We start from the raw sequence: 72,089 nt of genomic DNA, 5'->3' as shown, positions 1-72,089 counted from the left end.
GGAAAAAATTATATTAAGTGAAGTAAGCCAGGCCCAAAGAAGCATAGGTCCCATGGTTTCCCTTATTTGCAATATCTAGTATAGGTATGAGTCAAGCGGAAAAGGTCAGATAATGTGATGTTAGGAAAATGAACCCTTAAATATGTATTTTAATGTTTTCGTTTCTTTCATGCATGTGTTTCTAACGCATTTATAAGATTATTTCTTTGTTGCTTTGTATGTCCCTCCCCCACAGTGTAACCCCCGCTTTCACTATATTTGATGTCAGTATAACATGTGGAGGAGATGGGGACAAACAAGTCGTTTAAGGATTCAGGTGGACCTGTTGCAACAATGAGAAGTACAAAATGTCATGTCAAAACCAACTTTACAATGTCGGTGTGGGGGGGGGGGAGGGGGGTATAATTGGATGGGGGAGGGGGGAGGCTGGGAAGGGAGGTGAAGGGTAAACAAAGGAGGAGGCTGCAATGCTTGGTAAGAAATGTATGCATTATCCTGCCCATGTAATTGTAGACCCTCTGTACAGTATGTTCTCAAATAAAATTAAATTAAATTTAAAAAAAAAAAGACTCCACATAGAGCTCCCATATGACCCAGCAATCCCACTTTGGGGCATTTATCCAAATGATCACAAACAAGACCACGCTAAAGCTACCAGCACAACTATGTTTATTGCAGCATTATTTACCATAGCTAAGATATGGAACCAACCCTGATGCCCCTCAGTAGATGAATGGATCAAGAAAATGTGGTATATATACACAATGGAATTCTATGCCTCCATCAGAAAGAATGACATTGCCCCATTTGTTAGGAAATGAAAAGACTTGGAAAAAATTGTATTAAAGTAAGCCAGGCCCAAAGAAGCATAGGTCCCATGGTTTCCCATGTTTGCAATAACTAGTGTATGTCTGAGACAAACAGAAACTGTCAGACAAGTTGATGATAGGCAAATGAACCCCAAGATAAGGACTCAAATGGTTTTTCTTTCTTGCAATTTCTTCTAACATGTGTATAAGATGATTTCTTTGTTGCTTTGTATGTCCCTCCTCCAGGGTATAACCCCTGTTTACACTGATTTGATGCTGGTGTAATTTGTGGAGGTGAGGGAAAAAACAAATTGTTTAAATAGGGATACAGGTGGACCCATTGCAACAATGATATGTACAAGTCGTTATGTCGAAAAACAAACTTTACAACTTTAGCAGAGGGCGGGGGTGAGAAGGGAGGCAGGGATGGGAAGGGGAAGCAAAGGAGGAGGCAACAAGGCTTGATAAGAAATGTACTCATTACCTTGCTCATGTAATTGTAACCCCTCTGTATGGTATTTTCACAATAATGAAAAGTTATTAATTAAAGAAAATTTTTTAAAATGTTCTAAAGTTGATTGTGGTCTTGATTATACAATTTTTGAATAGAGTAAAAAAATTTAATTATACCCTGTAGACTTCTTGAGACAAGACCTCACAATGTGGCCCTGGGTGGATTTGGGTTGAAAGTTACTATGTAGCCCAGGGGGGCCTGGGACTGGTCATCTTTCTGTTTCTGCCTCCTGAGTGCTGTGATTACAAACATCCCCCCCCCCATGCTAGGCAAACTCTTGTACTTCAAATGAGGGAATTTTATAATATCTCAATGAAGTTGTTAAAACCGTTTGTGAAGTGAATGAGTAAATCTGCCCCATCATAGGAGGCAAAGACATGTCCCATGGGTTAGTTGATAGGCCTGGACAGGGTAGCAGGCAGATCACTGAGCCTGCATACAGATGGTCTCCAGCCTCATGCCTCCAGCCTGCAGCCTGTGGCTACTCTGAAGGAGGTCTCAAGGAAGAGACTCCTGGAGTCCAGGTACAGAAGGGACAATGGTACCCCTGGCTGTCCACAGCAAGAGCCAAGTTCTGTCTTAGTCAGCAGGGCTGTCCCCTCACTCGAGGTAATTCTCCTGATAGCCCCAGGGTGCCTGTCATTTACCCATGAGGGTAATTACACTGAACTTAGTGAGGATGACTGGTACAGCCTGGCATCACACCAGGCCTGATGCACTCTGGGAGAACTGGCCCTTCCAGGCATTTGGGCTGCAGAGCTGAGAGCAGGGCAGGCAGGGGTGCTGACACACAAGGTTCTCTGGCCTTCCTTCCCCTTTAACTCCAGAATAGAACCCACAGCAAGTGGAGACAGGTTGGGCAGAGGCTACAGGCTTTGAACGCTGAACTGCCAAGGTCTGAGGATTGGTGTTGAACACAGGAGCTGTGGGTGCCCTCCAGCCCTTAGGCATGGGCTAAGATCTGGGAGGAAAAAACCAACGCTTGAAGCAGATCTTGGAATCCTGGTTTCCCAAATTCTCAGTCATGAGGCATCAGCTTTAGTCCAGAATCAAGAAGTTCAAGGATGGGGCTTTGTGGCTCACACCTGTAATCCCTAGCTACTCAGGAGGCTGAGATCTGAAGATCACAGTTCATAGCCAGCCAGCTGGGAAAGCCCATGAGACTCTTATCTCCAATTAACCACCAAAAAAAAAAAAACCAGTAGAGCCATGGCTTAAGTGGTAGAATGCTAACTTTGAGAGGAAAAAAAAAGAAAAAAGCTCAGGGACAAAATTCAGGTCATGAGTTCAAGTCTCAAGACTGGCACAAACATACACACACACACACACACACACACACACACACACACACACAAATTCAAAGAACAATCAACTATTCAGAAAAAATGATGTTAGCAGTTCCTTTTAATTTCCACATTCTGAGTATGGGAACGCTAAAATCCACTTAACTGTGCCCAGTTTTACATTGTAATCTTGTTTCTTATTCAAGGACCTCCAGGGTCTGGCCTACCCTGCCTGTATTACACAAGGGAGCCCTGAGACTCGGAAAAGCCAAGTTTCATTTGCCCATGTCACAAATCTTCCATGTGCTGGATCCTGATTCAGAGACGAAGGTCTCAGCCAATCACCGGCCACGTACTCCTTCTGAGGACTCTAGAGTTGGTTCCTGTGACATCACAAGTACTGCACCGGGGCCGAGCTGTGACTCACACAGCAGACATGATTCTGTAGGAGGGTACAGAAATTTTTCCTTGTGATGAAGCATTCCACAAAGGCAAATGAGTCATGAAGCAACTCCTGTTTGGAACACAGTATATATAGACCCAGTGACAATGTGGCTTATCAATTGACTAACTGGTTGCTTAGATATGTGCTAGACACAGTGAGAGAATGCAAAAGACTTGTATCAATTAACCAGAATTTATGAAGTCCACTCTATAGGCAATTTATTGATCAAGGTTGGGAGAATCAGCAGACTTCCTTGGATTTTTGAGGGTTGGAATTTGAGGTGTTGGCAGTTAATTTGGATTGACTAATACTGTACAAATGGAGTAAAATTCATTTATTAAATCCAGCTTGGCTGTGCCTATTTACATTGTCTTAGACTTTCTAAGTATGTTGACATGACCCAATACCCAAATTTATTGAAAAAAATTATGATCAAGAAAAAAGTTATTTAAGAGTAAGTATGGTAGTACATGCCTGCAATCTCAGCACTTACAAGGCAGAAATAGAAATATATGTCACCTATTTTACTATTATATCATTTAATCCTTACAACCCCATGAATAGATGTTCTTTCTAAAGGAAGAAATAGATTTGCATTCTAGGCTTGTAGGTAATGGGACAAGAATTCTAACAAAGGTTTTTTTTTTTTTCTTCTTTAACCATAATCTACTTTTTTTTGTCAGTTATGGGGCTTGAACTCTGAACCTAGGCGCTATCCCTAAGCTCTTCAGCTCAGGGTTAGTGCTCTACCACTTGAGCTCTGCCACTTCCATTTTCTGGTGGAGATAGGGACTGGCTTTGAACCTATCCTCAGATCTCAGCCTCCTGAGTAGCTAGGATTACAGGCGTGAGTCACCGGCATCCAGCTAATCTACCTTCTTAATCACTATATTATAGTACCTTGTAGATAAGGAGCTAGTTTAGAAAAGAAAAGCAACCACAGAAAAATTCAGAGCTACAGTATACCAAAACTTGTCAAGTGATTCCTTAAGAAGCTGTTTGGGGCCAGATGTGGTGGCTCACACCTATAATCCTAGTGACTCAGGAGGCTGAGATCTGAGGATTATGGTTCTAAACCAGCCCACGCAGGAAATTCTGTGAAACTCTTACCTCTAATTAATCAGCAAAAAGCCAGAAGTGGAGATGTGGCTCAAGTGGTACAGTATCATCCTTGAGCAAAAAAGTCCAGTGAGAGTGTAAGGCCCTGAGTTCAAGTTCCAGGACCTGTACAGAAAAACAAGCAATTTTAGAAATAAAAAAGATTAGATTCAAACTCCCTTTCCAGCTGGTGTGCTCTGTAGCTACTGCGTCTCCCTTTTAGAGCCTTCATTAACTCTTCATCTGCAATGTGGGGAGAAAAATAACTCAGGTGCAGGCTTGCCTTCCCTGTGTCTTCCCCTCCAATCAATGCTACCAAACAACCACCACCTCCACTGCAGAAAACCAAGGCTGAGAAGGGAAATGCTGTAAATCTCTATCTGACTGGTTATAAGAGGGGACATTTTAGGGGGAAAAAAACTGAGTGAAGAAAATTGTAGGAAGAGCTATTTGTCCAGAATTTAAAACTTACAGGATTTATGCCCAACCGTCTCCAGGGATTTTCAAGAGCTATCTCATACTGACATTCTGACATTGTGTGTGTGTGTGTGTGTGTGTGTGTGTGTGTGTGTGTGTGTGTGTGTGTGTGTGTGTGTGTTCTGTTTGTACGCACACACACCAATACTGGAGCTTGAATTCAGGGCCTGGGCGCTGTCCCTGAGCTTTTTCACTCAAGGCTGGCTCTCTGCCACTTGAGCCACAGCTCCACTTTTGGCTTTCTGCTGGTTAATTAGAATACGAGTCTCACTGACCTTCCTGCCTAGACTTGCTGTGAAGCTCAATCCTCAGATCTCAGCCTCCTGAGTGGCTAGGATTACAGTCGTGAGCCGCTAGTTCTCACACTGGCCTTTGACCTTAGAGACCTGCAGAGCAGACTTACTCTGCCAGCCACAGTAGAGAGAATACAAGCAAGATCATTGGCCAAGTTCCAGTTCTGGGGGAGTAGCCACCCCAGGGATGGACAGGGGTTACAGGCTGGAAGGAGACTGAGCGCAAAGAAAACATATACAAGTGGTAGTTATTAGTGCTTGAAACACTGCAATGCATAGCTTTGGAAGAAATTCAACAGTGAGCCTTGGCCAAGCCAGCAGCCCTGAGGCCTGGGGCAAGTATCTGGCGTCTCTGGGTGGCAGAGAGAATATCACCCATCCTGTCTCCAGTGGAGGATTAGCTTCAGGGTCAGATGAGATAAAGAAAGAGAAAGTGCTTTGCACACATGATATTCTAAGAGGCCAGTGCTAACTGAGCCTCGTTCCCCTGCCCTGTCTGCCTGGGGGCCTGGCTTGGTACTTGCCAGCTTCTGCCCCCAGCCAGAGCTAGACCAAGGATGCTTACCACACAGGCACTGGCCTGCACCCAGAGCAGGAACTTAGGGGGGAAGAAATCACCTCAGAGTCCATTCAACTTGCCTATGTACAGAAAATAATCACAGTCCTTCAAGAAGTCTTTCAAGAGTAGGAAAGCTCCATGATTCCTTTCCAAACTCTGGGAATCCTGCAAAAGGAATGGAAAACTGTAGCTGTGTATTCAAAGAGCTCTGAAGTCTCTTGAGTGCCTGTATGAGGGTACTGGGGCTTGAACTCAGGGCCTGGGAACTGTCCCTTAGTTTTTTCAATCAAGGTTGATGATCTACCATTTGAGTCACAGCTCTCCTTCTGGCTTTTTGGTGGTGAATTGGAGATAAGAGACTCATGGACTTTACTTTCCAGACTGGCTTTGAATCATGATCCTCAGATCTCAGCCTCCTGTGAGCCTAGGATTATGGGTATGAAACATTGACTTTTCTTTTTTTCTTTCTTTTGTACATTTTTATTGTAAAAATGCTGTACAGAGGGGTTACAGTTACATGAGCAAGGTAATGAGTACATTTCCTATTGAGCACTGTTGCCTCCTCCTTTGTTTTCCCTACCATCCCTTCCCTCCCACCTCCACAACTACACTCACCCTCACCCCTCACCCCCTCCACTGAAGTTGTTAAGTTCCTTTTCAACATAGTGTTTTGTACATCTCATTTTTACAATGGGTCAACCTGTATCCTTTAAGCATTTTGTTTTTCCCTTCTCCTCACCAAATTAGAGAGGTATATATACAAGATTCAGGGCACCAACATCAAATACAGTGAAAACGGGGGGGGGGGGGGGGAGGAACATACAAAGAAACAAAAAAATCACAAGGTACATTATAAATACACTAGAAACAATAGCAAGAAAGAAAAAAGATATTTATGTCCTTATCTTCGAGGTCATTTCGCTTAATATCATCTTATATGGTCATATGTACATAGCTTTGGGCCTTTTCTGCTTGTCTTATGCATACATCGTTATTGCAAATAAGGGAAACCATGGGACCTATGTTTCTTTGGGCCTGGCTTACTTCACTTAATATAATTTTTTCCAAGTCTTTCATTTCCTAACAAATGGGGCAATACCATTCTTTCTGATGGAGGCATAGAATTCCATTATGTGTGTGTGTGTGTGTGTGTGTGTGTGTGTGTGTGTGTGTGTGTGTATCCATATATATATATATATATATATATATATATATATATATATATATATATCGCATTTTCTTGATCCATTCCTCCACTGAGGAGCATCTGGGTTGGTTCCATATCTTAGCTAAGGTTAATAATGCTGCAATAAACATAGTTGTGCTAGTAGCCTTAGTATGTCCTTGTTTGTGATCGTTTGGGCAAATGCCCAAAAGTGGGGTTGCTGGGTCATAGTAGAGCTCTATGTGGAGTCTTCTGAGGAACCTCCATATTACTTTCCAAAGTGGTTGAACAAGTTTACACTCCCACCAACAATGCAGTAGGGTCCCTTCTGGCCATATCCCTTCCAGCATCTGTTGTTATTAGAATTCTTGATTGTAACCATTCTAACTGGGGTAGGGTGGAATCTCAATGTTGCTTTGATTTGTATTTTTTTATGATTAGAGAAGTTGAGCATTTCTTCATGTGTCTATTGGACATTCTTATTTCCTCTTCAGAGAAGTTTCTCTGTAAGTCTTTAGCCCACTGATTTATAGGGCAGTTGTTTCTTTGAGGATTTGTTGTTGGGGGATTTAATTTTTTGAGTTCTAAGTATATTTTAGATATGAGACCTTTGTCCATTGTATGGCCAGTGAAGATCTCCCAATCCATAGGCTTTCTAGTGATCTTGCTAGCTATGTCCTCTGCAATTTCATGCAATTGCATTTGACCAACCTTTCTTTGATTTGTTGTGTTTCTGGGTCTGTATTAAGAAAATTTTGGCCTGTGCCAAGGAGACCTAGGGTTTCTCCTATTCCTTCCTGTAATGTTTTCAAGGTGTCTGCTTTGACTTCGAGGTCTTTGATCCATTAGGAGTTGATTCTGATGCAGGGTGATATATAAGGATCTAGCTTTAGTTTTCTATAGGTGATTAACCAGTTTTACCAGCACCATTTACTGAAGAGGCTGTCTTTCTTCCATTCTATTTTTTTTAGCTCCTTTATTGAAGATAGATGGCTATAGGTCTGTGGGTTCATTTCTGGGTCTTCAGTTCTATTCCATTGGTCCTCAGGTCTGTTCTTGTGCCAGTACCAAGCTGTTTTGATTACTAAGCCATTGACTTTTCTAAAGTCTCTTTTGTCAGCCAAACTTAAAGTCTCAGTAACTTTGTAGCTTTTATTTTGATTTAATTACTCACATTAAAAAAAGAAGCTTCCTCCCCCCAAAAAATTTAAAAATCAAAATGCTCAACTATTTTCCTCTAAGGCAGGAATGTAAATGTCTGTCTTGGGGTGACAGTTGGTGAAACACAAGTTAATCTGGGACCCCCAGGTGTTCACCTTCCATGACCCAGCATTTTCACCTATTCTTATATACTCTGAAGCAGCTGGGAAGGAATCACATTCAAACAAAGCATCCCAACTCAAGCCCTCTACCAGGCACCAATTCACCTTCTTTAAAATGTATCTCTGAAACAGGAGATTGTCACTAACGAATATCTAAAACCACACTTATCCAGAACGCCTCTTGTTACAACTGCTTTCAGAGGAAGAATTGAGGTGGAGCTTGGTGCCAGTGGCTCTCATCTGTAACCCTAGTTACTAAGGAGGCTGAGATGTGAAGGTTGTAGCTCAATGGCAGCCTGAGCAAGAAAGTCATGAGACTCTTATCTCTAATGAACCACCAAAAATCTGGAAGTGGAGCTGTGGTTCAAGTAGTAGAGTGCTAACCTTGAGCACAAAAGTATAGGGATAGTCCTGAGTTCAAGCCCCAGGACTGGTACACACACACCATTAATTAGTAAAAAGCAGGCTGTAGGTATAGGTTAGTGGTATTGTACCAGCCTAGCAAACACAAGACCCTGAGTTCAAGTACTGCAGAAAGGGAGAGAAAAATCTGTGTGGGAGCCAGATGCCTGACTTAAAAATTATCATCATCATCATCATCATAATTCTTATTGTTATAAAGGTGATGTGATGCAAAGAGGTGTAACAGTTACATAAGTCAGGTAAAGAGTATATTTCTTTGGGGACAATGCCACCCTTTCTACTCTGAGTTTTGACATTCTTTTCATCATGTATTTCTTATATTAATATTTTTTAAGTGTTGCATTAAAATATGATACATGTTGATCATTTGGACTTGCCTTTTTCTTGAGAAGTTTGTAGCTTCTCACCACTTGGAAAGAGAGGACAAGCTTCCATAGTCACTGTTAGGTCTCCAGTCCTGCTAACTCATTATCTGAAAGGAAGAATGGTGGGAGCAAGGCTTACGTACCATTTCAATTCCTTCCTGGTTTTAACTTCTGGGTCTGGTCCTTTTGATACTTGTTGAGGAGAATACAATCTCCCTGTCTCTTCCTGTCTCTTTGGCCCCATCTTTTGCCTTTGCCTCTAGGTTAGAATTCCCTGCAATATCTTAAGCTGGAGGAGAAGATTCTTATTCTCAGTTGGAAATTTCCACCTTCTGAAAAGCAACCATGGCAGTGGAGCAGCCTCTTCCTGAAGTCTTTGTTCAAAGGAGCCTGAGCCTCCTTTTCCCCACATGCTGAGGAGCCCAGACCCAACATGGATCTTCCCATTGACATCAGCTGAGCCCGGAGACCCATCTCTCCCCAACCATGGACAGGAACAGTGGCCAGGTGAGTGAGCTCAGAATCAGGGATGGGCTGGAGACAGGTGGGGCCTTGCACCTCTGTACCTTCACTGTGGGGAAACTACCCAACTAGAAGTTATTTAGGATTCAGATTTCTCTGGAAGGAGCTCCTGGGAGGGGAAGCAGATGAAATTTGGGGTCTAGTCAGTAAACACCCCAGAGCTGAGTGCTGAATCTTGCTTTATGGTTTGTGAACACTGACCAGTGCTGCTAAGTGATCATGATGCTTCACTGTAGGAGAATGCCATCTAATTCAATCTAATCTAAAATCTAGCCTAGGTTTGGCCAGTTTGAGAACCAGAATATTCTAGTTGATCTTCACAGTCACCTTGTCCAACCTGTTAGTCTCTTAAGCCTTCCCAGAAAAACGTGATTTTCTGTGTGAACCTAAAATTTTCAAGGATCCTCCCTTCCTCTCCCCCCCAACCCCCCCACCAACTTTACTTTTAGGCTTTTTTAAATTTCTTTTTTTTGTGCTGAATCACAGGAGTCACGTGACATGGGGAGGCTTGGAATCACGTGAAGTGGGTCACATGAGATCAGGTGGCTGGGAATCATGTTAGGGTGGATCATGTGACTGGGGTCATGTGACAGTTTTGTAACTGGGAATCATGTGACAGTGGATCACCTGATCTCGGGGTCATGTGACATGGGATTACATGACGTGGGGCCGTGTGATGAGCTGAGGGGATCATGTGATGAGGGAGGTCACAAGACATGAGTCACATGACATGGGATCATGTGACAAGGGGTCCCATGACAGGGCTACTACAATTTTGTGAATACCTAGCACAGCACATACGCCTTGAATTTTATATATGTTACAATGCACTGGTAAGATTCTCATTCTACCGTATCAATGTCAGGCAAAGACAAACAACGAAAAGGAGAAATACAAATATAAGAAGCTGAGGTTTCCTTTTTTATTCTTTTTTTTTTTGTCACTTAAACTCAAGACCTTCTCCTTTTTCACTCAATGCTGGTATTCTTTAATTCATACCTCTACTTCCAAGAGGCTCTAAGAGATGGGAAAGGGTCTCATTAAATAATATATGCTTTCTTGAGCTTTATATTACCACTAAGAATTTCTAAACTTTGCAAAATAGCAGCCGTATCTCAAACACTACAAATAGAGAAAGTAAACAACTCTCCAGTGCTTAATGACAAAATCAACCTCTTGTTGGTTTCATCCATCTTTCCAACTTCTCCCTAGACTGGAATTGACAGACTGATGATTCTTTTCTACTTGCTCTTCCAAGAGATCTACTCTCCACCCTGCTTTGTGTTCCAGTGCTACAGGGTTCCTTTTCCCTGACTTCCCCCTGGAATCAGCCAGCAGAAGGAAGCAATAAGACTGGAAGAAAAGACTGGAGGAATAAGTGAATTAGGCAATTCTCCCTTGGGTCCCCCTTGCCTAATCTCAAGTTAAGGCATCTGTCTCCAGACAACTACAATTGTCTAGATTTGGGAGAACATAACTCACCCGAGGCCTTTTATAGAAATGTAACCATGTCAGGCTTTTATCGTTATCCTATTAAGACAGAATGAGAGTTTCCCCACAAAGGACATTTCCTATTGTCAATCATCCTAACAAAAGCTATACAGAAGGAGAGAGGGAAAGGAGTCGAGATATTAAGAATTATTAAGATAGTGGGAGAAAAACAAAGGAGGGGGTAACAATGCTCGACAAGAAATGTACTCATTACCTTACTGATGTAACTGTAACCTCTCTGTACAGCATCTTTACAAGAAAATAACATTTTAAGAAAAGAATTATTTAGAATTATCTGTTATAAAACCCTTTCCTTTTGTCTATGATGTTTCAGTAATGCTTAAACAAGAACTATCATTTCAGCTTTAGTTTGATAATTAAGAAAGACCCAGTGCATTCATTTTATGGAAAATAAGATACAAATGGAAGAAGTTTATTTTCTTAGAGTCCAGAGAAAATATGTGTAAAGGTTAGGAAGAGAGATAGAGTGGGGACAGTGGAAAAATACAATAATGCCAGGTAGAGTGGCTGGTTCAGAAAGACCAGTGGTCAGAAAGAAAGACACAGAGATCACATGTGAGGAAACATGAATAGAAGACAGTCAGAGTTTGTGCCTGAATACATGAGAAGCAAAATTCAGGAGATAGCTAGAAACAACTGACATTCATTTTGATGAAACTCATTTCCTGACAATGAAGTCAATGGGAGGTTTATCAGAACAATTTGTGTATAAAGATAATGTTTGCTTTGAGTTAATAACAGATTTACTAACTTGAGGCTCCATTTTACATAGAGTAACCATCTGCCCTTTGTCCACGTCTGTCCCAATTTATGCCTATTTTTCCAATGTAATTATGGGAATAAAACATTCATTTTCACTACCAAATATTCCAAATTGAATGGCAGAAAATGTGGTCATGCTATCTAATCACTGCAAAACAACCCGGGAAAGAAACACAAATTCAGATAGGGAGATACCAATGAATGATGAAGATTGGGTCTAAAAATGTGTCTTGGAAAAGAGCTAAGCTTAAAAAACAAAATTAATGACTTTATAAGAAAAGAAAAACATATATAAAAATAAATTCAATGACATTTGACTTTTTCTGATACATACTAAATGTTACCCTGTGTCGTGTACAATTGTCCATGTTTTCATGTGGGTTAACACTTTGTACTTCCTTAGATATCACTATGAGATAGGTACTATTACTAGTCAATTACTAGTCAATTGGGAAATTTTAATTAATCAGTTAAGCTTATCATAGAATAAGGAGGTTATGGAGCAAAGGTGAAATACAAGCAGTCTATCTCCTCCACAGTTCCCTTCCCGTCAGTTCCCTTCCTGACTTATTCTTCTAAACTTTTTGATAAGTTAATAATGGAAGATAAAGTTGGCAAGATGGATGAAAGGGTGCAATACTGCCTTGATACACCATTTATATTTCATTCTTTAATGTAGAGCTAATAAAAGTTTTGAGGAATTTATTTTAGCAGGGATTTTTAAAAAAAGATTTATGTTTTGAGAATTGCATACAAAAGGGAAGAAAAGAGGGGTGACGTTGCTTTAATCACACCAGTTTATCATCTCTGATTCATTTTGTTTCTCCTGCTGTGCACAGTTTATGAACATACCTGATGGCTTTAGAGAATGAGTTCAACTATAATATGGAAACTATGATTAACAATTGGAATTGGGAATGGGAATAACCAAGAAGCATGGGGTGCATGTATACTGGTACATACAATCAATGTTTTTTGTTTACAGACATAGTTCAAACAAAGCCTGGAATCGGAATACAAACGCCTATAAGAAAGGACTGAGTAAAGATGAAAGAGAAAGGAATTGTAGGGCTATGAAATCAGGTCAGTGTTACAGGAAACATAAGGTTTACTGCTTCTTGGGAGAACAAAGATGATGGATAGAATCTGAAGTTTTGGTTCAGAAAAGAAAGAATTTCCTGGGTGCCAGTGGCTTATGACTGTAACTCTAGTTGTTCAGGAGGCTGAGATCTGAGCATAAAGGTTCAAAGCCAGCCTGGGCAGGAAAGTCATGAAACTCTTATCTCCAATTAACCAACAAAAAGCCAGAAGTGTAGCTGTTGGAAGTGGTAGAGCACCAGCCTTAATCAAAAAAGCTCTAGGACAGTACCCACGCCCTGGGTTCAAGCAGGCAGGCAGGCAGGAAGGAAGGAAGGAAGGAAGGAAGGAAGGAAGGAAGGAAGGAAGGAAGGAAGGAAGGAAGGCAGGAAGGCAGGAAGGCAGGCAGGCAGGCAGGCAGGCAGGCAGGCAGGCAGGCAGGCAAGCAGGAAGGCAGGCAGGCAGGCAGGCAGGAAGGCAGGAAGGCAGGAAGGCAGGAAGGAAGGCAGGAAGGAAGGCAGGAAGGAAGGGGAATCTTCAAACAATTACACTATGAGGTTAAATTGATGGTGTGATTAAATATTATTCCAAGTGTCTCTAGTTTAAATTTAAATTTAATCTATTAAATGTTAAATAAAAATGTCAGTGTAGTTGACCCACTGTGTACATAGAAAAAAATAATATCTGTTACTGTTTGAATATGAAATGCACCCACACACACACACTCCTGGACTGAAGGATTGGTTCCCAACTGATGGTGCCAATTTAGAAGGTTCTGAAGGCAGGAGGTAACTTGCTTGGAGGCATTTCCTTGGGCAGTTATCTTGCCCTATATCTGCTTGTCTCTTGTACTTCCCTTCTGTCTCTCCTACTTCCTTCCTGTCTATCATAGTGTAAGCAGCTTTCCTCTGGCAATCCTTTCTCCATGTTATTTCTGCCTTGTCACAGCTAAAAGTAAAGGATCCAGATAACCATTGAAACCTCTGAAACCAGGAATCAAAAATTAAATCCTTCCTCAGTTGTTGTCTCAGATACTTGTCAAAACGATCAAAAGCCTAACATATATTTATCAAGTAACAAAGAAGGATCCATTGCACAGTGCTGTGGGAGCTTAGGAAGAGATAGATGAATGAATTGGCAAAATACACTAGTAGATATTTTAGTTAGATAGATGAATATATGAACAGACAGGAACCAATATTACATTGCTTTAGAAAATTTTCCAGCAAGACATGGCAGTCACAATCTGAACAAAAGCTGCATTTGAATAATGATTCACATGTGTATAAGCCATTAAATGAAAAAAGGGAAATGTCTAAAAGCTTTAGTGCTTATTTCTAACTTCTTGGTTGAGACAGTTTTTGTTCTTGAAGTTGCAATTGTGTATTTTTAATGTTTTTTATTGTGAAAATACCGTACAGAGGGGTTACAATCACATGAATAAGGTAATGAGTACATTTCTTATCAAGCATTGTTGCCTCCTCCTTTGTTTTTCCCTTACCTGTGTATTGTTTTATATTCTTTAAAAATCTACTGAGTACTGGAGATTGGGGAGAAAATGTTTTTCTCTTAAAAGTGAAAAAAAGCAATACCGGACTGTGGCTCAAGTGGTAGGGTGCTAGCCTTGAACACAGAGAGTCTCAGGGCTATTACTCAGGCCCTGAGTTCAAGCCCCAGGACTGGCAAAAAAAAATACTTTTTAAAAAAATATCTGAACTCATCCTTTCTCTACATGTCTTGGGATGGCATGTGCTACCTTCAGTCAGTATTTGGGACATTCTACATGCAATATACTGGGTCGGGTTTTGCTTTTCATCCTTTTCATGCATTGCTATCATATTTCTGTTAGTATAATTGATAGAATAATTGATCATTCATATGAAATAATAGAAGACCCACAATAGCAAAAGCAATCCTTAACAGGAAGAACAGTGCTGGAGGAATATCAATAGCAAACTTCAAGCTCTATTATAAATCCATAGTAATAAAAAAACAACTTGGTACTGGCACATGAACAGGACCAATAGAATAGAACTGAAGACCCAGAAATGCACCCACAGACCTATGGACAACTAATCTTAGATAAGAGAACTAAAAACACAGGATGGAAGAAAGACAGCCTTTTCAACAAGTGGTGCTGGCAGAATTGACTATACATGTGTAGAAAATTCAAGTTATATTTTTATATGTTTTTATTGTAAAAATACTGTACAGAGGGGTTACAGTTACATGTGTAAGGTAATGAATACAGTTCCTATCAAGCATTGTTACCTCCTCCTTTGTTTTTCCCCTACCATCCCTTCTCTCCCTACCTCCTTGACTCCTCCCCACTCCCCAAGTTGTAAAGTTCCTTTTCAACATAGTGTCTTTTATATCTCATTGTTACTGTATCCTTATTTAAGTGTTTTGTTATTTCCCTTCCCCTCCCCAAATTAGAAAAATGTATATACAAGATGTAGGACACCGACATCAAATACAGTGAAAACAGGGGTTATACTGTGGGGGAGAACATACAAGAGAAACAAAAAAATCACATAGTACATTTTAAATACATTAAAAACAATACCAAGAAAGAAAAAACCACTTGTGTCCCTATCTTGGGGTTCATTTCACTTAACATCATCTTATATGGTCATATGTACATAGCTTTTGAACTTTTCTGCTTGTCCTAAACTTATACTAGTTATTGTAAATAAGAGAAATAATGGGACTTATGTTTTTTGGAGTCAAGTTAGATTTTTTTCATATCACCCTGCACCAGAATTAATTACAAATGGACCGAAGACCTCAGTATAAGACCGGAAACTCTGAAAATATTACAGGAAGGAACAACGGAAATATTAGAGCTCCTTGGCACAGGTCAAAACTTTGTAAGTAAAGATTCAGAAATATATCAAATCAAAGAAAGGCCAGATAAATGGGACCATGCAGTTTACTACACAGTTTCTGCATGACAGAGGACATAGTAAGATAAATAGAAAGCCTAAAGATTGGGAGAAGATCTTGACTAGCTATGCATCCGATAAGAACCTCATAACTTAGAGTTCAAAAAACTAACCCCCCCCCAAAAAAAAAGTAGTCAAAGAAACAACCCTATTAATAAGTGGGCTAAAGACTTAAAGAGAGACATCTCTGAAAAAGAAACAAGAAAAGCCAACAGATACATCAAGAAATGTTCAACATCTCTGGCCATAAAGGAAATGCAAATCAAAACAACATTAAGATTCTACCCTACCGCTATTAGAATGGCCATTATCAAGAAAACTAATAATAACAGATACTGGCAGTGATGCAGACAACAGGGAATACTACTAAACTGGTGGTGGGAATTCAAACAGTCTGGAAAGCAGTATAGAGATTCCTTAAAAGACTAAACATAGAGCCCTCTATGACCCAGCAATCCCACTCCTGGACATTTGCCCAAATAACCACAAACAAGGCCACACCAAAGCTACCAGCACAGCCATCTTTGTTGCAGCATTATTTACCATAGGTAAGAAACGGAATCAACCCAAATGCGCCTCCGTAGATGATTGGATCAAGAAAATGTGGTATATATGCACAATGGAATTCTGGGCTTCCATCAGAAAGAATGACATTGCCCACTTCAAAGAAAATGGAAAGGCTTGGAAAAAATTAAACAAAGCCAGACCCAAAGAAACATAGGTTCCATGGTTTCCCTCATTTGTAATAACTAGAATATGTCAGGATATTCTTACAAGAGGACCGCAGTGTCTCAGTAGTGATGTGGACGTAGCCATATAAAAAGATGCTTATTGAAATGAACTCCAAGAAATGAGAGCAAGAAGAGCTTTGCTGTTTACAGTTTTTTCTCCTCCCACTTTTAATTTATTCCCTGTTGTCACTGATTTTTAGTTCTATACCATTGTTTTGTATATAAGTTTATCTGATTTGGGGAAGAGAAAGGGAAATCACAGAAATGGCTGTGCAAAGGATGAACCAATGCAACAGTGACACTCACTAGACACTGTTGGAAATAAATTTACAACTTGGAGAAGGAGGAGAATGGACCAAGGGGTGAGGGGAGTAGGAAAATGAGAGAGGAGGTAACACTTTTCAAAAAGAAATGTACTTACTGCCTTACTTATGTAACTGTAACCCCTCTGTACACCACCTTTGTAATAAATTTCAATGTACTTTACATTCCCAAAAGTATAAATTATACTAAATTGCAAATTTTTATATTGTAAAGGAGATGTAAAGAGGGATGAAGAGATTATTCTCTCCCTCCCCAATCTCACGAGCTCCCCAAACCCCTCAACTTGTAAAGTTCATTTCCAACATAGTGTCTTGTGAGTATCACTGTTGCATTGGTTCACCCTTTGTCCTTTGTCTCATCATTTTTGTGATTCCCCTTCCCATCCCCAAATCAGATAAACGTATATATAATACAAAGCGTACTGAAATCAAAAACAGTGACAAAAGTGGGTAAACCAAAGTGGGGGGAATAAAAGGAAACAATAACTGCCTACAGTACACTAAAAAAAAAAAACCTTGCTTCCATATCTTGTAGTTCATTTCAATTAGCATCATTTTATAAGATCATATGTACAATAGCTATTGTGATCCTCTGCTAGAACTATCCTAGAAATATATTAATTATTTTTAAATGAGGGGGAAACAGCCTATATTTCTTTGGATCTGGCTTATTTTACTTAATGTGATTTTTCCCAAGTTTTTCCATTTCCTTATGAATGGGTCAATGCTATTCTTTCTAATGGAAACATAGAATTCCATTGTGTATAAACACCACATTTTCTTGATCCATTCATCCACTGTGGATCCAGATGCCCCTCTGTGGATGAATGGATCAAGTAAATTGCAAATTTTAAGTAATTTATTGAAATTTCTATGCAATGAATCAAAATAAAATTGCTTTTTATTATTTATAATAAAATATAATAATTATTATATTAATAATTTCAGTTGCATAAGTAGTTTATATATAATTGTGGCCTAGATAAAAATAGCATTGTGGCCTAGATAAAAATAGCAGTAAAGAATAAGACACCTGTCTTCTAATGCTAACATATTGTTTTAAGAAACAATTCTTTAGAAAAACAATAAAAATGTTTTCATTTGTAAATCATTCATTTCTGCAGAAAAACAACTAACAGGTTTGTAAGTTATATTTTTAGTCTACATAATGAGATCATTATTTTCAGAGAATAATTTCTTTTTCCAATTGCCTGAAACCACCACCATGGTAATTTGATTTAGATTGGAAAAAGACAATCAGTCTCTTTTCAATTAAAAGACATATTTCATTTTCCCATATCTCCATTCTCTTCATTCCTTCTAAAACTCATTACACTGAACAATTTTTATTCAATACCAACAACTTCAAATGAAAACAGTCAAAGGTAACTGTACAATTGTGAAGTTTAAAGTTGTCCAACCTTTTGAAAAGACATTTAACATCAACAGGTTAAACTGCAGAATTTTGCCATATTTCCTAAAAGCACTACCTTTTTCATGGAAGCAGAGAAACTACTGCTTATCTTCATAATTAATAACAATATAACACTGCCAAAAGAATTTTATAAGACCTAAATATATCAAGAAACATAATAATTATTATTATGTGGTTACATAGGGGAAAAATGCAAGGAAAGTTCAAAAACACTGTACATAATGCCAGATGTATAAATTTTTAGCCAGCAAATCAAAATGCCTTCCTCCAAATATGTATGTCACTGAATTCAAATTATAATTTTAGAAGAAATTCTATTCTTCTGAAAATTTGTTAGTGAAGCAGGATTTTATAATAAAATATATTGGACTAAAATAGAGCTTAGAAGTAAAATATTTAAATAAAATTTAATGAAGGAAAGAAAAAAGTAACTTAACTACAACTTGTAATTTCAAGTGTTTCATCAAGCCCAAGGCCATTACTCCATGTACAATTCTTTTCTTTATGATTTTTTTTTTTTTTGGGTCCGGTCGTGGGGCCTGAACTCTGGGCCTGGGCACTGTCCCTCAGCTCTTCAGCTCAAGGCTAGTGCTCTACCACTTGAGCCACAGCGCCACTTCCGGCTTTTTTCTTTTTGCTTATGTGGTGCTGAGGAATCGAACCCAGGGCCTTGAGCATGCAAGGCAAGCGCTCTACCACTGAGCCACCTTCCCAGCCCTTCTTTATGATTTTTAACTAACTAGAATGATTAATCTTTGCCTTATTTTTATTATCCTTAAGTAGTTATACAAAGGGTTTTTTGTTATGTCTTTCCTCTTTAGCATGTTTCCTAGCTGTGTTATGTGTATTTGTGTGCTGCAGGCCTTTGTAACAACTGGCAACCGGCATCTTGTTAACTGTATAATAAAGACTCCAATATTCTATATTTTAAAATGTGGCTTCTGGGATGATTCACAATGTGTCAGTTTTGACAAGCTTGTCAATTTGGGTATGTCATTTGTAACGTCACTTGTGACATGCATGAGTGTCCAAAATAACATGTATGTCAAAATAACATGCATGTCATAAGTGACATGAATGTCAAGGTCGGGTGTCAGTGGATTATACCTGTAATCCTAGCTCCTCAGGAGGCTGAGATCTGAGGACCATGGTTCAAAGCCAGCCTTGGCAGGAAATTCCGTGAGATGCTTATCTGTAATTAACCATCAGAAAACCAGAAGTGGGGCTGTGGCTCAAGTGGTAGAGCACTCACCTTGAGCTGATGAGCTGAGGGAGAGCACCCAGGCACAGAGTTCAAGCCCCATGACCAACCAAAAAAAAAAAAAAATGAAGCATGCATGTAAAAAATGGAATCAATATCAGGAGTGGCATACATGTCAAAAATGACTTATGAACTGTATGACCTGTGGCATGTATGATGCATGTGTGACATATATGGCTTGTGTGTGACATATGTGTGAACTATATGCATAAGTATTATACATGGCATATTTAACAGGCTTGGCATGCATGTGTGTGATATGAGCGGTCTGTATGCTGCACTTGGGGCATGCATGTGACATGCCTGTGACACATGACATATGTAGTGTGTTGTCAATGTGACATATATGATGTATGGCATATATGATATGTATGACATAAGTGGTGTGTGTGTTGGATGCATGTGGCATATATGATGTGGTGTGTAACATATAGTACAGGTGTATGTATGTGACATATGTAGCATGTGTGGCATATGTGATATGTGTGGCTTGTGTGATGTATTGTGGCCTGTATGTGGCATTGTGATTTATGTGACATATATGATATATGTAGTGTGTCTTGTATGTCTTTTGTTTTACATGTGTCCTTTCATGTGTTGTGCACATGTGTGGCAAGCTTGTTACATATGTGTGTCATACTTGTGGTGTGTACAGTATATGTGACATTTGTGGCATATGTGACATGTGTGAAATGTATGAATAAGTGGAATGTGTAGTAAATGTGGATATATGACGAGTGTGTCATGTGTGACATGTATGTTATATGTGATGTGTATTACATTTATGGCATTCGTGACATGTATGGTGCAAGTGATGTGTGGTAAATGTGTCATGAATGACATACATGTGGCATACATGTGTGACATATATGTCGTGTATGGTGTGTGACATGTATATGGTGTGTGACATGTGGTCTCTGTTGTTGTGGCATGTATGTTACATGTGTGGCATAAATGACATCTATGGCATTGGTGTATATATGTGACACATGTGCAACACATGTCGTGGCATATATGATATACATGGCACATATGCCATGTATATATGTCAATAAAGAAAAATATATTTTGTACTTTTGATCAATGTCTGTTATATTCATGTTGCAAATATCCAAATGGAATCCCTTTGTACAATTCCTCTATGCTACTACTATTTTTTAAAGGAAAATGGAAAAAATATAAGCTATGTTTTTGATCTCCAAATACTTGGGTATTTTCTGCTTCGCTTTCTGTAATTAATATCTAATTTTATTCCACTTTATTTGGGAGCTATTTGATTTGAGTTCTATTTTTTTAATTTGTTAAAATGTGGTTTCTAGTGCAGAAATGATCTACAGTAATAATTCTACTGAGCTTGACAAAGATTTGTGTTCTGCTATTGTTTTATAAAATACTCTGCAAGTGTTAATTGTATTCAGTTAACTGGTAGTGCACTTCAATTTAAATGTGCCTTTACTCATTTTCTACCTGCTGGCTCTTTCAATTACTAGCTGGGATGTTGAAATTTCTAGGTATTATAAGGAACCTGTCTATTTTTTTGTAGTTCTGTCATTTTTTTCTCACACATTTGGTAGTTTACTGGCCAAATGCGAATTAAAGCCTTTTACATCTTCTTGCGTGCATATGCATACATATTATGAATTTTTATTATGAAATGTCTCTATTTAATTCATGATTATTTTTCTTGCTCTGAAATCTGATTTGCTGGAAATTAATAAATGCTCTCCAGCTCTGCTCTATAAAAAAGAAAAAGGAATTAAATGTCTCCATGACTTCCTATTTGTCAGTCACTTGCAACTTCAAGGATCCTCTGTAATACTGTAAATTCTGATTTGCAGCTGTTCATATAACTGTATGCTTGTTTTTCAGCAGTTCTTTGGTGATCTTATCAATTCTCTAACATTCTATTGTGCAGTGTGATCAAGTGACAAGGTCTAGAGAAGCTCCAGAACTTAATCTGCCACTACTGAATTAATCACAATGTCCATTTGACATTTACCATTTTAAAGCTCTTCCACTCTAATTACCTATTCTGACCCTCACTGGAATGAAATATGTGTTACTCAGAACAATAATGAAGTTCTGGTCTTCCCCCATTTTATACCAGTATAAACACAATTTATACATTTGACAAGCACTTACTGAGGGGCTTCTATGAGTCAGATTCTAGTAGGTGTTGTCAGGATAAAAAGATGACCCAAATTAGACAAAGATCATTCTCTGAATAAAATAAGCAGTCGGGGTATATTGTTAAGGGAGGTGGTGAGTATTAATATATGTATATATATAAAATATTGAAAATAAAATGTTAATAGGCATGATATTTACAGAGACAATAAAAGCAAAATCTATGTGTTAGTAACCTGCAAAGACTGAGTTCTGAGAAACTTCGGTAGTATTATAAACTCTGAACTTCAGCTGTTTATGTAACTATCCCTGCTTCTTTTTCAGTGGTTCTTTAGAAACCTTATTGACTCCACAACCTTCTACAATGAGGTGTGATCAAGGAGCCATCACAAAGTTAAAGACAAATAGATCTGATCTTGTCAGGGCTGTTCCACTCACTCACTGACTCAAGGAGTTATTTATTGACCTCTCAGCCTCTATAGCAAACTACAATTTCTAAAAGTGTTTCTCTTCCAACCTTACCACACACCATCAAGAGAAGTCAATTTTTCTCCCTTTGAAAGTGAGCATTATTTGCAGTAACTCAATAATAAGCTAAATAAATGTGGCAAAAGTTACTGCTACCATTATATTCAACATTATTCCTAAAAATGGACACTTGTTTCCCCTCCTCTCTTGTATTTTGTTGTCAACAACACACACTTTTCTAACCCATCCACTATCCTTTTAGAGAATACAAACTAACCATGAGACAATATCACCAAGAGATCCAGAGCAATATCACAAACAGATGCACCTTTCAGCATTAACTGCTGGAACTGAGAGTAGCTAAGACTTCCATTCATTGCTGACCTTGCCTTCAAACTTCCTTCCTCAGACATGAGGTGGAGAGACAAGCCATTCCTGTCTGAATTTCTGAGCCACAAAAATATAATAAATGACTATTTAGTGGCATTTGTAAAAGACTACAATAACTGGAATACTTTCTAACCTTGAAGACCTATAGTACAGGATGGAGGAATATACAGTATATAACCAATTAATATGTTGGATGAAAAACACTTCTAAAAGTAAATGTCTAGCTAATAATTTTTCATTATCTAAGCAGAAACATAGTTTTCATCATTCCTACTGCCAAGTCAATATCATCCTTTTTTGTCTTTGATTTGAAGTCTACACAGGCTGGCCCTGAACTCTTGGCTTAGAGAATTACTCTTGCCTCAACCCCTTGAGTAGCTGAAGAGTAACTCTTGCTATTTTTTCCTTCACTGGCACTTTAAAGACTTGCTTGCATAAGAGATTAATTCAGCATTCTGAATCTACCTTTCCTTCTGGACTTCTTATTCCCTTCATTCCTACTCTCCAACTGATAGGAAAAATCTACAGATATTCAAGTGTCTTATATAGAGTGATAAAGTAAGGCTGAGACTATGGCTCAGTGGTAGAGCACTTGCTCAGTAAGAGAACTCATACAAGGCCCTGGCTTTAATCCCTAATATTGGAAGAAGAAAATATAAAATATAAAAATATAAATTTGTATATAATCTATGTAATCCTCTGGCAGACTTAAATTTAAATGTTTTGTATGGATGCAATTTTTTCAATATTTTTGTCCGAGGTCAGTTCAATTTATAGATATAATACCACAGATACAAGGTGCCAACTGTAAAACATGTGCCTGGCATGTTGGACAAGACCACATCATTGAAATCATTTTGTGCTAGCTACAAGACTACTTCATCTCATAAGTGACTGAAATAATAAAGAACTTTGAGAAGATGAATTGTAACATAGATACTTCTGTTTCTGGAATGTTCACTGTCACATCAAAGTGGAGACTAGATGTCTAGCATGGAGAACAGCTGAGTGTGAGTGCCTAACGAGTGTATTCACAATGATGACAGAAGAGAAAGTAATATCAAAAATTTTGAGCAACAATAGGAAATGTACTCATTACCTTACTCATGTAACTATAATCCCTCTTTACAGTATCTTTACAATAAAAAAAATTTTAAATTTTGAGCAAACAATTGACAGATTTCTTTTGACAAAGGTAAGGGAAATCTAGCATTATCCCAAATTTCTGGCTTTGGTTGATTGAGTTAGGTAACAATACCAAACAATGAAGAAAAAAAAGGAAAACATAGTTGGAGAGAAAGAGACTCTAAAGAAATGATCTGTGGGACATATAAGCAGAAACATTTAGCTAACTTGTGGACATAAGCCTAAGGGGTATGCTCCTGCTTTTTCCTGTCCTCTTCCAGGGAAGGGAAAATTGAGGGTACAGTCAGTATCACTGTTTCTCTGTGAGTTTTGTCAGCAGACAGGCAACAGATGACTATTGTCATCACCACTAAGCTGCTACAATGAAGTCAGAACCTCTGCCACAGGGTCAATAGAGCAACTATTCTTCTTCAGTCCTTCTGGACACCACCTAACTTGAATTTCATTGCCTACAAATCCCAATGAAAGGGTCAGTGGGCCTTTGTTGAGATGTTCTCCAACTATTCCAACTTTTCTGTGAATTCTGCTTGTCTTTACTTGTGCAGTTAACTGGGACACTATCTAAATTCTTCCTAGATGGATTCGAATATGTCTCATTATTGATCATCCTTCATTAGGACTTTAACTCTCCTTAAAGAGAACATTACTGATTTTCTAGCATTTATGCTCTGTTCTTTCTTCCTAATAGTTGTGTGTCTGTGTGTCTGTGTGTCTGTGTCTGTGTGTGTGTGTATGCCAGTACTGGGATTTGAACTCGGGGCTTGGATGCTTCCCATTAGCTTTTTAGCTCAAGGTGAGCTCTCTACCACAACTCTACTTCTGACTTTTCATTTTCTTTTCTTTTCTTTTCTTTTGCAAGTTAATTGGTGATAAAGGTCTGAAGGACTTTTCTTGCCTGGGCTGGCTTCAAATCACTGTCCTCAGATTTCAGCCTCTTGAGTAGTTAGGATTACAGGTGTGACCCACAAATACCTAGCATTAATAGCTTTTTATTTTAATTCAGATATCCATCTGCACAACACATGCAACCTTGCATAAAGCTGGTTCATGCCCCCAAATCAGGCATACACAATGGCTGATCAAGAAATCAAATACACTCTATTCCATTGGCCACAGTTACTATTGTTTTGTTCAAAGTGTGATTTAGCTTACTAGGGATAAATATCAGACTCTTGTTTAGAATATTCAGATAGAATTAATTTTTCTTGTTAAATAAACAAGGAAATATATGCACTTGATTACTATCAGCATCCATCCTACATCACAAGGTTAATTAGCCACAGAAAGTAGAATGGAGTCATTAAGTCTTGCAATCAACCAAACCTAAAATCTGTTCTACTTCTGTATTTTCTGGTAATTTAGCCAATAAATTTTCTTATTTACATTTCATCAAGTTTAAGTCATAGATTCTATTACTTATACCCCTAGTACTATCTAATTTAAAACATAATATTAAAGTGTGAAGTCGACTGAGAGAAGCATTATAAAGAGCAACATTCCAGGTTGAGAAGTTGGCCATCTTGATTATAAGACTGAAAAATATTGGTTAAACTAAGAGCTGTTGTAATGAGAAATATCCTCTTTCACAAACAAGACATTCTCTAAGTAGGCACTGCATCTTCTCTTCCTAAATCTCTTTTGATAATGCCTGGGTGATCTTGGTAATTGGGCTAATTCTCTGATTTTAATTACTGATATGTTATAACCTTAAGATATGCAGTACTTAGCAAGTTGTATCCACAGCTTTGAGTTTCAGCTGCCATTCAAAGACAACATAGAAATCTTATTTGTCACCCTGTTGTGCATCCTTATATTTATAGACATAACTATACCAAACCTATATCAATATACATGCTTATGGCTCTATTTGCATAAACATCAATATGCATATCTAGATATGTTTATGCACACAGTTTTATATATAATGTTACTGTTAAAATATAGGTTTATTATGATTAAAAACATTGTGTATAGGTGTTAAATGAATAAAAAGTTCTTGCAATATTTTAAAATCAAGCATTATTACCATTATTATTGTAGTAAAACTAATATCAATAGAAAAATCCCAACTTAGGCTTGCTTATCACTAGGAAATTTGTTCAGAAGCACAGTGGCCTTGAGGTATAGCACAATCAAAGGCTCAATGATATCTTTTTTTCTATTTTTATTATCTGTTAGTAGTTGTAAAAAGGAGTTGTCATTCAACAAAGCAATTTATGGAGTCAATGAGACATTGATCAGTGTTACCGCTTTCAACATTCTCACCTATCCCTTTCAACCCACACATACTTTATCCCTCTTTACTCTTCCAGCCTCACAATGGCTTCATTATGAAGTGATTCCCTTGAAGTTCTAATAACCAATGGCAGTCAGAAATCTGTGCTTCCTTGTATATACTTAAGTGGAGAAAAGATAGTAATTTCCCTTAGGACCAAGAAATAAGTCTTTTCCTTCTCTTCATCTTTCTCTTGATCTGTTTCTTCCCATGCCTATGGGCATGCTCTGATATTTTTTGAAAAAAAAACTAAGTAGCTCCCATAAATTCTAGGAAGTTTGGGGACAACACAGACAGGAACAAAGCTTTAAGCTAAACCACAAAACTGACCTTGGGATGTGCTTTGCCATTAAGCATTAGACCCTGTATCTCAGGCACCTAGGTGGCAGGCACTAAAGACTTTTACAGGGGGATGTGGGCTCTGATTTCTTATCAGGGTTCATGAAACAGGGATGCTCAAGACACAGAGAAATTCAGAGTTGGCAGCCAATAAGGTCTGCTCCATACTTATTACAGGAACTTCTGCCAAATGAGCCCCCCATATGCAAGGTGCTCCCTGGAGAAAAGAGGATTGTGAACAAAATCAAAAGAGCTGGCTGTTATGGACTCTGTTACACTTCAAGATTCAAGCAAACATGAAAAAAGCTTCTTCATTTCAATTAACAGCCGATTGCTGCACTGTGGGTCTCTGGATCAGGTAGCATTGCTGGAAGACTTCCAGCCTGAAGCCATGGTGTCAGAGTGTAAGTCAAGAGACACTGCATTTCTAATCTCCCTTAGGGCAAAGGCTAGTGTAGAGCTGTCAAGGCAAGCATGAATCAGCCAGCGGTGAAGACAGTGACAGCAACTTATCCAGCAACTGAGACAGAGAGCAAAACCAGAACAGGTTTCCTGGAGCATTGAATGTACCCCTGCAGACTATGAGAATACTCGGGAAAGAATAGACTAGCATTTCTTAGCAAAGAAGTCAGAATTTAAAAAGAACAGGAAGTGAGTATCCATGTTTAAAACCCAGTGACTCCAGAACCTAGGGATTTCATTTACCATTAAGGAAATATCTGGCATCTTATTTCCTGGAATCATAGCTTTTAGGAGTAGGAAAAGGGCATGCTTTTTGCTAACTAATTTGCTTCCTTTTTATCACCTAAGGAATGTATGAAATAAACTTCCTGGAAGGTTAGACCACATTAGAATCACAGCAACTCAGACACATTCCCTAAGACACTCGGTTTGATGTCACAACCTTACAGTTGTTTCATTTTTCCTTGACACCCTTATCACATTCATCAGTTCTATTTTCTTCAACAAATATAAAACATACATCCAGCTATAGCTTTAAAAAGTTTATGTTTATTGAATATCCCTGAATAAACATTCACTAGAACCCCATTGGAACAATGGTGTTCCATTATCTTTTCACTAGGAAATTCCTGTAGGCTAAGGCTAGTAAACTGGCACACAAGGTAACACTCAACAAATATTTACTGAATGAGTAATAAGATCTTCCAACTCATATAAGCTAGCTGCCTGAGGTCTGTCTGTTCTCAAAATCATAAGTAGGTGAAGAGAAATTCTTCCAGTTGTTCTAGGAAATGCCTACCTTGCAAATAATAGGCATTTGCAAGTAGTGGCAGTAGATAATGGTGGGTGGCAGGAATCAGCTATGGGAGCTGCGTGCCTGATCCCAGAGGTTATGGGCTTCAGGATCAGCCCTGAAGCTTGCAGTATTACAGCTCTTTTGTGCTTCAGGCTAGGACAGTGGTATGAAGTGTCTCCTAGCCACCAATCTCAGCGAATGTCAGATTCAGGTTCACTATCATTACTGCCTGACCTCTATCAATTTCAGCTTCCCATCATTGGGATTCCTCTTGTACAAATAGGAACTACTTAGTATCACTGCTGATATGGCTGCCTCTCTATTGCTACTACCTCTGCTTCCTAGCCTGATGGCCACTCTGCCATTGTCTCTGCTGAGGTAGCAGTTGCCTGACAGCTTCCACTTTCACAGTCTGCTCTTATCACTGCGTTCAGGTCTGCTATGGAGTGAGTCTAACCATTCCTCTTGCTACTGAGGCTAGCTCTGCAACCACTTCTCTTTGTCTTCACGTTACCAGTTCAGCTCTTCTACTAATAATAAGAAGCAAACCTAGGCAAAGAAGTCCACCAAATAGTAGTCTTTATTAGACTTGCTAAGAAACACCAGAGGGCAGCAAATGATGATATTTCCTGGATGCTCATCAAAGCAGAAAAGAGGTATGTCAAAGAAATCTATACCCATCATGGTGTCCCTTATGCAAAGGAAGGGCTATGTTGTGCTAGTCACCAAGTTCATCTTCTACTAAGCCACTAAGAAGAGCTTCCCCTCTGCCCAGGGTAGAAGTGGCTGCAGCATCATCTAAAGTTCACCAAAGCTTGTAGTAGAAACACTCTAGCACATGATGTTTCCTGGGGCAAGAGTTAGGGTCCTGTTTGGGGTTCAAGGAACCAGTGCTGTCAATTTAGTTGAATGCTAGAAGTTCCTCACTCAGGACAGTTGATCATGAAGAGAGGGCTGGAGAGGTGTCAATTACTGAGCTGAATCTCCCTAACTTCCAAAGTCTCAGTACATTTACAGGAAAATAAACTTTCAAATTATGCTCACAATAAAGGCTTATCAGCATCAGTGCTTATCAATATTTAACAATACTCCTACAATGTTTAATTCCTGTGCCAGTGCCTTAGAGCTGAGACCTTACCATCTCTTTCCACATTAGTTTTCACAAATACATAAAAATTCAAATTTCATTTCTATAATCTTTCATAGATACAAACAACAGTGTCTCATTCTAATAAATTTCTGATTAATATACTTTATGCCCTTCTGTCTGGGATAGTCCTCTCTCAACTACAACCCTGATCTGTGCTCTAAAAATGTACTTTGCCTTGTCAACTTCTCAATATTTCTCCCGTCGCTCAACAAGGAAAATTAAAGTAACATCAGATGAATGCCAGATAGTGAAGCATAAAAACCATCAAAAATCTGGGGATAGAACAAGCACAGGATAATATTTTCCAAGACCAAAAAAAAAAAAAAACAGAGTGAGCTATAGCTAGAATGAACAAACTATGTTACAAATAGTTAATGGTCCATGGGAAAGCAAAAAACACTTGGACTAGATATTATGTGAGAGGAACCACAATTCCTGGAATGAGGTCAGAGATGAGTTGTCAACCAGTGTCTTGTCAGTATAGCTATTCGAAGGTCCAGCGTACACCCTTTATGATCATTATGCTTTGTTAGTTCTAAGACTATGACTGCTATTTGTGGAAATTATGTATTATTATGTTCCAGCAGGATTTCTATACATGCTTCAAAACTTTCCTGGTGTAATATAAGCAAAACTCACTAATCAAAGGTAGCTGTTTTAATGTGCTTCCATCTCTATTATTATACACATCATGTAGTTCCTGCCTTGGATAGGTCACAGATTTATTGAGATAAACTGAGCTATCATGTTGCCATGTTACCGACTTGGTCACCTCTCATTGTTCTAATAATAGATCACTGTGGTTCTTTCTCAGGGATCAAAATTCATGACGGTGAGAAGGTAGAGGGCAAATAGAGTACAGATCTTAAATTTAAAACTAAAGAAACACTACCCATAGAAAATAATATGCATGAATTAGGAAATCTATAAAAATAAACCAAAATAATTAATGGAATTATTTTTGATAAATTAATTTTAATTTATTTGTAAGTTATTAAGCAAATGTTTCTTCATATCATAAGCAGATAGATCACAAGATACCACGCTTTGTTTTAAAATCTTAGTTTATGGATGTTTATGAATAATTGACAACTATTTGAACAGATAGGAAGTAGTTTTTACTAGCATTCATTTGCAGTTTACATCACCTCAACTTACTGTATTTCTTGCCCTTTGGTGTTATGAAAACTAACTCTGGACAGATTTAAGCAAAATGCTAATATACTGAAAGACCATTAGGTTATCTGTTAAGAGTTCAGGAGAAATTTGAGAAAAGGAAAGGATCTAATAATTTCAGAGAAAATAGCTGTGGAACTTCACAGGCCTTATCACAGAATTTTCTTTGCCTGACTTCAGGTCTATTGATTTCCAACTGGTTTAATTCCTCAATTTCCAAATTTAGCTCTTAGGAAAAACCATTGTTGGAAATAACTTATTCAAATATTCTACTTAGGCTAAGCTAACTATGATGAAAAGCCCCACAGTATAGGAGAGAGACTAATTCCTAAGAAAGAAAAAGTGTTAGAATCTAGGAAACCATTCAAAAGATCTCTACTCAATATATATGCTTTATTTTATGCTATGATGTAGCGACCGTCCACTCGACCAGCGAGAAAGAACGACCACCACACCAGGAGTCTTCTCAGATCACGCTTTATTGGAGAGCATTTTAGTTGTAGGAGAGCTTGGGCGCGAGAGAGCGTGCACCCAAAACATGGCCGCTTATATAGGGAATAGGAACACGGGTCTTTCTATCATTGGTCGTCTGCCTTTCACCGTCACCAGGTGCCACGGGATTGGCTGGGGACTCTACATGGCTCGCGCGCGCACAGCCCAGGCGTCCGGCCAAGCACCATCTGGGGTGGTTACCTCAAAGCTGCAAGGGAGTGGGCGGAGTCTCGCCTCGGCTCCCTACACTATGATTTTTAACTCTTCCTTCCCTTTTCTCCCCCACCAACTCCAGTTACTATACCACTATATGATTATATAAATTTATGCCTTAGGTAAACTCAAAATGTCCTTTGAAGGATATGTAATCTATATAAAGTTATAGTAATGAGGCAGAAAAACAACTTGATGCTATTCTTCAAGTTAAACTCAAACAATGTAATTTGATTATGGGCACTATATGAGACAGCTCAGACCTGAAGAAAAGAAATTGTACAAACAGTGACTAACCATAAAATATGGTTTATCGTAATGTGATAGTTTTAACTTTGATCACTCAAACTTAGGATATTCTTTCCTGGTTACTGAATCTGTTTAGTCATTTGAAGAAATAATATTTATCAATGCCAGAAAACATGTATTGTATAGATTTTGTTATTCTTTGCTTAATAATTTGTACATGATTCAATGGTCCTTGGACAATTTAAATTCCCCTTTCTAGGTCGTTATCCTCCTTATAACAGTGGTATTTGTAGATTCATATTTTCAATAGGTATAAATGTACTTGTTCATTCTTTTCCTAAATATTTTCCCTGCCTTCCTATGCATTCAATTGTCAGATTTTCTTCACTACAGGTTTCTTTTTGGAACTCAGGCAGGATAGATCAGAATAAAATGAGACATGGGAAACAGCCACCACAAATTCAGAGATACTGTATTAATGAATAACAACTAAAAGCACAAGATGCTATTTCTTTCCTTTTGGTTTCTCACTGTCTCATAAGCTTCAACATTTTGAAAGAGTCTTTCCTCCAACCTTGTCTGCTTGCTCAAATAATTTCTAGTATACTTTAGGAACCTGGAAATGATATCTTAAAGAAAAACACTTAAGCTAGGGAAAAAACTCTTAAAAATGATTTCATTCCATAAAAAGTGTTTGTAAAAAAGTCATCTCAAGGATGGAAGCCTGTCATAAAAAGCATCTGGAAGAACTCATTAGGGTGAGGAACTTCTGGTCCATTTAGTTAAACATAGCCACGGCAACTTCAGGTGGGACTCAAAACTCAATAACTTTAGGAGCTTTTTGTCAATGTGAGATTCATTCTAGACCCATGAATGATGTTATAAGTATTCAAATGGCTCTTAGCCAAAAAAAAAAATGTTTCCCCATCCCTAGAAGAAAGGCTTTAACATCTTATGTCATATGCCCCCAAATTTACTAAATTGATCATTATTGAAATCACTAGGCACAACTGGTAAAACAGTGTAATTGTAATATTGGTAAGATATACCAACTGTCAAATAAAATGGGAGCATTTATCCTCTGGTAAATCTGTATAAACCTCCCAGCTTAATCTTTTACCATAAATATCTGTGATGTTGGAACTGTTTTGCATCTGCTATCAGATATGCATGTCCAAGTCATGCACTATCCTTCTTTTGCTATGCTTTACTAATAATTTTTTTGTCTCTACTCTGGTGTGTCCTAAAAACTTGAGACAGAGGATTAACATTTTGAACTTGGTACTCAAGGACCAGGTAGAAACCTCTTCCTCCTTGGGGAATCTCCCCTTCAGGTAACAGTTTGCCTAGGTTGCAGCATTTCCAATTACACTGCCTTCAACAACCTTGTCAATGATTGAGGATATTTTTTTCCAGTGGTAGGGCCTGAACTCTGGGCCTGGGCGCTGTCCCTCAGCTCTTCAGCTCAAGGCTAGCACTCTATCACTTGAGCCACAGCACAATTTCCAGCTTTTTCTGCTTATGTGATGCTGAAGAATCGAACCCAGGGCCTCATGTATGCAAGGCAAGCAATCTACCACTGAGCCACCTCCCCAGACTGAGAAAAAATTTTAAAGTCTCATTTTTCTTTGCTCTGATTTTTTTTTACTTTTATTCAGTGACATAGCTCAAGATATGGATACAAGAGGTTTTTCTTTGTTGTTGTTCTTAATGTACTATGTGATGTTTTTCTTAGTTCAAAGCTAATACTGCCAAGTATACCATGAAATAACATCTATAATCAGTCCCCAATTCCCACAGAACACAATTTTATGTTTCATTTATATTTAAAGGCCAACAGTTCACAAACCAAGCAGACTATTATGACACATTTTCCTTATTACATTAACACTCATTTTTCCCAGTCTCAGAAATGCTCCAAAGCCCTAGAAATCATAGAATGACCTTTAAATCCAACTGCAAAACCCTAAGGATGACCAGGCCTATAGACATCTCAATTTTGATATTTAACTATCAAAGAATGTCGTGATTGATAACTTTGTGAGTTTTCATATGAGCAAGTGTAATCAGCCTATTTAATCATTTGTGATGAATTACTCCCCAGAATATTTTTTAATTCAACAATTCAAAAGTCTGTAACTTTTGAATTACATAAGGCATATAGACAATAGTGAAGAGCTCCGTCTGCCTACTCTTCCAATCAGTCGCAATCCCTTAAGGCCCTGTCAATTATGGAAAAAAATCAATAACCTAGCAGAACTAGCCCAAATAGGTGGAGACTACAAGTCCCATGATGCAAAGCTAGAGTCCACGCTAACGTCGCCCATAGTGCCTCCTGGGAAATGAAGTCTTCTAGTCACTTGCTGGACAAACTACTCGTCGCACCGGATTTCCCAGAAGCTACCGCAAAGAAGTGCCAACTTCCTACCGCAGGATTCGATTTAAACCCCCAGCCAGAGAGCCAGGAGCAGACCCTTCAACTGTGCGCCTTCCCGGATGGTCGTCCTGGAATGGCGTCACTTCCGGAGCGGCACCCCGGACGCCCCGCCCTCCGCTTGCCGGGAACCGGGGCCCAGTGGCGGGCGGAGGTGAGGAGCAGCTGTGTTCGGGGCTGAGGGTCACGTGTGGCATCCCGGTGCCGTGGGAGGCGGCGACCAGCTGCGGTCTGGTTGAGGACCGGCCGGCTTCACCTCCCCCGGGGAGCGCCCTGGAGCCTGGTCGTGGAGTGCTCTGAAGTAGGGACTGAGTGGCGGGCGTGCGGGGGACACCGGGCTGGCGTGCGGGGACACCGGGCTGGCGTGCGGGGGACACCGGGCGGGCGTGCGGGGGACACCGGGCGGGCGTGCGGGGGACACCGGGCTGGCGGGCGTGCGGGGACACCGGGCTGGCGTGCGGGGGACACCGGGCTGGCGTGCCGGGACACCAGCACCTGTCGAGGGTGGCGGGAGCGGGAAGAGACACCCCGGGACCTCCCCAACCCCGAACCCCTCCGCGTAGACGGGACCCCCGGACTCCGCCCGCGGTCTGGAGCGCTGGCTCCGCCCCGGCCAGGGCAGACCCTTAGGCCTCCGCCCCCAGGAACCACCCAGAGCTGCAGATTTTGCCGCCCACGGAGCCTGAGGCCGGAGCCCGGGCTCCCCCTGACCATACCCCCAAGGGGTCGGCCTGTGCCCACTGCCTAGCGTCTGAGTACCTCACCTGCCCAAGGTGAGGCCCAGGTGATTCTTCCTGGAGCATCTCCTGGGGAGGACCAAAGTAGAGGCCCTCCTAAGGAGCACAGTGCGTTTTCTGAACGCTTAGACAGTGTCCCCTCCGATGGGAGTTGGTGGTTGATGCCACCTTCCCCTGGCCTGGTGATCTCAGGTGGCGGAGGGCAGGGTCATCCCGCAGACGTTGAGAAGGTAGAGATTTCGACTTTTTTAAATTTACTCTGGGGTGGGGGGTGTAGGAAGAGGAGGAAGTGAGGAGAGGCCATCAGGCAGAGCAGTACCTCGGTTTCTAGAATCCCTGATAATAGGGAAGGTTATTCAGCGCCACATGCTGAGTTAAAAAAAAAAATTCAGTTTCAGCATCTTTCCAAACCCTACCTTTCTCACCCTAGGAGTTGCATGGATAAAGTTGGCCAGGCAGACCCATTGCTGCTATGTGCAGTCCTGTTGTTTGGTTGGTCTGTGGTTTATTAATTGATTATGAGTTTATTAACAGCCTAATGGTAAACCATTACTTCTTTGTATTGTTGTGAAATTATTCTGATACAATACTCTAATCCTTTTAATAACATCAAATATGAATTACTAAGATTTGCTAAATGTTCTCTTGGTTACAAAGCAAACTATTATCAAGTTTACTCTTCATTGGGTTTTAGTAGTTAGATTAGGTTTATTTTTAAATATGTTTGATCCTAAATTTACAAATTGTTACTTCGGGGATGATGAGGCTCAAAGATTTGAACTCAGGAGTCCTCACCCACAAGAGTAGCAGGTACTCTACCACTTAGCCATACCCCACTCCTTTTTGCACTGGTTTTTGTTTTTTGCACTAGACTATGATCCTCCTATTTTTTTTTTTTTTTTGCTTTCCTATGTAGTTGGAATGACAGTTGCATACAAATACACCCAGCTTCTTCCTCTAAGGTGGACTGTGTCACAGATTTTTCTGTCCAGCTGATCCTTTCACATAGCTTGGATGACAGCACAACCACACCCAGCTGTTGGTTAAGAAGGTGTCTCATGAACTTGGCTACCTCGACCAGCCCCCTACTGCCATCCTCTCAACCTCCATCTGACCCTGGCTAAATGTTACTTTAAAAGCAGTATCACCAGTATCTAAGCTTCTGACTGATTGGTGGTATTATCTGTAAATCCTTAAGAGTTTCAACTACCTAAAAGGTAACGAATAATTTTCCTCTACCTCCTTGCCTTTTAATACTGTATACAACACTGTCAGGATAAAGCTTCAGGAGCTTCTTTGCCATTCTTTCTCATTCTAAGTTACTTTTCTCCCTCTTCCTATAGGGGATTGAATCCAATCCTCACACAATCCTCTTTTGTGGTTCTTAGGACCAAGTATCTCCTTCACAATATAAAAAAATGGGATAAGAGCAACAGGAGGATCAAGAAAAGGAATGTGGAATCATTTTATTCTTTATCTTGTAAACCAGAGTCCTTCGAAATGGTTTCATATTAAAGGAAGGGGTTCATGTTTGTTTTTATTTGAAACAAATTAATAGAGCATCACAAATTTAAAAGAATGTTCTGTTTGCTTTGGATTAGTCTCCCTATTCTCATTGTGTTTTTCTTATTTTTAGATAATGAATTCCTAGGGGAAAAAACAATGGATTGCATATTATTTGTTGTCTAAGTGCTAGGACTCTGCAGAATACAGGTTTGTTGCAAAGGCCAAAGAAGATGGCAACTCCTTATGTTCCAGTTCCTATGCCCTTAGGAAACTCTGCTTCCAGTTTTACAAACAACAGAAATCAGAGAAGTTCTTCTTTTGGCAGTGTCTCAACAAGCTCAAACTCTCAAGACTCAAATATGGGTAATTTTAAACAGACAAGTGTTCCTGATCGAATGGATAGTACTTCATCTGTCTGTAGCAGTCCTCTCATTAGGACTAGATTTACAGGAACCGATTCTTCCATTGAGTATTCTGCTAGACCAAGAGAACCTGAAGAACAAAATCCTGAAACAGTGAATTGGGAAGACAGACCATCTACACCTACTATACTGGGCTATGAGGTGATGGAAGAAAGAGCCAAATTTACTGTAAGTATTGCTTTCTGCTGTACACCAATGGAAAGTGAAAGACTGGATAATTCTGTATTTAAACTTGTGCTAATTAATATATACCTTTACTTAGAGTTCCTTGAACATACTTTTATTGTTATATCCTTGAAATCTCTCATGCTATCTATAATAAACTTTTATTTTACCTTAATGAATTTTCACAAATTGCACATATATCAAGAGAACAGAACAGACACACCTATGCAATCACACATATATCAAGAGAACAGAACATTATTAACATCTGAAAGCACCCTGTGCTGTCTGCCAGTCCAGGCTCACTCACTCACCAAATACTTTTCTGATAGCCTGGATTCATTTTGCCTATTTTATACTTTATATAAATGGAATTGCTCTTTTGAGTCTAGTCTCTTTCCTTCAGCATTATACCCCCAGCTTTAGAAGACAGTAATGGAACAGTGTTCCATAGTGCTTGTACCACTGCAGTGTATGTTATTTATAGTTGCGCCTCATCTTCACAGTTATTTAGAATATCTCAGTGCTATTTTGGATTTTCCTAATGACTAATGAAATAATTTTATTTTATTTATTTGCTGGTCCTGAGGCTTGAACTCAGGGCCTGGATGCTGTCTGTAAGCAATTTTGCTCAAGGCTAGCGCTCTGTCACTTGAGCCACAGCTCCACTTCCAGCTGTTGGAGAGAAGAGTCTCAGTTCAAGATGGCTTTAAAACAGGGTCCTTATACCTCAGCCTCTTGCATAGCTAGAATTATAAGCATGAACCACTGATACCCAGCTAAGAATTTCAGTTTTAGCTTTTAGATAATACCTTGTGAGATAATCTGTTTAAGATTTTTCAGTTTGTTTCCTTGTCTTTATTTGTAGTTTCTAAGCATTGTGGAAATGTTTTTTGTTGTTTTTTGGGATACATGCATTACAGTTCTCACATTCTTAACAATATGTTTGATAAAATCTTTTTTACTATTCCAATTTATTAATATTTTATGGCTACTTTTTATATTGCTTTTTTTGAGGCAGGGTATTATGTAGCCCAGTTTGCTCTCAACTTTTCAGTTTTCAAATTTTCAAAATTTCCATTGCCATTCTGCCTGCATTTCCCATGTGCTAGAATTACTGACATGTACTGCCGAACCCAGCTTTCACTAACACTTTTTCAAATCTGTCTATACCAAAGTTGTTATAAAGATGTTACTTCATGTTTTCTTCTAAGTTTGTTGTTGTTTTGTTTTTTGGGGTTTTTTTGTTTGGTCATGGAGCTTGAACCCTGCTCCTGCATGCTGTCTTTGAGCTCTTCAGCTCAAGGCTAGCACTCTACTACTTGAACCACAGTGCCACTTCCAGTTTTCTGATGGATAATTGGAGATAAGAGTCTCATGGACTTTCTTGCCTTGGCTGGCTTTGAACTGTGATCCTCAGACCTCGGTCTCCTGAGTAGCTAGGGTTACAGGCATGAGCCACGCATCCAGCTTCTAAGTTTTTGGTTAGGTCTTTCACATTAAATCTATAAATCATCCAGAGTTATTTTTTGTCACTGGTATAACATAAGGGTCAGACTGCTGAGATCAATTAATCAGGCTTTTAAAAGAATCACTATTGGGAGAATTATGGAAAGTGCTACTCTAATCAAACTGCATTGTATGCATAAATGTACATATTAAATTGAAATCCCTTTGTACATCTATTTGAAGATGGCAGCACAAATGAAATTTTTTAAAAAGCAAGTTCAAAAGAACACCAACTTGAAAATGAGAAAAAAAATGTTAACAACACGTATCCCTCTGCATTTTCAATGTTGCCTGTAGCATTAATCATGTGACTATAAATGTATACTTCTATTTCTGCATTGTTTTTCTATCCCACATTAATTTCACAGCCTTAATTAGTAAACCTTTATCATAAGTCTTGAAACCCAGCAGTTTAAGTATTCTAGCTTTGTTTTCTTCATGATTGACTTGGCTGTTCTTGAACCTTTGTAATGAGATTGGTTAAATCTGTAAATTAGTCCAAAGAGAGCTATTATCTTTTCAGTATTGTCTTCTAATATATGAACTAGGCCTTAAGTATTTAATTTTTTCTAAATGGTGGTCAATACAGAGATTTTTTTTTCCTCTTAGTTTGATTTACTTTTGGATATGGGTCTTGTTTCTTAGGGATTTTTTTTATTTGTTCATTACTAATTTACATACTTTGACCTTGTATGTTGACCTATGTACATTTATGTATGTTATCCTTGCTAACATTAGTTCAAAGAGTTTAGTTTTTGGAATTTCTTTAGTAAACTTAGTTTATCTTAGTATGTCATGCCACCAGTTTATGCCAAGATGGGAGAGGCTCTAAGGAAAAATGTTGACCCAAATTATGAAGAGATAGTCTTTAAAATTATTATAAGGTGGAAAAACTGCATAAAACTTCCTTTCGAGAACAGTTTTAGAAATTATGTAATGGCTCATTACCTTTCATTTACCTACCTTCTTTATGAAAGAATGAATATTACTTAGGTAATATGATTATGTGAATGTTTATGTCCTCCAACCCCTCAGAATTCTAAACTCCAAGATGATGGCATTAAGATGTAGGGAATTTGTGGGTGATGGAGGAAGAGCCCTCATAAATGGAATTAGTACTCTTATAAAAAAGGCCCATAGAGCTCCCTTGTGTGTCCTTTATGCCTGTCCCAGGACACTGAAATTGAGCCCTCCTCAGACACCAAATCTGATATTATCTTGATTTTAGACTACCCAGTCTCTAGAATTGTGAAAAAAAACTAATTTCTATTCCATATGAAGTATCTGATTTATGCTAAATTGTAGCCTAAATGGACTAAATTGTGATATGTGTGAAAATGCTAGTTTGTAGCCAAATTTAAGGCAATAATATATAAATATAGTTGTCTTGCATGATGTTGTAGAAGAATCCATAGTCTTCCTTGATATGGAAGAAGATGTAAAAAGATAAAAGTACTCCTATTCATATGCTCCTTAACTCAGCTTTTTCAGTTACTACTCTTTCTGGTGATGGTAGTTTGGCAATTTAAGTAAATGAATGAATCAATCAATAAATGATAACTAACTAAAGATATTGCTGGTGTCCACTTTAGAGAAATTACAGACAAAGATTTAAATATTGTTGCCAGTCATGATTTCACAGGGGGAAAAAAAATGTTAGTACTAATAGGCACTATCTGAGGCAAGAGCTTTCCATACAGATGGAACAGGTTCAACAACTCTTATGGCTGACCGAATAAGCAAATGGATAGGTCTAAGATAGTAGGTAAAAGGCAGGCTACACAGATTGTAGCACACAGGTAGTCACATCTTTAGAATTTTGAATTATACTCCAAGTAAGATGGGAATATTTATAAAGGATTTTAAAGGAAGAATCATGTAATATGGCTTAATATTTTAAAAGGCTTATTCTGGCTGCTGAACTGAGATTAGATAATATGAGGACTTTTGATAGCAGGAAGCAGTTAGGGTCTGAAATAATACAGGGAGGCAGAATGACATAGACTAGGATGATTAAGAGGCTTCAAGAAGTTATCCTGAAAGTAAAATTCTTAATATTTTGGAAGTAGAATGTGGAAAGAAGTCAAAGCTGGCCTCAAACTTGGCATAATCAACAAGACGAGTAAGATTACTGTTTAATCAGATGGCAGATTTATGAGGTAGATGAGGATTTGTTTTTGAAAATGATGCATTGGAAATGCATTGAAAATGATGCATTGGAAATGGTTTCAAAGTCCTATATGTGTGTAGACATACACAGGGATACTATGTATGTATCTTGATTGAGTTGAGGAAAAGATATGAGGTGGAGATAATAAGTTGAGAGCCTTAGATGTTCAAAATATTTTTTCCTAGATATGTCCCTTTGATCTTTTGTCCCTTTGATCCTTTGTTTCTCTGATCTCTCAACCTTTGAATTGGTAGCTTAAATAGATAAAAATTAGGCTGTTAAGATCTTGTCTTTCACATTGTTAAGTCTTTAAGGGGGATAGTTAGAAACTGAAGGTGGCTAGGAGGGATGGGGATTAGGATCTGAAAGGTGACAAGAGGGTCTTCAAGGGATAATGTAATGTATCAAGTTATTCACTTAAAATTATACTTTGTACTTTTCCATATATATTTTATAATTTCAGGCATGCTTCTATATACCTTATAAACCTTCTGTATATACCTTATAAATAAGGACTTCACAGCTAAGCTTCAAATGAAATAATAGCTGCTATTAGAATGTAGAATGATTAGTACTGCATATAATTCTTTTTCATTAGAAGCACTGAATACAAAGTTAGAAAGAACTTTTTAGAAAAAGTAAGATACAAAGATCAATATTCTCTCTTTCTTAGAAAAATAAGACTCTTCGCAGGCCACAGAAGAGATCACTTACTGTGTGTATGAGGGGGCTACTTTCTAAAATAGGAAAACAAAATCAATGTATGTTATTGATAGTTTAAATCTAACTATCATATGCCATTGACTTTTATTATTCATGAGTCATTCTCAGAAATTTTGAATCAATTTATCTCTTAAATCTTTTTGTGTCCTCATTTTTACTTTCTTGCATCAAGACTTTTTTTGCATTCTTTAAAAGGTATCCTAGTCATCTCATTTTCCATCCTTATATTTTACAAAGGTAAATGTTTTTCACTTCTAAAAGATTGATACTATACCCTTGCAGATTCTTTTACTTAAAAGCTGAAAGGATAGTCCATACAGGAAAAAATTCAAATGGCAAGGATGGTTCACAGTTCTTAAATAATGATTTATCTTTATAGCGGCATTGTCCAATAGGAGAATAATTTGAATTACAAGTATGAGTCACACATCTGATTCTTTTCTTTGATTGTACTGGGGAATGAATTCAGGGTTTTGCATTTGCTGGTGCTAGGTAAGCACTCTGTCTCTTGAGCCACATTCACCAGTATTTTCATTTTGTTTTTATTTATTTTGTGTGTGTGGAGGGGGGAAACCAGCTCACATTTAATTGTGAGCTGGTTTTTAGTTTGTTTTTTCAGATAGGATCTCTTGCTTTTGCCAAAGCTGACCTTTGAACCTCAGTCTTCCTACTTTACCTCCCATGAGGCTTGAATATAAGCATGTACTACTATGCTTGGCTGAATCACAATTGTAATACACACACAAATACATGCAGATACACATACACATATTCATATATATGGGCAACATTAGAGTTCATACATAAAAACTTATTATACTTACTAGGCACTTGAGATACACCTCTATTTTTTTTCTTATTTTTCTTATATCATGTCGTGTTTTATGCCCAGGCCAGCTTGGACCACAATCTTCCTATTTACTTTCTCATGACTATCTCTGAGATGATATTCATAACTAACATATCTAGCAAGTTGGTCGAGATTGGGGGTTGTCTTACAAACTTTTTGCCCTCAAACTATGATTCTCCCAGTTTTTGCCTACTCAGTAGCTAGAATTTCAAGCATGAATTACCCCTTCAGCACATTTGTAATTTTTAATTTGATTTTTTGGTTCATTTAATATATCTAAAATATCTCAATGTATAATCAGTATAAAATAATTTTAATTAAAAACTACATAGTGTCTTCACCCTATTTTGAAATCCAGAGTATAGTTTGCACGTACACTACATGTCATCCGTTAGTCTCATGTGGATAAGCACAACTGTAGAGCAGTTGAAAAGAATTCAGCAAAGTATTCAGCAGATTATATTTTAGCTTACATATAATCTTATAACAGACTATTAGCATATGCTTCTCTTGAAATTTTGTCTTAAAGAACAAATCCACATATTAAATTCTAAACATAAACTTGTGTGTATGTTTGTTTATCTGTGTGTGTATGTTTCTCTGTCTGTCTGTCTGTCTGCTGGAGCTGAGGCTTGAACTTGAACTCAGAGCCTAGAGTTTTTGTGCTCAAAGCTAGCACTCTATTACTTGAGCCACAGCTCTACTTCCAGCCAGGTTATTAGAAATAAGAGTCAGACTTTTCCTGCCCAGGCTGGCTTTAAACTGCCATCCTTGGATTTCAAGCTCCTGAGAAGTTAGGATTACAGGTGTAGGCCACAGATACCCTGCTTATACTCAACACTTATTTATTTATTTTTGTCTGTCCTGGGGCTTGAACTTGGCCTGGGCAGCTCTTCAGCTTAAAGCGAGTGCTCTACCATTTGAGCCACAGCACCAATTCTGATTTTCTGGTGTGGTTTATTGGAGATAAGAGTCTCATGGACTCTCCTGCCCAGGCTAGCTTTGAACTATGATCCTCTGATCTCAGCCTCTTTAGTAGCTAGGATTACAGGCGTGAGCCACCAGCGCCCAGCTACTCATACTTTAAAAAATAAAATATAGGCTAGACTTTGGTGGCTCACGCCTGTAATCCTAGCTACTCAGGAGGAGATCTGAGAATCTCAATTCAAAATCAAACCAGGCAGAGAAGTCCATAAAACTCTTACCTTCATTTAACTTCTGAAAAGCTAGAAGTGGAGTTGTGGTTCTTTAGTAGCGTGCTATCCTTGAACAACAAAGTTTAGGGACAGCACCTGCGCTAGAGTTTAGTCTCAGGATCAGCTCATAAAGAAAAAACAAACTATGTTTTTCTAATGTTTTTTGAAGATGTTGGCTTGCTTCAACTGAATTTTTCTACATAGTATCCTAAATAATTACACATAGTTACAGAAATGGAAAGTTTTTATCTACTATGTATAATTTTTAAATATTTCTGAACTTACTTGAGAATTTAGTTTGGTATTAGATTTAAAAATTAAATTACTTATGTAGAACAAAAAGAGCTATTTTTATAGCTGTTCAAACATGCTTGATTCTTATTTCAATTTTAGAATATGTTGACAAACATTATTGAAGCTCATTAGTTTATTATTATGCACAGAAAAAAAATCTCAAATTTGTTCTATTAAGAACTGTTGCTGCACCTCCATTAATTTTCTGTACATTTAATAATCTAAATAATTTCTGATTTTTTTTGCAATAATTGTTAATAGTTTGTGTTCTCTGTGTATGTGTGTGTGTGTCTCTTTCTCTATCTCCTTTCTCTTCTCTCTCTCCCTTCTCCCCTCTTCTCACCCCAGGTGTACAAAATATTGGTAAAGAAAGCCCCAGAAGAAAGCTGGGTCGTTTTCCGGAGATACACTGACTTCTCTAGGCTTAATGACAAAGTAAGTACTTTAATGCCTTTAATACAAACTGTCTTTTTATAAATTATTTACCTGCTTCCTATGTCTGTCATAGTTGTACCTTTCCTTCCTTATTAGTTGTGCCAAGTCAAATCTTCGGATAAGTTTTTAAAAATTGTTTCATTTCACTGTAACAGTATTAAAATCATCTATATTTATCTTATTTTTATGGAAGAAATCACATTTATTTTAGTGCAAATTGTATCACTTGAATTATTATAAAATGACTAGAAAAGATGAACAAAAAAATAACATATTAGTTTTTTCTTTTAAGCATTATCTCAGACCTTGTTAGTTTAAACAACACCCATTTATTTAGTTGGGTGGATTCCCCTTGGTTTGGTTTTTTAGGATCATCAGACAAGCTCAAAGTCAACCTTGTGTCTGAGTTTCCTCTTATCTCCAGTCTCTGGGGAAGAATCAGTATCCAAGCTCATTGAGGTTCTTGGTAGAGTTTAGCTGTTTTAAGTTGTAGAACCAGGGTGCTATTTCCCTGCTGGCTGTCAGCCAGAGATCATTCCTTGCTTAAAGAAACTGATCTTTGTTCCTTATACTTGGCCCTTCCATCTCAAAGCCAGCAACAGAGACCTAAGTCCTTCTGGTGCTAACTTTCCCTTTTGCCACAAGCCAGAGAAAATACTCCAAGGGTTCAAATGATAATATTAGACTCACCAGGATAATCCCTGTATTTTAAGGTCAACTGATTAAGAACTTAAATGCAGCAGCAAAATCTTTTTGCTCTAACATAACAGAATCACAGAAGTCATGGAGAGCCAGTTAGTATAGAATAAAAACAATCCCTAATATATTAAGAACCCTTAAAATTAAAAAGTGAACCCCACGGTAAAAAGCATAAACAGTGAATATGAATACATTATTTCACAGAAGAAATATAAATGACCAACAGATATGAAAGCATGTAATACCACAAGCACATTAAGCAAAGTAGAGAATCAGACTGGGAAGGTAGCTCAGTGGTAGAGTGCTTGCCTTGCATGCATGAGGCCCTGGGTTCGATTCCTCAGCACCACATAAGCAGAAAAAGCTGCAGGTGGTGCTGTGGCTCAAGTGGTAGACTGTTAGCCTTGAGCTGAAGAGCTAAGGGACAGTGCCCAGGCCCAGAATTCAGGCCCCAGGACTGACCAAAAAAACAAAAGTAAGAAATTATGTCTGTCAAATTGACAGGTATTTAACTGGTATTACATAGTATTGGAAGTATACATTTTCCCAAAGGACAATAGAAATTTTACATGATTTGACATGTTACAGGTAACACTTTAAATATTTAGTCATGTAGATAAGAAATAGCATAATGCCTACATGAGATATACATGGTATGAAGGAAATGGCATTATAACAGCTCATAATATTATTCCTCCAAATAAGAGGTTCTTTGATCACAGGTACTGCACTATAATGACAATAAGATAAAACAAGGAGGGTAGCTAAGTGACAGCTTATTCAATGTAGATACATGTATCCAGGAATGATTGGCACCTTGTCAGAGCAGGATGGCATGAAATTTCATCATGTTATCCAAAGCAACACGTGATTTAAATTTAATTTAAATTATGAATTGTTTGTTTACACAACTTTTCAGTTAATAGTTTTTGAATCACAGTTGATCATGGGGATTCTGAAATCAGGGGAAACAAAACTATGACTAATGAAGGACTATACTAGGTACCAGAAAGACTGGTACCCATCACCTACTTTTGCTGACAAGATTAAAAATGTGTGTCAACTCTAGGCATATGCATAGGTTAAGCTATAGTTCTTTCATAATAGTTACATATATAGTAAAATCTTGGTATCATCTATAAGTTAAATCTTGAAATATTAATGAAACAAGTACTTTCAGGACAATCTTGTACTTAACATAGCTCAAACAATATTGGTTAGAAAGGGAAATTTCTCTGTTAATCACTAATCCTACCTTTTTTTTTTCAATCTCCTGGATTAAGGTATGGCTCCAAAGTCTGGAAGTCTGCTGAGGGAGCTCTAGAATGTGGGGCTTACCTACAGAGGCATCATGGCAGCATTAGGGTTAGAGAGTGGCCTGGGAGATGCATTGGTTTAGCCTTAAGAGTGGGTTTTTGTAAATTCTTCTGGAGAAGTCAGTATTTTTTAGCTCTATGTCACAGCAGTCAAAGATGAATGATTCTGGATAGTGAGAGTGGAAGAGTCCAGCCAGCAGAGAATAAGAAGCAAGGAAGTGGTAGTATTAGTTCAGTCAGGGCCAGGTGTTTAAATTCCTCCTATTTAGTCATCAAAATAGAAAGTTCAGTGCTAGTCCTTGACATGTCTGATTCCTTAGACAAATTGCTCTGTCCTGAACTATTTTACCCTTAATCTCAGTTTATCTGTAATCGCAATCCTGAGATTGACTGTCACTGTTTTTCTAGGGGAATTTTCACTTCTTTTTCATTGGATAATTTTTAAGGGGAAAAAAAAATAATGAACATAAATGGCATTTAGTTGTTAAGCCTCAAGCTAATAAAAAGACTGAATTTCCTCATTGTTGTGTTTATTACTTTATTTTCATTGCAACCATGTTAAATAACATGAGGCGGCTAACATGGGTGACATTGTGAGAACCTGTCTTAAAACACCAAAAAGAAAAAAGGAAAAAATTATTTTTTCTGTTTCTAGAAAAGGAAAAATGGATGGTTGGATTAGATAAACTAAAAATTAAAATATCTGCTCTGGCATGACTTGAAGTCAGGCCACTATCTGGGAGGATATATTTGTAATACATATAAAGACAGTTCTGTTATTTTTAATGGAAGTCCTATTATTTTTAATGTTCTAATCAAATATTAGGACAGGTAATTTAAGAGAAAATATGCACAAAAAAAAAAGATAGGGAAAAAGAAGCTTTTCTACATTGTTTTTCAGTAGAGAAATGCAAATTACAGCCACAATGAAATGCTGCTTCACATCCACTCAAAATATTAAACAGGAAGAAGATGACTACCACCAGGATTTGGCAAGGATGTGAAGCAACTAGAACTCACTTCTAGGTAGAAATCAAGACATAAAACAAGGCATAAAAAGCTTAGCCAAGCTTGACTATTTTAAGTTTATTTCATGAATGATTTCACATACTCAACATGATAGACTTTATAGAATTTATTTGACTTAAACTTTTTTTTCTTTTTCAGTTAAAGGAAATGTTTCCAGGCTTTCGATTAGCACTTCCACCAAAGCGTTGGTTTAAAGATAATTACAATGTCGACTTTTTAGAAGACAGACAATTAGGATTGCAAGCATTTCTTCAAAATTTAGTAGCTCACAAGGACATTGCTAACTGGTATGTAACAAAGAGAAATAAGAGATTATAAAAGCATTCTAACAACTGACAAACTAAGAGTAAATCTGGGACTATAGTTATTTAAGCACATAATGTAGAATAGTAGTATAGTTACTTATCTTCTGCAATAAAGCACTATGTTGGATTTTCTTTCTTTCATGGAAGATTTTAGCATCTGTTTTTCATTAAAAATTTTAAAATTAGTGAAGATAAAAATTCATTGTACCATGTATTCAAACCACTCAACTGTAAACTTAATTTTAGGATTTAGCTTCCTAGTAATCATTTGAACACAATGACTTAGATATTAGTCATCTTTTGGGTAATATGACACTAAATATGTTTCAGACTACTCATATCACTCAAAAATAATGTAAAAATATGAAAGTTGTAGAAGTTGTGTTATTTATATAGAGTATGATGTGAAAATGTAGAAGAAAAGATCCATATGGGGTTCTTTTTTACCTTAAATGAAAGAAAATTGCTAATAATTACAATTAACTATTTCATCTGAAGACTCACTTTACCAGATAAATTTTGGAAACTTTTTCTTGAAAAAAATCTTTGATTTAAAAAGTAGAGAGCAGCCAGGCACTGGTGGCTCATGCCTATAATCCTAGTTACTCAGGAGGCTGACATCTGAGTTTTGCAGTTCAAAGCCAGCCCAAGCAGAAAAGTACATGAGACTCTTAACTCCAATTAATCTCCTGAAAAGGAGAAATGGAGCTGTGGCTCAAAGCAGTAGAACACTAGCCTTAAACAAAAAAGAAAGAAAATGTAGAGAGCAGAGCCAGACATTGTTGGCTCATCCCTGTACTCCTAGCTACTTGGGAGGCTGAGCCCTGGTTCAAAGCTAGCCCTAACAAGAAAGCCATGAGATTCTTATCTCTGATTAAACTCCAGAAAAGCCAGAAGCGGAGCTATGGGTCAAGTGTTAGAGTACTAGCCTTGTCAGGAACAGCACCCAAGCCATCAGAAGCCCCAGGACTGACACCAAAAATAAAGTATAGAGCATTTTACTATGTAAATAGTGTGGCATTACTGGGTGATTCAAAATGAAAGCCCTCCCCCGACCCTCTTCACGTGGTTTGACAACCTCTTAGTAGTTTGGGAACTCTTACTTGTTTTGATGAAGACAGGTGCCTGTGAACTTGATATTCTTTCCCCCTTCTAGCTTAGCACTTTCCAGTAAAAGGTAATTTACTTGGGAAACACATGGCCAGCCCTAATACAGAGAGTGTGATCTATAAGGAGGATATAAGACCGTAATCATGAAATCTGTCCAGAATGTTAGCCATCTGGGTTTAAGAATGGAATTTTTTAAACAGGGCATTTCCTCCTAATTGCTCATGTCCACCTCTTTACCCACCCACCCACCTTGCAAAAGCATTCTTCAGTTGTTTAGAATCCTGAATCCCTACATACTTGAAGGAGTATGTACTATGAGGTCTCTCATTGACATTTCCCTCCAATACTCAAAAGTTTCATCAAACCTAAAACAAAAGCATAGTCTCTAAACAATTTCCCCCTAATTTTTTAGCATCTTCGTATCCTCTTTCACACATCCCTCACTAGTGTGTATGTGCGTATATGTAGTGTGTGTCTTCTAGTCCTAGGGCCTGAACCCAGGGCCTGGATGCTGTCCTTGAGCGTTTTTGCTCAAGGCTGTCACTCTACCATTGATGGTTAATTGGAGGGATCACACTTTTCTACCAAAACTGGCTTTAAACCATAATCCTCAGATCTCAGCCTCCAGTAGCTAGGATTCAAGCATGAGCCCCCAGCACCTGGCCATCCTCACTATTTTTCCTTCCTTTATGTTTTACATTCCACCAGATTATCTGTTTTACTCTATCCCTGCCATTACCAACCTAGTCCAAGAGAGTATCTCTGTTGTAATTATCATAGAAACCTTAGCCGCTGGATTTTCCTTTTCCAGTTTTTCTTTTTTAATTTTATTGTGCAGGTGATATACAGAGGAGTTACAATTAAATAAGTAAGGTAATGAGTACATTTCTTTTGGAACAATGGTACCCCCTCTTTCATTTTCTACCGCTTGCCACCGACTCCCCTCCCCCCCAAGATATAAAGTTCATTTCCAACATAGTGTCTAGTAAGTAGCGCATTGTCCCACCGTTTCTGTGATTCCTCTTCACTTCCCCAAATCAGATAAACTTATATACAAGACAAAGGGTACAGAAATCAAAAATAGTTACAATAGAACATAAACCAAAGAGGGGAAAAAGGAAAGAAAAAGAACTGCAAGCAGTACACTAAAAAAACCTCTTGTTTCCATTTCTTGGAGTTCATTTTGATAAAAGATCATTTTATATGGCCACATGCACATATCTATTGAGCTATTGTGATCCTCTCCTAAGAATATCTAGACATATTCTAGATATTACAAATGAGGGAAACCATGCAGCCAAGTTTCTTTGTGTCTGGGTTTCTTTGGGTCTTCACTTAATACAATTTTTTTCTGTCTTATAGCCCATTAGAATACTATTGACCTTTTGTGATATACTTTGATTATTTCTGATCCCTATCAACTTGCCTTTCTAGTCCTGGATCTATTTTTCCTCCCCACCCTCATGCCCATTTTGAGAGGTCATATTAGTCCTTTATAATCACCAGAGTTACTTTGCTCCTTTATCCTTCAAAGATGCTGTTTCCTAGAAAGGCAACACTTGATACCACTACTTCACCCAGCAATAGCCTAGGGATTTCCTAAATAGTCTTATATTTCAACATCTTTATTTCTTTGGATAACTTATTGAGCACACCTTTAAGTCTGATGTTTAAAATGTTGTGGTGATGGGCTGGGAAGGTGGCTCAGTGTTAGAGTGCTTGCCTTGCATGCATGAGGCCCTGGGTTCGATTCCTCAGCACCACATAAGCAAAAAAAAAGCCAGAAGTGGCGCTGTGGCTCAAGTGGTAGAGCGCTAGCCTTGAGCTGAAGAGCTGAGGGACAGCGCCCAGGCCCAGAGTTCAGGCCCCACGACCAGACCCAAAAACAAAAAAGATGTTGTGAGTTATGATCCCAGTTTATTCTCTAAATGACTATACTGTATTTTTACGTAATCAAATACTTTGACTCCTTTTTTGAACTCTTGGTTTTATTTAAGTAGCAAAAATGTATCTTAGTTGAAATATTCACATTTTTTCTTTATAATCATTGATAATAAATCTTAGTCCTTAAAAGTCAAATATTGCATAACTAGTGTATGCCTAGGACAAGCAGAAGAGGTCAAAAGCTTTGTACATATGACCATATAAGCTAAAACTAAGCGAAATGAACCCCAAGATAGGGACACAAAGAGATTTTATCTTTCTTGTGGTTCTTGTTAATATACTTATAATGTACTATGTGATTATTTTTGTTGTTGTTGTATAACCCCTATTGTCACTGTATTTGATTCCGGTGTCCTGCTTCTTTCTAATTTGGGGAGGGGAAGGGTAATAACAAAATGCTGAATAAGGATACAGGATCACCCATTGTCATGACTAGATGTACAAGACACTGTTGAAAATGAACTTTACAACTTTGCGGGGAAGGAGGGGAATGGGGAAGAGTTGGGGAATTGGGGAGGAAAGGGATGGTAGGGGAAAAAGAAAGTCTGGTGTAACAATGCTTGATAGGAAATGGACTCATTACCTTGCTCATGTAACTGTACCCCTCTGTACAATATCTTTACAATAAAATATATATTTATAAAAAACTTAAACATTGCAGGCTGAAATCGTAGTAATCAGGAGGTAGAGGCTGGAAGATTCAAAGTTGGAGACCAGCTTAGGCTGCATAGTGGACCTTGGCTCAGATAAAAATAAAAGAAAAAAAAATTACTATCTCTGCGTGACTAACTCATCATTTAATATTACTTACATAGGAGTTTTTGTTGTTCTTTCACTGTCCTTTCTGATGTGCTTCACAACTACAGCACAGTGATTTCTTAGCCTTCAAGCTGGCCAAGAGCTTGACATTGCACAATAGCATTTCTTAATAGACAAGAGCTTCAACTGTAACAGGGCAGAAAGCAGAAAAATAAGAAGTGAAGGGGCTCATGCCTATAATCCTAACTACTCAGGAGGCTGAGATCTGAGGATCTCGGTTCAAAGACAGCCCAAGAGGAAAGTCTGAGACTCTTATCTCCAATAAACCATCAGAAAACTGGAAGTGGCATTGTGGCTCAAGTGGTAGAGCACTCACCTTGAGCTGAAGAGCTGAGGGACAGCGCTCAGGCCCAGAGTTCAAGCCCCATGACCGACAAAAAAAAAGAATGAAGGGATAATAAGGATCTTATTCTGAATGTATTAAGAGGCTATTACTATTATATGCACTTACAAAATAACAGGTATTTCATAATAAAAGAATTCACTAGAGCTGTTTATTTTTTAACAAACATTTATTTACAACTTACTGTACCTACATTATGACCACATAAAGTATTTGGATGCTTCTCTTGTTTTATTTAAAAAAAAAAAAAAAACTGGCCAGACCCTGTGTTGGAAATGACCTATATACAACTTGGGGGGAGGGGAAAAACTGGGAGATAATGAGAGAGGGAGATGACAAAAGGAAATGACAAAAGGGGATTTCAAAAGGAAATGTGCTCATTAAATTTATTTTGTTTTATTATTTATTTTTTGTATGCCAATACTGTGGCTTGAGCTCAGGGCCTGGGAGCTATCTTTTAGCTTTTTTGTCAAGGCTGGTACTGTATACTTGATCCACAGCACTGCTTCCAGCTTTGAAGTTAAGTGTCCAATGGATTTTCCTGCTAGGACTGGCTTCAAACCACAGTCCTCAGATCTCAGCCTCCTGAGTAGCTAGGGTTATAGTAGTGAGCCACCAGCGTCTGTCCTTAAATTTCCTTTAGAGAAAAAAAAAAATACAGAACTTTTTATTGAGAGAATTAGAAAAGACTTCCTAGAAAAATGGCGTTTTAGGTGAACTGTAAAGGTAATAATATTTATGCCATCAAATAGAAGGTGACAAGACTTTCTCAATGAAAGGATTTTCTAGAAGAAATGTAGGTGTAGGTCTATTCTGTTTGTGTAGGTTGTCTTACATTCTATAATCTGCCATAGCTAAAATGTAGCTATTGTTTTATACTTTCATGTACTACTGTGAAATTCTTAGTGAGGACAGCCAGATTTTAGTATCCTTTTTTCGTGTGTGTGTGTGTGTGTGTGTGTGTGTGTGTGTGTGTGTGTGTGTGTGTGTGTGTGTGTGTGTGTGTGTGTGTGTGTGTGTGTGTGTGTGTGTGTGTGTGTGTGTGTGTGTTTGTGTGTGTGTGTGTGTGTATGCTACTTGGAGTCTTAAACTCAGGGCCTTATACTTTCACTTAGCTTTTCACTCAAGGCTGGCACTCCACTTGAGTCACACTCCACTATCCTCTATTTTCAAAGTATTTCACATATACTCTATTTACCAATATTTTTCTCTTTTAGGTGCTTTAAAAAAATACAAGTTATAGCATAATAAATCCAGTGTAAAGGATATGCAAGGTACTGTGATAGTATGCAGAAGACCATCAAATCTGGTAGATAATAGAGAAAGGAGAATTAGTCAGAGAAGGCTTTGATGAATGAATAATACATAAGGTGAGTCATGAAAAATAAGAGCCACTTAGAAGTAGAAAGAATGGGCCAGGATATTATCAGCCAACATAAGTTAAAGGCATGTACACATGAAATACCACTATAGATGTAAAAGTGCACTGTTGGCCAGGGTATCAAATAAAAACAAATGCACTGTGTGTATGTATGGATATATCACAATGAAACCCTGAGGCTACAAATGTATACTAATTACAAATATTTTCATCTATAACTGATAGTTATAGATGTCAGTGAGCTAAAAGTGTCTATGTGAGGAATGATCAGTATCTAAAGTAGGTTCTCTCTGCCAAACTTAATGTGAGTCATTCAGCCTCACGCTCATCTCTCTTCTCATATCCTGACCACCTCTGTCATTAACTTCATCCTCAAGGTTATATTTAATACCTGTTTGTTTGTTTGTTTGTTTAATCCCTGCACTGTTGCCCCCACTGGTCTTGAATATATAATGCTCCTGCCTCATTCTCCCAAATAATGGAGTACCTCTACACAGCATTTTACCTATTTTTTTATTGACCTTTTAATGAATTGTAAGCTTGGTTTTATAGTTGGCTTGTTTTTGAAATTTAAACAGATAAAAAGCACATTTAGCTATTAAATTACTCATCTTTCAAAAAAGATTACTGACATGTAAACAAATACATAGCTATGAAAGAACATAAAGGAGAGAAAAGCAGCAATAAATATAAGGTGAAAGTTCACCAGATAGAATACTATGGTAGGAAAATAGTTAAAAATATAACAAGAGTCTTTGAAAAATATTTTTTAAGAAAATAAAAGCAAGAGTTTTAAGTGTTAATGCAAATTTTCTCTAGATGTAAAAGTGCATAAAGATGTGATCCCTTCTTCAGGTAGTTTAAATCAACAGCTGGTCTCCACTTTGAAATTGCTTCTTTGAATACTTAGCCAGAACTCTTGGTAATAAAAGGGAAAGAATGTTACAGAACTTTGTTTGCCTTTTAAATCAAGGTAAGTTTCCCTTCAATAGATTTCTCTCCAGTTATTTTAGTTCTGTATCCATTATCACAGTCCAAATAGAAACAGAGATTAGGGCAGAACAGAGATTAGAGGGTTATCTTAAATCTATCTAAAAAGTACTAGGTCTTGAACTCCAGGACTGCTGTCTGGCTTTTTGGTGGCTAATTGGCAATAAGAGTTTCATGGCCTCTCCTGCTCTGTTCGACTTTGAACCATGATCCTAGATCTCAGCCTCCTAAGTAGCTAAAATTGCAGGCATGAATTACCAGCACTCAACAAAAGAGTTAAGACTTTTTTATATATACATGATTTCAATTTACTCCACATAGCACCTACTGATATTAAATTTGTGCTAATGTACTACTAAAAATTCCTTGATTTGTTTATAACTCGTGCATTAATAATACGTTAAAATATATAACCAGAACCATGATTCACATAAACAATTGGTAAGTATTTATTGACTCTATATAAGGTTTTCTAGACAGTGACTACCAGGCAGAAGTGAGAGCTTCCTTTCTGAGAAAAGAAATAATGAAAAAAAGAAGGAAGGAAAGAAAAAAGGAACAAAGGGAAAGAGAAAAAAATTTGAGACAGAAGTAAGAGGGCCATGGTTCCAAGACAAACCTGGCAAAGTTCAAGGACAGCTTAGGCTACATAGCAAAAGTCTATCTTGAAAAATAATTTTTTAATAAAGTATAATGGAATCTGGTGTAAATCAGCATAAGTCTTACATTGGGTTATTATATACTGAAATTGTTAAACATCATATACTTCTTAGTGTTTTCCTTTAAGTCTGAATTGTTTTCTCATTGTTTCATTCATACTTTTATCATCTCCAGCCCAAGAACAAGTTATTACCTGTGGTTCGTTTTTTATCTAGTAATAGATACTCCATTATCAATAATGAGTGCATGTATTCTATGCTGTTAAGCCAATTGCAGTATTCTAACCACCAGCATACATACAAGCAATACATGCAGATTGAGCAATTAAGAGAGATGTGGGCTGCAAGGACAAGGAATCCAGACAATCCAAAACATAAAAAAAAATTACAACTTTTACAAAAGGACACATTTACAGTTTGTACTGTATATGTGTTGACTCATTCTAACTTGGAACTTATTAGTAAAATGCATAGAAAATGTCTATCCTAACCACACATTATGGCTGTGAAGACATAAAAGTCCTATGTGTGCAATGCACTGTGAAGTGCTTCTGTTACTAATATTGTTTCTTGGAGACGTAACATTCTTGACATGCAAAAGAGCTCTAAATGACACCAAAAAACATAACTAAGCCTCATAAATAGCAGGTACAAGGAGAAAAAATTCCAATTTAATGAAACAATTTTTAGTTTTATTCACACAGAGGATACTTTATGTAAAGGGGAAGAATATTACCCATCTCTGATAGTGTTCAGATATACTCTGGGGTAAACCATATAAAAGGACAAACTGTAATATGGATAGTTTGCATTTAATATCTCTCCATTTCTTATTCTGTGATGATGAATACTCAAGTCTCTTCTCAACCTCCCTAAATGTGTATTCTTTTGTACTATGTTGTTAAGATTTTATAGTCAACAGCTTGTTTTTCTTGCTGCCACATTATTGCCAACCAACTTTGTCTGTCTTTGAGATCTTTTTTTATTGACACTACTTCTCTAGTAATTCATACTGATTCTTCTTTTGGAAAAATTTCACTTAAAGTCCCATTTATCTCTTCATGCTCATCCCTGTCATAAACCTTTCTGGTCCAGTCTGAACCCACAAGCCCTATTCCTTTTCAGTGTATACTAATATCTTTTTTGTGAAGTACATCAATTATATCTTGTCCTTATATAAATAAAAAAAATGATACTGCATATCTTAAATTTTGTCACAAGCTGTCTGAGACCAAATCTTGCTTTTGAAGAAGAGGTGGGATATTTTTATTAGAAGTTTGGTTACCTGCCTTCTTAATCTACTTCTGAGTATTAAAATATACAAACGTAACAAGTATACTTCATTATTTTCAATTTCTTGGTACAACAAAAATGGGAGGGTCTTTTTTTTTTCTATTAAACTACCTCTGAAAAATGTTCAAGTAAATTAACATAATGGATATGGCAAGGATAATCTTAACATTATTTCAGATTAAATGCTTTTTCAGTTCCTTTACAAACATCTACCAAAGAAGACATAAGTAGCACATAATCTAAAATTCTATTTGTTCATAATAAGACAATGACTTTGTTAAACTAATTGGAGCAAACAATTCTTTGAAAGTCAAAAAGTGGTAATTCATAACTTAGGTTAGGTTTCCTGTTCCATCATGCTGAATTATGTTTTTTGTCCTGTAGCTTATATGTAACAATCTACTTGTAGTTTGTATTTATGTCCATAAGATTTTAGATAATAGCTTAACATACTTTCATCTTCTATAGCTTGATATTTGAAATTTGTTACTTCCAAGTTGGCACGTAACGAACTTGTTAAAACACTGTAACTTCAAAGTAATTTTTGCTTTTTACTATCTTTTGTAAACTTCTTTGTATGCCAGCTAACTTTTTTTTTTTAACTTTTGAAAAGCCTTGCAGTGAGAGAATTTCTTTGTCTGGATGACCCACCAGGTCCATTTGATAGCCTAGAAGAAAGCAGGGTAAGTGATGTATTGTATATCACATGAAAGAGAAATGAATAATACAGTACAAGTACTACATTGTTTCTTGAATGAATTAGCTAAAGCAAAATATGATCATTTTGCTTTATTTTTTGTACGTTTTTTATGGTAAAAATTTTGCACAGAGGGGTTACAGTTACATGAGCAAGTTAATGAGTATATTGAGCATTGTTGCCACCTTTATTTTCCCCTTACCATCCCTTCTCTCCCACCTCCACAACTACCCACCCACTCCTACCTCTCCCACCCCGTATCACCCCCACCGAAGTTGAAAAGTTTGTTTTCAACAGTGTTTTGTACATCTCATTGTTACAATGGGTGAACCTGTATTCTTATTTAAATTTTTTGTTTTTTTCCCTTCTCTCCCTGAATTAGAGAAGTGTATATATAAGATGCAGGACACCTACGTCAAATACAGTGAAAATAGGGGTTATACCGTGGGGGAAGAACATACAAAGCAACAAAAAAAATCACATAGTATATTATAAATACGTTAGAAACAATAGCAAGAAAGAAAAAAGATATTTTTGTCCCTATCTTAGGGTTCATTTCCCTTAACATTATCTTATCTGGTCATATGTACATAGCTTTTGGCCTTTTCTGCTTTTCCTACACATGTCCTAGTTATTGCAAATAAGGGAAACCATGGGACCTATGTCTTTTTGGGCCTGGCTTACTTCACTTAGTGTAATTATTTCCAAGTCTTTCCATTTCATAACAAATGAGGCAATGCCATTCTTTCTGATGGAGGCATATAATTCGTGTGTGTGTGTGTGTGTGTGTGTGTGTGTGTGTGTGTGTGTGTGTGTGTGTGTGTGTGTGTGTGTGTGTGTGTGTGTGTGTGTGTGTGTGTGTGTGTGTGTGTGTGTGTGTAAAATATACATCACATTTTCTTGATCCATTCATCCACTAAGGAGCATCTGGGTTGGTTCCATATCTTAGCTATGGTAAATAATGCTGCAATAAACATAGTTGTGCTGGTAGCTTTAGTGTGGTCTTGTTTTTTTGTTTTTTGTTTGTTTTTTGTCTTTTTTTTGCCAGTCCTGGGGCCTGTACTTAGGGCCTGGGCTCTGTCCCTGAGCTGCTTCTGCTCAAGGTTAGTGCTCTACCACTTGAGTCACAGCACCATTCTGGCGTTTTCTGTTTATGTGGTACTGGGGAATTGAACCCAGGACTTCATGCATGCTAGGCAAGCACTCTGCCACTAAGCCACATTCCCAGACCTAGTATGTTCTTGTTTATGATCATTTCGCTAAATGCCCAAAGGTGAGATTGCTGAGTCATAGAGGACCTCTATGTGATGTCTTTTGAGGAACCTCCATACTACTTTCCAAAGTGGTTGAACAAGTTTGCACTCCCACCAGCAATACAATAGGGTTCCCTTCTAGTCACATCCCCTTCAGCATCTGTTGTTATTAGAGTTCTTGATTATAGCCATTCTAACTGGGATAAGGTGGAATTTTAATGTTGTTTTGAATTGCATTTTTTCATGTGTCTATTGGCCATTCTTATTTTTCCTCTTTAGAGAAGTCTCTCTTTAAGTTTTTAGCCCACATATTAATCAGGCAGTTGTGGGCTTTCTGCTGATCTTGCTAGCTTTGTCCTTTGCCATGCAGAAGCTCTGGAGCTTCATGTAATCCCATTTGTCCAACCTTTCTTTGATTTACTGTGTTTCTAGGCCTCTATTAAGGAAATTTCAGTCTGTGCCAAGAAGACCTAAGATTTCTCCTGTTCCTTTCTGTAATGTTTTCAGGGGGTCTGCTTTTATTTCCAGATGTTTAATCCATTTGGAGTTGATTCTGGTGCAGGGTGATATATAAGGATCTAGCTTTAGTCTTCCACAGATGAATAGACAGTTTTGCCAGCACCATTTACTGAAGAGGCTTTCTTCCATTCTATTTTTTTTTTGGGGGGGGGGGGTCTGGTCGTGGGGCCTGAACTCAGGGCCTGGGCACTGTCCCTCAGCTCTTCAGCTCAAGGCTAGCGCTCTACCACTTGAGCCTCAGCGCCACTTCCGGCTTTTTTCTTTTTGCTTATGTGGTGCTGAGGAATCGAACCCAGGGCCTCAGGCATGCAAGGCAAGCACTCTACCACTGAGCCACTTTCCCAGCCCCTTCCATTCTATTTTTTTTAACTCCCTTATCAAAGATTAGGTGGCTATAGGTCTGTGGGTTCATTTCTGGGTTTTCAGTTCTATTCCATTGGTCTTCAAGTATGTTCTTGTGCCAGTACCAAACTGTTTTGATTACTATGGCTTTGTAGTAGCGTTTGAAATTTGGTATTGATAATCTTCCACCACCGTTCTTTCTGTTAAGGATTGTTTTTGCTATTGGGGTCTTTTATTGTTCCATATGAATTTTTGGATTGCTTCTTCTATTTCATTGAAGAATGGGGTTGGAATAGTGATAGGTATCGTAATAAATTTGTAGATAGCTTTTGGAAATATTGCCATTTTCACAATGTTGATCCTTCCAATCCAGGATCATGGGAGGTTTTTCGACTTCCTAAGTTCTGCTTTGACTTCCTTTTTCAGGTTTTTAAAGTTTTCATCATAGAGGTCCTTCACTTCTTTAGTTAATTCCTAGGTATTTTATTTTTTGTGGGGCTATTCTGAAAGGAGTTGTTTTCCTGATTTCAGCCGCACTCTTCTCTTTGTTGGCATACAGAAATGCCATTGATTTTTTAGGGTTAATTTTATTCCCTGATACTTTGCAGAAGTTTCGAATCAGCTCAAGTAATTTGGAAGTGGAGTCCGTGGGATTCTTTAAATACAAGATCATGTCATCTGCAAAGAAGGAGAGTTTGACTTCATCTTTTCCTGTTTGGATCCCCTTTATGTTTACATCCTGTCTTATTGCTGTAGCTGGCATTTTAATACTAAATTGAAGAGAAGTGGAGAGAATGGACATCCTTGTCTCGTTTCTGAGTTTAGAGGAAATGACTTTAGTTTTTCGCCATTAAGTATAATGCTGGCTGTAGGTTTGTCATAGACAGCCTTTATTTTATTGAGGAATGTTCCATGGATTCCTAATTTTTCCAGAGCCTTCATCATAATGGGGTGTTGAATCTTGTCAAATACTTTTTCTGCATCTATTGAGATAATTATGTGGTTCTTATCCTTGCTCTTGTTGATGTGATGGATTATATTAATTGATTTGAGTATATTGAACCAGCTTTTTGCATCCCTCACATGAATCCTGTTTGATCATACTGTATCATTTTTTGATGAGTTGTTGAAGTCAACCAAAATTTTGTTGAGAAGTTTTGCATAGATGTTCTTCAAAGAAATGGGTCTATAATTCTCTTTCTTTGATGAGTTTCTGCCTGGTTTGGGGATGAGGGTTATGATGACTTCATAGGAAGAGGTCGGTAGTGAACTTCCACTTTCAATTTCATTGAAGAGTTGGAGTAGTGGTGTGAGCTCTGCTTTGAAGGCCTTGTAGAATTCTGCTGTAAAACCATCTGGTCCTGGGCTTTTCTTAGATGGGAGGTCTCTTATTGCTGTTTGTATTTCAGTGCTTGATATGGGCCTGTTAAGTTGGTTTAACTCCTCTTGTTTAGTTTCAGCATGTCGATATTTGCTAGGAAACTGTCCATTTCTTCCAGATTCCCAAATTTATTAGCATAATGATTAGAGAACTATTCCCTTACACTGTTCTGAATCTTGGTTGTTTCTATGGTGATGTTTCCATTCTCATCTCTGAGTTGGTTTATTTGGGTGTGTTCTCTTCTTTTTCTGATAAGATTTGCTAAGGGTCTATCAATTTTGTTAATTTTTTCAAAGAACCAACTCTTTGTTTTGTTGATTCTTTGTTTTTTTGGATTCTAATTCATTTAATTCTGAATTAATTTTAATTTGTTGTTTTCGTCTACTGGATTGGGGTTTAGCTTACTGCTCTTTTTCAAGGAGGTGGAGGTTCAGATGTCTCATTATTGTTGGTTTCAGATCTCCAATTTGTTGATGTAGGAACTCAGAGCTATAAACTGAGGACTGCCTTTGCTGTAATTTGTGTGTTCATTTTTGTTGAATATGTTGAACATATTTTGTTGAATATTTGAATATCCTTTCTAATCTCTTCCATGACCCACTAGTGGTTGAACAGTGTGTTGTTCAACCTCCGTGTGTTACAGGACTTTGTTTGGTGGCTTTTGGTGTTGAGTTATAATTTTATTCCCTTGTGGTCTGTCTGAGAGAATGCAGGGCATAATTTGAATGTTTCTGAATTTTTACAAGTTTACTTTGTCACCTTAAAATGTGGTCTATTTTGGCCAATGCTCTGTGTGCTGCTGAGAAGAACGTGTATTCTGATAGTGCTGGGTGAAATATTCGATAGATGTCTGTTAAATCTAGTTCATCTGTGCAGTTGTTTAGATCTGTGGTATCTCTGTTGATATTTTGCTGTGTTGATCTGTCTAGTGGGGATAGTGGTGTGTTAAAATCCCCAACAATTAATGTCTTTGGTTCTATGTGATATTTGAGGGAAAGTAGTGTTTCTTGGATGAATTTGGGTACTCCATTGTTTGGTGAATAGATATTTAGAATTGTAATATCCTCCTGAAGGAGAGATCCCTTAATTAGTATGTAGCAACCTTCTTTTTCTCTTCTCATTAATTTTAATTTGAAGTCTATTTTATCTGATAGTAGGATTGCATTTCCCACCTATTTATGGGGGCCGTTTGCTTGGTGGATTTTATTCCAGCCTTTCACTTTCAAAATATGTTTGTTTTTATGGGCAAGGTGTGACTCTTGAAGGCAGTGGAGAGAAGGACCTTGCTTTTTAATCCAACTAGACAGTCTTGTCACTTAATTGGAGAGTTAAGTCCATTAATATTGAGCATTAGGACTGAGAGGTGTTTGGTAGTTCCTGCCATTTTATCCACATTCTTGGGGGCTGTACCAACTGGGTTCTTCCTATGGTTCTTGGATTCTCAGTTTGGGTGCAGTTTCTCAGCCTTTATTGTGGTCTTGTTGGTTTTCTATGTGTAGGACATCTTTAATTATCTTTTGTAGGGCAGGTTTGGTGGAGATATATGTTTCAGTTTTTCTTTGCTTTGGAAGGTTTTTATTTGACCTTCCTTTATGAAGGAGAGTTTAGTTGGGTACAGTATTCTCAGTTGATAGTTGTTTGTCTTTAGGGCATGGCATACATCATTCCATGCTCTTCTTGCTTTGATTGTCTCTGCTGAGAACTCTGAGGTGATTCTAATTGGTTTCCCTTTATAGGTGGTTGATCTTTTCTCTTTGACAGCTTTAAGGATCCTTTCCTTGGTCTGAATTGATCCTGTGTATATTATAATGTGACAGTGGGATATCCTTTTCTGGTCTGGTCTAAGCTTCTTGTATCTGAATAAGCCTATCTTTTTGAAAAGTGTTTGGGAAGTTCTCTGTCAGGATCCTGTTAAATAAATTTCCTAGACCATTAACTTCTGTCTCTAGGTGCTCCTCTACACCCATTATCCTCAGATTAGGCCTTTTGATGGTATCTTCTAAATGTTGAATAGATCTATCATATTTCTTGGATTTGTCTTGGATAGTCGTATGTTCTTTCTCTATCAATTCTAGGCTGTCTTCAATCTCAGAGGTTCTGTCTTCTGAGTGGTCTAACCTACTGTCAAGACTTTCTGCTTTGTTTTTCAGTTCCTTTCCTTCTAATTGGTCAGCTTTGATGGCTTCAAATTCTTTGTTGGAGCTTTGTTTTAGATCTTGAAGGGACATCTTTACTTCCTTAAATTTGTTTTTAGTGTTTATTCTCAAATCCTTTAGTTGATTGGTTATGATTTCATTGGACTCCCTTTCCTTCTATTGGGCTCCATTCAGCATTCCCTTTGTGGCCTCACTGGATTCCTTCAGCTGTCTGTTTATGGATTCCATGAATGCCTCCATTGATCTTTGTCTATTCTCAACCCTTCTCCTGCAATTCCTGTATTACTCTTTGATTGGCTTCTTCACACTCACGCAATTCCTATATTGCTTTTTGACTCTACTCAGCTTGCTCATGCAATTCCTGTATTAATCTTTGATTAGCTTCTTCACGCTCACAAGATTCCTGTATTAATTTTTGGTTAGCCTCATTATGCTCGTGAAGTTCCTGTGTTAATTTTTGGTTAGTCTTGTTTTTACTCCCTATTATGCTAACACTGAGTCCTTTGCAGTCTTTCAATTATTTCATTCACCACGTTTGCCAATAGTGTTTGTAGAGCTTTTGGGGAACTCTCCTCTGGATTATTCATTAACTGTTCTGTCACCTGATTATCATGTGGGAGTTGAGATACCTGGACTTACCATTTTTCTTGTGTTTCTCCAGCTTGTTCTGCCCATTATGTATGAAAGTATCACCAATTTTGTGCTAGAACACTATTTTAAGGCAAGCGTCAACCAGATGTTGGACAGATTGATTGATGCAGTCAAAATGGCTGCAGATACAATCTGTTCCAACAGATACAGTCTGATTCAACATCAAACAACTATGGTTTAATTGGCTAAGCATCAAAAGGGTTTCAGCAGAACAGAAATTCATAGTTTTAAAGAGAATTGTGGGGGGAAATAGGATTAGGGGAATGTGGATGGGTAAAAGGAAAGAGTGAATTTAGCCACACCCTAATTTCAGAGAAGAAATGGATATAGCAGAGTGAAAGGAGAGAAAGAAACAAGAAAAAATGAAAAAACAAAAGTTTAAGCTTAAAAATGAAACACAAAAATTATGTAAGTATAAATACTGATAGAAGAAAAGGACAGGATGAGGAGAGATAAAAAGAAAAAATACAGATTAAAAAATTTAAAAATGAATACTTAAAAATTATGTAAGTATAAATAATTGGAATACTTAAAATTATATAAGTATAAAGAAATAATACTACTATTAAAGGAGCTAAGCCTAAGAGGTTGCAAATTGAGTAGTCAATTTCTAATTTAAGTATGCACACAATGAAGGATAGGGTCTAATAATCTATGACAGGTATATATCTAGAGATGAGCAGAACAGCAATTAAGTCGCACAAAAGAAAAAAAGAAAATGGGACCAAAGGTTAAAAGAGATTAAAACAAAAACAAAAAAACACGCATACCTAAAGTAAAAATTGTGAAAAAAATAGAAAAACAAATTAGAAGCCATTAGGTAGAAAAAAGAGTTCTTTAGGGTTTTTTTCAGGGCGAGGGTGGGGGGAGGGGTGGGAGGAAGATCTTGTATCTCCCCTCTGTCCATAACCAGTCTCTTGGGGTCTGTGGTTTGCTGTGGTGTTTGGTTTTCCTGTGACTTTATTGGTTTCTTAAGTCAGTTTGTTTGAGCTGGCAGACAGCTCTGACTTACCCAGGACTTTGCTATCCTCCTCCCAGGCTAGTTCAGTGGGAAGGAGATCTGCTTTGAGTATCACAAAATTGGGAAATGACTGTTTCCTCTAACTCGGAGTTACTGTGGTGAAGCTTGGTTGTGGGTAGTGTATAAGCCTATCAGCAATCAGTAGCTCTTTCCTGAGGGGCTAGCTCCTGAGACACTCATAGAACCCAGCCTGGAGCCATTCTCAGGATTTATGTTTACTGAGTTTCAGTTGTTTTGTTTTTACCCCTCCTGCTGTGGAGCCTAGTCTGCAGTGGGGAGGGGCAGCCTCTGGCTCTGTTTACCTAGTGAATGAAGTCACTTCTCCAGGGGCAGAGCTATCTCTGCCTGAGCAACTTCTCCCTGGGTGTAAGTGAGCAGGGTGGGTCAGGTTTCTGTGACCTGTTGAATGGCCTCTATTGTTTTCTTCCAAGGCCTGAATTGTCAGTATCAAAGATGGAGTTCTTCTCTAGTAGTAGGGGAGAAGCACCTTCCCACCACTGCTTAGTGAGAAGGAATGAGGATGTCTTGACGTTACTCACATTAGTCTCTTGGTTTCTGGGCTGTCCATGGTCTACAGTCAGCCAGATGAAGATTTCTGCCCCTTGTCAGTTCTTGCTGATGGTGAGTAAAATTCGCTCCCAAACCAAGTCTGGCACCTTTATCCCGGGCTCGGGCTCACTCTGTTAATATAGTGGCCATGGCCACAACTGCTGCCACCGCCACCACCAACACCAGCAAGTACTCAGTTCTGTCTCCTTAACCAAGCTGCCTGAATTTTCCCTCTCTGGTCAAATTCTCTGTACTGTGATGGCACACTTGGTGTGATTCTCTAGCCTAGAAACTGTTCACTGGAACACTAAAACTGCTTTCTGTTGGAGACCTTGTTTAACTTCCAGCTTCTCCTCCACTATCTTCCTCCAGTCTCCATCTTCATTTCAGTCTAGTAGTTTTTACAGCAAGCTTTTAATTATTAGTCAAAAGTTTTTTTCATTGAAATATATGGACTTAGTTCATTGGAAGAAAAATTTTAAATCATACCATACAGTGAAAGATAAAAAATTAACTGTTGCCTTCTTTTTTGGGGGGCGGGGGTCCAGTCATGGGGCCTGAACTCTGGGCCTGGGTACTGTCCCTCAGCTTTTCAGCTCGAGGCTAGTGCTCTACCACTTGAGCCACAGCGCCACTTCCAGCTTTTTTCTTTTTGCTTATGTGGTGCTGAGGAATCGAACCCAGGGCCTCTGGCATGCAAGGCAAGTGCTCTACCACTGAGCCACCTTCCCAGACCCTTGCCTTCTTTTTACTATTTCAAAAAGTATAAAGATGGAGAGACTTAGTTTTGCTGCTTTTAATTGTATTATTTATATGCTGAGTTTCTTTCACGTAAGTATCTAAGTAACAATTATTAAAACTTGAATTTAAAGTTCTTCAGCAGCAGAAGTGATTGTCTTGTTACCAGTTCAGTTCATGCTTACTGCTATTCAGATTACATTAATTGACACATTAAAGTGTCCTGTTTCTTAAAGCAAGAGGCTTTTAAATACACAAAGCAGATTTGGAAATAATAAATTAACTAGGGATTTTATGCAAGTTTTCTCTCAAAATGTTTAATGGTATTTAAATGAAACAAATTTAATTGATAGGTTTGTGATGTTTTCCAGTTAAACTGTGACAGTTCTTTGTGTTATAGTAAATGCCATAGCTTAAAAAAAAAACTTATTTGCCCAACCAAAGTAATCAACATAGAATCATTGTTTCCTATTTGTTATTCCAGTATATTGTACAGTTTAATATTTTAAGAAATTTACAGATATGTGCCACCATCATCATGTCAGTTTTATAATAGTCACATCACTTCAATAAAAACATTTTCAATGGGTACTAGTCTCTCATACCTGCAGTCCTAGCTCCTTGAGTGGCTGAGAACAGGAGAATAAAATGGTTTGAAGACAGCCTGGATGAAAAAAAAGTACTTGAAACCCCTTTTAAACCAATAGTTGAACATGGTAGCAAATGCTTGTTATTCTAACTTTGTGATGGGCTAAGATCAGGAAGATGATGGTTCCAGACAAGCTTCAGGCAAAGTCTACAAGAATCCATGTCAATGGAATAAACTGAATATAGGTCACATATCTATCATCCTGGCTATAACAGGAAGCCTAAAATAGGTGAATGACAGACAAGGTACATTCCTTAGCAGGCATTGATACCATCTCAAAATTAACCAGTGCAGTACAGGAATGGAAGCATGACTCAGCAGTAGAACACCTGCCTAGCAAGCACAAAGCCCTGAATTCAAGCCCTGGTACTGGAAAAGAAGTCTTAATTTTTTTTGGAAAAAAGACACAAGTAAAAATGAAACTAAAATCCTCAAACCTTATATTCTCCACCTAAATTCCAATCAGTTAGTATACAGGTTAAGAACCTAATTTCCTTGTTCCACATGTGAGCAACTCAGGCAAGTGAAGAATGTAATGAAACTTGCTTTTTAGATTCCTTGCTAGTAGACTTTCCAGTACTGATGGAGCAGTGTGACCTCTCTTCTAGAAGTAAATTACGTATATCACAGTTTGTTTTCTTTTTTGTTTTTCTTTGTTGTCTGTGATGGGGGCTTGAACTCAGAGCCTGGACACTGTTTCTGAGCTGTTTTTTGCTCAAGGCTAGCATTCTAGCACTTTTAGCCACAGCTCAAAGTTCTTTGATGGTTAATTGGAGATAAGATTCTCATGGATGCTGGCTTTTGAACCACAATCCTTAGATCTCAGCCTCCTGAGGCATTAACCACCACCACTACCACCACCCCCCACCACAGTTTCTTTTTAATTGATATGATTCATTGTAAAGTACAATTTGGGGGGAAGGTGTTTCTAAGAATACAAACTTGCTTTATGTTTTCATTTATAGGGTTAAAAAGTTCTAGCAACATGAATTTCTAATGACTATTCTAAAACTGCAATCTCCTACTTTTACATATCTTTCCTAATATAACACTCCTTTGAATTATTTCACTATTACATGTTTTTGTCTTCAATACACTTGCAGAATTATTCGCCAAATATACTGTGCAAATATACACTTCCACATCTTTCTACTGTTGTATATCATCAACATATAATACTGTGCATCTTTTAATTTTAGGCTAAGTTTCTATTTCAAGCTGGCTTAGAAATCTTTTGTATATATAGTAATTGCTGAGGACTTGGCAAATTTCCCATTCTTATATATTTTCTATGATTGTTTCTCTGCACTCCAAGTTATCTCTTAAATTATTTTCTAAGAGCTTTTTTTCCCCTTAGGATTTTATTAACATATATTAGTTGTTACAAAGGCAGTTTCTTTGTGACATTTACATACATACATTCATACATACATACATATATATAGTAGCTTTAACTTCTGCATTTCATACTTGGCCTTTAATTGACTCATCTCTTCTGTTTGTATGACTAGTGATCCCAACACCACTTTCCCTTATTGAAATCTTCTCTTCCTTTCACTAATTGGAAAAATGTTCTCAACTCTAAATCATTCATCAAAACTACCTTCTGTTTCAATTGTTTCTTTGTCCTTCTACCAGTGCTCTAATATGTTAATTATAATAGTTTTATAAATAATCTTAGTATCTGTTCAAACAAGGGTTTTCATTCATATTTTTCCTCAAATTTCACTACACTTTCAAATAAATTTCATTGATTTTTTTCATGTGAATTTTAAATCTGCTCATTCGTTCCTTATAAAATCCTATTGGTATTTTGTTTGGAATTATAATACATTCCCTTATTAATTTTGAAAAGCATTGTCTTCATTGATTTAAATCTTATCAATAGATCTTTGATCACTTTGGTCTTTAAAGCCCTTCAATGAAATTATAGTTTTTTCCTGAACTGTTAACTACAACCAAGCCATTCTTATTTTGTGGATATTGTAATTAATGTTTTTACTACATTCTAAAGTATTACTGTTGAATTGTTTATTTTGTATGTTTGGGTTTTTTCTTTCACACCCTTGCTGAAAGATTTCTGTAATTATATCTGCTTTCAGTCTCACTGGCTTACTACTATAATAGTTCTCAAGAAAACAACTTATATGTCCCTCTTGGACATAAGTACTAAGGGATGTAATATATCTGTAATCTACAAGGTGGTTGAAGAGAACAGATCATTTGTATTGTACGCATATTATTTTAATTGTGTTTCTTGACTCTTCAATAATGCTCTTGAGAAAAATAGTACTTCAGTAAAAAGTGTGTTCCTTTTCTTTTGTGCTTCTTTTCAAGGCTTTCTGTGAAACTTTAGAAGAGACTAACTACCATTTACAGAAAGAACTACTTGAAAAGCAAAGAGAAGTGGAATCACTAAAGAAACTGCTCAGTGAAAAGCAACTTCACATAGAAACATTAGAGACCAGAATCAGGTATGTGGTGATAGTTGCATTTGCGGTTGGACTGGTTCATCTCCTAGTATTTTGGGCTAACTGCCAGTTAGGTTTTGGTATCACTTAGGAAGCTTCTGATTCTAAAAGTTAGAGACTCTTGGCTTCCTTATAAATTGGAGAAATTGATTGTTAAGTTAGAAAGCTAAACATTGGAAACATGGGCAACAGGAAAATCAACCTACAGCTGTCCAACCTGGTATTTTTCTTTATTTATTTCAATCTGGTATTTTTCTAAGCTTTTGTATTGACTTGTCACATATAAAAGTTCTATATGAAAGTTCTGATAATCATTTACAGTTAACTACAGCTAATGAATTTCTCTGTGGCTCCCACAGTATACAATTTATTAGCCATGTTGGTCACATTGGACTTAACAGTTATAAACTAAAACTGTTGTATATATTCACAACAACAAATATATATATAACTGTTTATTAATAAAAATGGCTTTATTAATAAAAATGACTTTATGCTATAATGTACTTTTAGAACATTGGCTTTAGAACCTGAAGAATCACTGTATGTGTCGGGAACAGATAATGGACAAAGTCTAAGAATGGAATCTTCTGCATTTGAAGTTGATCAGGATGTCTTGGATGAAGAATCTAGGTATATGTTTAGTTTATTACAGCCTAATTTATATAATCAGGGTGAAGTATTTTAATACTCTGTAAAGTATTCTCCATGAAATTCAGTGTTACTGTATCATAAATCTGATGAACAGTTAGATAAAAACCGTTAAGTTTTCTTTCTCCCTAAAAATTCATCTCTGGCCACAGCCCTAAGTTTTTCATTGCTTACTTTGAAGCTATATCTGAATCAACAGGGGTCCCACAGAATTCATTAGATTTTTGAATCTTGACAAATGAATCCTCTTAATAACCTTCTTTTTCCATTCAGAAGTAGGAAGTATGATAGGAAACCACTCTGCCTAACAGAAAGATTGAAAGAGTATCTTTCAATCATTGGATATAAGTTGAAGGTAAAATTGTTAATACATAATGATAACATTTGAGCTATAGTATGAGAACCATGTTTAGACTGGTTAAAGCTGAAAATAAATTAGAATCTTATTGGCAAATGGTAGTTTGAAGAGCTAAATTTAAACATATATTCATCAGACTGGGTGGCACTTAAAACATCAGCTACTCAAAAGGCTGAGGCAAGACTCCCATTCCATAAGAAACCACCTGTATAGATCTCCAAAGATATGTACATGGTCCTTAAATTTCTTGTTGAATATTTAAATGTTTTTATAGTAAATGTTTAGTGGTTCCATAAAGTAAAAGATTTTTAAGGAGAATAATAAAGTGAAATAGTATGGTTCTATTCTCTTCATTGACATTTTCTCTATTTTTGCAGTACTAATAATAAGCCACACTTAAGTTCCCATGAAGCTGAAATTGCTGTATCAGACATAGAAGTGGCAGAACTGGCATATAATGCTGAAGAAGACTAACACTGTACAAGCAGTGTCCTCCATTTCCACATCTCAGCAACTTGGATTGAGAGGCAAATACTGTTTGAAAAGAAAGTGGACTGTGAAACCCAGAAAAGCAAGAATGCACATGTATAAAGTTTACATTAAAGAAACTTTTTAAAAAAATTATTGGAATAGGGAATATATCCATTGCTGCTTTTAATTGTCTTCTATCAGCCTTGTATTTAATACACTGAAAAAAAGTTAGAATTCTTTATCAAGGCTTATGTCTTTAAATACTGTGTATAAATTATCCTGGTGTTTTGCCTGTATATTGCTTCAGTCTAGTGTGCGTGTATGCACACGTGTATGTGTGTGTGCGAGAGAGCAAAAGTGTGTTTTAAATTATCATATTTTTGTCAAATGAAAGTTAATTGCATGTTACTATCTAGGCAATAGTTACTCTGTGTCATTGACATGACCTACTTTCATAAATCAATGAACATCATAGTAAAGGTAAAATAAGTTGAGTTTTAAATGCTGACATGTTTATCAGCTCTAAATAAAAACTGCTTGTTCCAAATGTCAATACTATTTAAAAGACTTCTCATACCAAAGGGAAACTGTTGTAAAGAGCTATAATCACTTATGTAAAGTAACAAAATAGCCTTGGTTTTAAGAGCCAATTCATTAATAATAAGATACTTGATCCAGATTTATTAATTTGTTATACTCGGTTATTTTCCCATGCTTTTCATCTTAAACCTCTACCTGTAGATTTGGTCAGTTTGCCTTTCAGAACATTACTCTTTTTGTTAATATAACACAGTCTTTGGAAAATAAAATGTTAGACAAAAAAGAGAAAGACTGAAACCATCTATACTGCACAGTTTCCTAACTAGCTTGATTCCTGGCATTGCATCTTTATGTATATGTAAAGTTGTTCTTACACTGTATCATGGCTATTTTTCTTTCTTAAGAAGCCAAGTGATGCACTTTATGATCATTAAACTCTTTTGTGCCAAGTTTAATTGGTAGATTTCTTTAGTAAGTGGAATTAGCTGAATAAAATATGTAGTGCCTTTACTATTTCACTTTGTACAAACTTTTGTGAGGGTCTGTGAGCCAAGTTTGTGAACAAAAATGTCTATGTTTCAGTTTTGTGTATAGTTATTGAACGTGCCTTGTTTTGTTTCTATAGTTATGTGAAGTTATGTGGTTATTTTCTGTTTATACTTTTTGCTTAATGATATTTGCATTGTAATTGTACTATCATTTGGGAATCCTGGTGGTATATTGAATTAAACTCTAAAAATAACCTTAGTAAGGAATACAATAACAATACTTTTTTTTCTTTACTATTTAGGAGTTTATAGTATCTGAATGAACATGTCACGTTGTGGTTGTTTCAAATTACACTGACAAAAATGAGCACACCCAGTGGCTCTTGTTAACTTCCAGTCTTACAAAGGAGACTACTTGTTACCAAAGTATCCAAATTCTAAGTCTCTGTTAAAATGTATTATTATGTTCTGAATCAGAACATTTTGAACAAAGTGTATTAGGAATGTATTTATTATCCTTACTCAGAAATGAATATAATAATCTGGTCTGTGTATTTATTTTAAATTATTCTAGGTGTTCCAGATAGCTTAAAAAGAACAATCAGTGAATATCATTTGAGTCTAATGAAACAAAATGATCTTTGCCAGATTCCAGATATTATAGTGCTACATCTGTTTTAAAAGTACCCAAACACTTATAAAATGTGGCTTTTCAGAAGATTGTATTTAGAGTTCTGGATGGGCAATGAAAAACTGTTAATTAGCTAACACATTATTTATATTTAGAATTTACCTTTTTTTTACTTTTATAATGTGTTTTCCTTCCAATATTCCATTCATTTAATAAATTATTTTTTCATGATAACAGTAGCTGTGTCACTCCAATGTGGAAAACCATTTCCTCCCTCTATGTTTTGCATTCTCTGTGTCCTCTACAATGCTTACTGGAGATTGAATTCTGTTAAGATTTGCATTTCACAGGTGTGGGATGAGTCTGATTTACTTTCTAAGTTGACACTTTACATCCCTGATCTTCTTTTAAAACTTAGTAGCTGTGAGCAATATACTACAGATGAATTTAGTATTAAAAAAACAATGTAAATGAAACAGAAAACCTTTAAATCTTGTACTTCAGCATTTAAGAATTAATTCACATATTGATAATATAGTCAAAAGTTAAATGTTTTGAAATGTGTTTCATCTGCCTACCACACCAAGAATAGCCACATAGAACATATTGATTGAGAAAACTTCCCCAGGTAAGTTACATAGTCCAGTTCAATTGTCATATTCAAAGGAAAGAGTGGATTTAGATTTAAAAATAAGTCTTCTGGTTTTGAAATGGCTTTTATTCCTTATAAAATTGTGAATTGTGCTAAAATGGATGTGTCCATCCTTTAGATATCCAGAATACCTCAAATCAACCACTGCAGTAATCTTTCAACTGATTTTCTGAAGGCCTCCTGCCCTTACCACACTACAATTCATTCACTATGGTAGTAGATTTTGGACATCTTAAGTCACATCTTGTTTTCTCCTCTTTCCCTAAAGCTTTTAAAGAATTCCCATCATGCTGTAAGTAGGATAAAATTCAGACTTCTAAAGCTGTGGCAGTGGTTCAAGTGGTAATGTGTCTGCTTAGCAAGTGCAGGTCTCAGTCCAAACCCTAGTATCACTGAAAACAAAAGACTGTCTTACCTGACATCCAAACATGGTTTTACTTCTACCAATTGCTCTGATTGTGATACCAACCCACATGGCTGCTTTTGGCTCTGCTCTGTCAAGCTCTTCTGCTTTCTAGCTCTGCCACATCGACCAGAAAGCTGTTTCCAGACTCTACACTGGTGGCTTCTTCAAGTCATAAGATTATTCCTCTACTGGCAACCTATAGTGGTCCTCAATCACTTAATGGGCTGGTATGGCTCAAGTAGTTTAACCTGTGGTCAAACTTCAGTTCCACCAAAAATTAAAATTGAAAATTCACTGAACCTCAAATTGCTTATTTATATCGTGTGTCTGTGTCAGAACCGTCACTCCAGGCTTTATGCTTTTTGCTCAGCCTTTTTGCTCCCAATCCAGCTTTCTTCAATTGGAGACAGTCTCTCAGACTTTTCTGCCCTTGCTACCTTAGAACCAGGATCCTCAGCCTCCTGTATAGCTAGGATTACATGCACAAATCACTGATGCCCAGATTGTTACTTATTTTTGTTTGTTTCCCAAT

At 37.4% G+C, this 72,089-nt stretch overlaps 1 protein-coding gene across 3 annotated transcripts; it reads left to right on the top strand.

Annotated features, from left to right (window-relative positions):
- The first annotated feature begins 33,095 nt into the window (after positions 1–33,095).
- Snx16 (sorting nexin 16) lies at positions 33,096–70,733 on the top strand. Of its 3 annotated transcripts, none has more exons than XM_069990990.1 (8): positions 33,096–33,192; positions 35,412–35,871; positions 42,959–43,045; positions 46,228–46,376; positions 55,547–55,616; positions 67,227–67,363; positions 67,874–67,993; positions 68,747–70,733. In XM_069990990.1, the coding sequence occupies exons 2-8, from the start codon at positions 35,512–35,514 to the stop codon at positions 68,841–68,843; spliced, it is 1,020 nt and encodes a 339-aa protein (XP_069847091.1). In that variant the 5' UTR covers positions 33,096–33,192; positions 35,412–35,511; the 3' UTR covers positions 68,844–70,733. The 3 variants fall into 3 exon arrangements, with proteins under 3 accessions (XP_069847091.1, XP_069847090.1, XP_069847092.1); XM_069990989.1 differs by lacking the exon at positions 33,096–33,192 and adding an exon at positions 33,220–33,339; XM_069990991.1 differs by lacking the exon at positions 33,096–33,192 and adding an exon at positions 34,974–34,992.
- Positions 70,734–72,089: the final 1,356 nt, after the last annotated feature.

The sequence above is a fragment of the Dipodomys merriami genome, unplaced genomic scaffold (assembly GCF_024711535.1).
Source record: "Dipodomys merriami isolate MVZ:Mamm:240054 unplaced genomic scaffold, mDipMer1.0.p SCAF_4, whole genome shotgun sequence".
NCBI classification, from domain to species: Eukaryota; Metazoa; Chordata; class Mammalia; order Rodentia; family Heteromyidae; genus Dipodomys; species Dipodomys merriami.
The sequence above is the reverse complement of the archived record's forward strand: the minus strand, read 5'-3'. Positions and strand labels throughout refer to the sequence as shown.

Bases quoted from the DNA above. Each gene is read 5' to 3' on its own strand.
- Snx16 (XM_069990990.1), top strand. From the start codon at position 35,512: ATGGCAACTCCTTATGTTCCAGTTCCTATGCCCTTAGGAAACTCTGCT. The intron at 55,617-67,226 runs GTAAGTGATGTA...CTTCTTTTCAAG, and splicing joins ATAGCCTAGAAGAAAGCAGG to GCTTTCTGTGAAACTTTAGA. The intron at 67,364-67,873 runs GTATGTGGTGAT...ATGTACTTTTAG, and splicing joins ACATTAGAGACCAGAATCAG to AACATTGGCTTTAGAACCTG.